We start from the raw sequence: 69,489 nt of genomic DNA, 5'->3' as shown, positions 1-69,489 counted from the left end.
CCAGGAGAATCTCCCAACCCCCAACCCATTCCCTGCTCCTCCTGATCAGGGGACCGGGGCATCCAGAGAGGCCTCAGATCAACCGGTGCTTGCCGCTCAGGGGGAGGTTGTCCCCAGAGCTGTCCACCCAGAACACGGGAGGAACTGCATGTCCTGAACTTCAAGTTTCATTCGGTCAGGCCACGCAGTATTTTCTGTACTTGGCAAAGACTGGGTCAAAGTCAAGTCTACAGTCAGACGCCTGCAAGTCATGCTAAGAGAAAAGAAGGTAAGAAAAAGGACAGGATGCAGAATGGGAATTTAAGATAACAACAGAAGACAAGGTAACATCCGGGTAACGACATGAAGGCAGGGAGAGGGTCAGTGTGCAGATATCTGGGAGAAGACTAGAACAGCAGGTACAAAGGTCCTGAGGTGGCAGTGGGTCCAGGGAGTCCAAGGGGCTGTAAAGAGATGAGTTCAAAGGAAAGAGGAAGCAGGTCATTAGGGACTCGTTGGCCTTGCAAGAACTTTGGCTTTTGCTCTGAGTGAGATGGGAGACCTACAGAGGACATTAGAAAAGTGAAAAAGAAAGAAAATATTTTAAAAAAGAAAAGTATAAAGAGGCCTATCTCTGAGAGGAAAACAAAGGGGAGAGAGCTTTGCATCCCCCAATCCCAATGGCATTTGGTCTCCTCTGCAGGGCTTCCCCATCCATTTCTCTCTGCTGCTGCTTCTGGTCTACCAGATGCCTCAGAATGTCTGCGCAAGCTTTGCCTATCTTATTGGGCCATGCTTATCACTGCCTAGGAGACATCTGTCTGCGTCCAGAGCTGGGTGTGTCCTCTGGGCTCCGACATTTCTTCCAATGGGCCGATCCTGTTGGAGGTTGGAAGGCAAAGATCCCAAGACGGAAGGGGCCAAAGCGGTCTTTTATGACCTAGCTGGAGCTCCAAAGGTGAGGGTCCACCTTGTCTGGGAAGCTGTGTGGGGAGCTCAGGGAGGGATTCACCCTAAACAGCCTCTGACCAGGGCCTCACCCAAGCCCCAACTGGCAGTGGCCGAGACCGCCACTGGCCCCTCGCAGAGGCAAGAGAGAGTCTGAGACCATAAACGTTGCTGTCCATCCATCTTTCCCATCCAGAATGGAAGCATGTATTTGGCACCTGGCCCTCCTGACCGTATTCCAGGTTTGCTGGCCCAAACATCCAGACCAACACAGTTCTAAATTCCCCAGGGCAGGCAAAGAGTCAGGACCAACCACCGACCAGGGCGAGTACCTCTGACTGGACCAAGGGTAGAAATACATGCTACAATATGGATGAACTTCAAAGCATGTATGCTAAGGGAAAGAAGCCAGACACACACACACACACACACACACACACACACACAAATGTGTTTTGTCATTGTATCTATATGGAATATTCAGAATAGGCAAATCCATACAGACAGACAGCAGCCTTTGGTTGCCCAGGAGCTGGGGAATGAAGAAAGCTGCTCAGGGGCACCAGGTTTCCTTCGGGGGCAACGGAAACCTTCTGAAACTAGACCTGAGGGTTGCAGAGCTGTGACCAAGCGCACAGTGGCAGAGTCTGGCTTGTTAGGCAAATTCAGCCCTGGCTTCCTGGGCATGGGAAGAGAGTAAGTGTCCTTTGGGCCACAAGAAGTCCCCACCCACAGGCCTGGAGCCAGTGCCCAAACCCTGCTTAGAGTGACTTTTCAGCAAACTAGGAAAATAACACAACAGAGCCCGCGGGGGGCTCGTTTCAGTGTGGGTCAGATCCTATCTGGGGAAAGATGCCCAGCTCGGGGCCAGACTTGGCCAGAGATCTCTTGAAGGAAGAAGACAGGCAGGATGGTGATGAATCCGAGAACTTTTCTTTCTAGGAGGAAAGGCGAGAAGAACTGTGAGGTTTGGCCGGACAAGCAGAGGGGAGGCACCGAGGGACGTCTTCAACCAGCTGTTGGGCACATGAGTTTGTAAAATTTGTATTAGCACTCGGTCTTGAGCAGCGTCTTCTGTCCTCTATAGAAAAGGGTGTCAAGTCTCTAGGAAACCCCTGACACCCGTGACAGGGGACCAACGGACGCTTCGCAGGAACCTGTTACAGGTGCACCGGACACCTCCGAAGCTATTCCGAAAGTGCGGGCTTTGGAGTTAGCCCAGACTGGGCTCTGACCCAGTCCCGCCGCTGCGTTTATCCTGGAAAGCCGTCTGTCTGATTGCCCCCAGCCTCAGGCTCCCTAGCTCTGTAAGATGGAGAAGATACAGAAGGGTTGTAAGGACATATGTTCGGTACAGTGCCAGTTCCTAGCTGCAGAGCCCTGATGCGACCGAGCCCAGGAGGACGCCGGGAACAGGGGACAGGGAGGCTGGCTCGCCTGGGCACGCCGCTGTCCCACAAGCCCTCCCGAGATCGGTCGGGAGACCGCCCCGCCTCTGCCGTGGCCAGGCCACGCCTACACCTCGGACAGGGCACGGCGCCCCGGGAGGCAGCATCCCCGGGACAAGAGGCCTCGGTCCCAGAAAGCCGGCCTTCCCAGCAGGCCTGCGGCTGAGCCAGGGGCGCGGAGGCGTCTAACAGGATTAGGTTAATGAGGCCGCGGCTGGGCAGCCGCCTGCTTCCTTAGCCGGTTGCGTTTTCCAGCTGGTGATTAAGAGGCAGAGTCTGCAGGATGCAGGCTCATTACCATGTAATTGAATCTCCTCCCGGACGCCCGCGGAGGCATGCGGAGGTTAAGTACATTGCCCAAGATCACGAAGCCAGCCAGGCAGCCATCGGGGGTCCTTGGGGACGGCTCCGGGGTGCTGGAAACTGTCAGGCCCTGGGGGGGGGGGGATGGACGGGAGCGCAGAGTTCTTTCTGCCAACTGAGAGCCGCCCCAGCGGCGGCTTTGAGCGAGAGCTGCAGATGAAACGCCACCCCACCCCGCCCCCAGCCTCACCCCGCCCCCACCCCGCCCCCACCCCGCCCCAGCCTCACCCCCACCCCGCCCCCAGCCTCACCCCACCCCCACCCCGCCCCCAGCCTCACCCCACCCCCACCCCGCCCCCAGCCTCACCCCGCCCCCACCCCGCCCCCAGCCTCACCCCACCCCCGCCCCCAGCCTCACCCCACCCCCACCCCGCCCCCAGCCTCACCCCGCCCCCACCCCGCCCCCAGCCTCACCCCGCCCCCAGCCTCACCCCACCCCCACCCCGCCCCCAGCCTCACCCCGCCCCCAGCCTCACCCCCACCCCGCCCCCAGCCTCACCCCACCCCCACCCCGCCCCCAGCCTCACCCCACCCCCGCCCCCAGCCTCACCCCCACCCCGCCCCCAGCCTCACCCCGCCCCCAGCCTCACCCCCACCCCATCGCCTCAGCAAGCGCCCGAGCTTCCTGTAGGGCTCAAGCTGGAAGCCTGGGGGCTTGCTGCCCTGCCCGAGAAGAGAGCTACAGAGAGAAAGCTGAGGGTGCGGGTGGCCGGACTGGGGTCCTTCAGCTGAGCGGCTGTGTGGTTGAGGCTGAGGGGCTTGGGGTGGGGGGTGGGGGCAGCATGGTTCAGGGCAGGGCTCTGAAACTCCCATCTACCATGACCTTGGATGCGGTATTAACCTCTCTGTGTTTTAGTCCCTTTATCTATAAAATGATGAAAGTAAAATTCTATACCCCGTAGCCTCGCCGTTAACATTTGAAAAGTCCCCAGCATGCAGCCCTGGCCAAGGACTTGTGCCTGGCCTCCTCTCTTGGCTTCCAGCTGCCGGGGGCTGGCTGCTCAGGAGCAGTGGTGACTAGTCCATCCTTCGCGCACCGAGCAGGCCGTCACCTGCAGCATCCCTCGCATGTGCCTGGGGCTCCCTGGGGCTGTGTCCTGAGCACTCACTGAGCTCTAGACACTGAACTGGGCACTGGCTCAGGGACGTCCAAGGTAAGTCTATGTTATGTGGGAACAGGCTCGGAGACCCGGGGAGGAAGGGACCTCCCAAGGAGATCTCACACCCACAAGCAACAAGAGACGGGGCTGGAATTTGCACGCCTGTGTGTGACTCCAATGTTCATGTCCTTGCAGGGTGGGTACACCTGTGACTGATGACAGTCTTCGCGTTGGGGAGAGAATCAATAGGAGGGCAGCTGAGGGAGCTCTTACACCTCCTTGTCAAGGGGGCCTGGTTGCCTTGGGACAGGGAAAACGACACTCCACACTGTTGATGTTATTTGTTGTCTGCTTGTCTTTTTCCTCTTTATTCGTTATTCAGTGTTGACCCGGGGGTATCTGTGTTTTTATAGCACCGTCTGCATCACCCTGTCTGTGGCCCACGGTAAATCTGCAGAGACCTCCCGGAAGGACCATCACGGACACAGGAAGCCAGCCGTCGTCAGTGAAGGAAGCTCTTGCCTGCAAGGGTAAAAGGACAAGAAGCAGAGGGGGCTTGCTCATTCCACTCTTACGGAACACTAGGGTCCTCCCCCTCGGCGCTGTTGACATCCGGGCCCAGAAAATTCTTTGCTGTGGGGGAATGCCTTGTGCATTGTGGGGTGCCTAAGAGCACCCTAGGCTTTAGCTACCAGAGGCCAGTGGTACACAGCTGCCCGCGACCACAAGTCGTGACAACAGGAATGTCTCCACACGTTGCTGCATGTTCCATAAGTGGTTCTCAGATTGTCCAGCTGAGAACCACTGTGCTAAAGGTTCACACCATCCTGGAAGTTCTAGCTGTTACAGTCAGACAAGAACATGAAACGAAGGGCGTTAGGGAAATAAGGGCGCTGGTTCACTTCCTCACATGTATACCAAGTCAAACGTCAGGTGGATTAAAGAGCTGAGGTGTCAAAAGAATCAGAAGACCTAGGAAGGTGTTTGTCTGATCCCACGGTCTAAAAATGCAAACGTGTACACCAAAAGCACCACGAATAAAAACAAAATTCAGTGTGACACAGTCACAGATAACGTATGTGACCATAGGAAGTCTACAATCCATATCACACGCAAAAGCTTAATAAATCGACATTATGAATAAATTCTACAAATAGGTAATAAAGGAGCACTGCGCTGGTAGGAAAAAATAAACAAAAAACAGAGAGTATGAGCTGCAAAGCTCGACAAAGGGTATACTATGCACAAGTGAAGAAAGGCGAGGAGTCAATAAAATTGTAAATGTCTATCTTGTACTAACCAAAAAAAAAAAAAAAAGGAAGTTAAAACGATTGCAATGTACCTTTGCATTGGCAAAAAAAAAAAAAAAAGTAAAAATTGATTTTCAATCCTGTTACTGTCCAGCTGTAAGCAGCCGCGCCAGAGGCTGGCTCTGCAGATGGGCACTCACGTGGCACTCTCTTTCCAGTGGACAGGCTGGTGTCCGCAAGGGCACCCCTTTGACCCAGACATCTCACTTCTAGAATTTATTCGGGAAAAAAATCATGAATGTGTACAAAACGTGCTAGCACAGCGGAGGCTGCTGATTGCACGCATGATGCTGTACCCATTGGAACGCCAGGCTGTTTGTTCAGAGGATGTGTCGGCAGTTTCCCACACGGGCCTTTCCCGGGTACCGGAGTTCTCTGAGCTGTCTCGGTGGCTGCCCGTGGTGGGGGTGGGAGCTGTAGGAGAGGGAGTGGGCCAGGGAGCAAGACCAGGCGAGCCTGCGGGCTTCCACCCCTGCTGCGACCAGCTCAGCTCCGCTTCTATCTGTTCTGCGTTTCAGGCTTATGGGAAAAACCCGCTTCAAGAATGCATTCCAGAGCGGAAACGGTTTGCAGAACCTTCTGGTCCCACAGTGTCATCACAGAAAGGACAGGGGTTTGGGGGTCAGACAGATGTGCTATTCTCCTAGTTCTACCACTAAACCAGCTGTGTGACCACAGACGAGAGACCCGGTTGCTCTGTGCCTTGGTTTCCTCAGCTGTTAATTAAGAGTGATAAGGGTTCCTATCTATAGTTACTGGTGTGAGAACTGAGACTACACAGGTGACGTGCACAGAGCTCAGGATGTCACAAGCAACAAGGACAGCTAGCTATGATTGCTGTTGAGTGAGAGGCAAAAATGTTCACTGGATGCACTGAGCAGAGATCATACACCATGTAGCCACAGGCAGGTCAGTGTGGGATGACTGCGTGTGAGCGAGTGTGTGTACAAATGCCAGCTCTGGTGATGGCTCGGAGGTAAAGGGAGACAGTTACAGGTGGTGTAGAGTTATAATATTTTGCTTCCTCCCGTGCTGTTACAGATTTCTCAGATCCTGCAAGTCCTTATGCATAGGGGAGGTCATCTGATACCGACTCACTTTTCCTTTTTACAATGTTGCGACTGTCTAGACAGAGCTAGACCTTTAGCCTATTTGATAGGTAGGATTTATATCGTCTTCAACATTCGTCTCGTCTACTAATGCTGGATGGACATTTAGGGGATGACCTATCGGTGTCGGTGTCAGGATTTGGGACGCGTTAAATCCAACCGAGGACGTTCTCGCGGGAGCTGAAGCAAAGATGCTGTATATCACAGGACGCCGGCATCTAGTAAGCCCTGAGGACAACTTCCTCCAAAATGGCAGGGGCTGAATGTTGATGTGCTGGCCATTCCTCCTGTCTCTTTTGCTATAAATGCTGCTTATTATGGGATGTCTTTGATATTGCAATGGGAGACAGGACAGGAAAGGGATGTTAGAATGTGACAGAGGGCACGGCCCGTATAAAACTATCTCAGGTTCGCCTCTTTGAGTCATGCCGGAGGCCACACTATCTGGCAGCCACCAAGAAGGCAATGAAATGTCCTAAAATCTTTAAATCAGCCTGACCTCCGTCCTCCCCACCCCAAGAACACCACAGCTCCTAATGGGAGCGTGAGTACGGGTGTCTTATGAGGGAGTGGGGGTTGAAAGGGATCAGACCGAAGGGCCCAGGTCCACTACAGAGCTGTCCAGGAGAAGCTCTGGTAGGAGGACATGTTCTGTAACTATGCTGTCCAGAATGGTAGCCACTAACCACATGTGGATAGTGAGCATTTGAAATGTGGCTCAAGGGACTTTACGGATTTTTTTTCTCCTTTTCCAAATGAGAGGAGAAGAGATAGAGAGACAGACTCCTGCATGTGCCCTGACCAGGATCCACCCGGCCTTCTCTGTCTGGGGCCGATGCTCTGACCATCTGGGGCCATGCTCGCAACTGAGCTATTTTTAGCACCTGAGGCAGAGGCTCCACGGAGCCATCCTCAATGCCTGGGGTCAATGCGCTCAAACCAATTGAGCCATGGCTGCCAGAGGGGAAGAGAGAGAGAGAGAGAGAGAGAGGGAGGGAGAGAGAGAGAGAATGGGAGGGGGAGGTTGGAGAAGCAGATGGTCACTTCTCCTGTGTGCCCTAACCAGGAATTGAACCCAGGACATCCACATGCCAGGCTGATGCTCTACCACTGAGCCACCTGTCCAGGGCCTTAATGAATTTTAATATTACTTAACTTCTACTAATTTATATTTAAATGGGCACGTGTAGCTAGTGGCTACCTTACTGTGTAGCTAGCTCAACATAGTGGTTAAGAACACCAAGTCTGGATGCAGACTGCCTGGGTTTGAGTCACGGCTACTCTCACACAGCCTTTGGACACTCTTTAACCTCCCTTTCCTTATCTGTAGAATAGTGTGATGACAGTCCTTAAGCTCCTCCCAAGAATGACGTGAGTTGCATATACACACCGTGAGATGCTCTCTACGTTATGGGCTCACACAGCGCACAGGAAGTGTTACACAGGCCACCGTGCTGGCCTTTCCCTATCCGCCTGCTCTTTTCTGCCCGACGCTGTCCTCCAGGAGGGTGGCCTTATGGACCACATCAATTCTCCCCTGGCCTTCTAGCTTCCAATTGGCTTCAGTCGATGAGAAAGGCTGATGGAAAACCAGAGGGCTGGAGAAAGAGGCCTGGGTGTTTCCGCCCTGCCCACTCGCGGCCTACCTGCCGTGTGGTGTCCCTCTGCTGAGGGCCACAGCACCTGTCAGCAGTCCTCCCCGACGACTGTCCTCTCCTGTTTCTAACTTCAGCTCCGTCTCCCAGTCCCCGGGGCCAGAGGTGGGAGGGATTTGCCCTGGGCTGTTGTCAGTACTGGTACCTCATCACCTCTCCTAACTGGCATGTCTTGCTGCCCCCCACAGAGCAGACAGCCCCTTGACTAAGCAATGCCCATTGCCCCATTTGAGGGCACTGCCCTTCCGCTGCCGGACTGTGCAGGTGCCGTTGCTGTCGTTCCCATGGTTACCATCTCCCCTTCCCCCATCGTTGCCACGGGAGCTGGCAGGTGCCTTCTAGGCCTCACCCACCCATTGGCTCTCTCCTCATTTTGATGAACCCATCAGTCTTATTCACTGGTCTCAGATGGCTGGCTTGGGATCTGTAGAAGTGGGGAGAGGCCCATCAATAAAGAGAAAACGTGTTTTCTCCGCAAGAATCCCTGTCCTCAGAGGACAACCGGATGCACTTCGTTAGCAAGCCGAAGCCAGGAGACATTCTAATGGCTGCTCTTCTGTGCTTTGCGTAGGACTCCTGAAAGCCAAATCCATTATTCCCATCCCAGTGGGAGCAGTAACCCTCCCCAACCCCCACCACCCTGCCCACTGCTCACACCCTTAACTACAGCCATCGTCACGGAGGACAGACCCAGACTGACTGTGTCATAACTCGCAGAAGAAACACGAGTTATGTCTCAGACCACCTCAGGCCGCACGAGCTGGGGAGAGGGCCAGGGTCAAGGGTGGTCTGCTGGTGCTCTGAGCAAAGACGGAGCGTGAACTTGAAAGAGATGAAGATAAAAGTTGCATGGCAGCTGTGAGTCTCAGAGTGACCCATCCATTGTGTCAGCAAACATTTATTATTTGCAAGGGCCTGGATGTCTGGATGGTTGGTACATGCAAGTGGCAAAAGACGTCAACTCTGGTTGATTTAAGGAGCAAAGTAATTAAGTGAGAAGAGATCGAGAATGGTCACAAACACAGAATGGGCGGCTAGAAGAGAGGCCACGCCCAAGTCGTGCCGAAGAGCCAGGCGTGTGGGTCCTGCTGCCTGTGTATGGGGTGCCCCAGCTCATTCTGCCACACTGCTGCCTCTGGGGACAGAACTCTGCAGGTGCCACCACCCAGATCCATCCTCCCCTGCCCTGCCCCTGCTTCCTGCTCCTGCTTCCAAGTCCCATGGGGGCGAGACAGCGTGGCCGAGACTTAACCACATGCCTATGGACCCTGTGTCGGGGGGCTGGGAGGGAGAACTGGACCTTTCCGCTTTGGGGAGGAAGTGGGTTTTGTCTCCTGCCAGGACAATATGGCAGGAAATCCCCAGACACAGAAGTGGGCGAGATGCTGGGAGGACATATCCACACGATGTCGATGGATAAATAAAGAGCACAGCCTGTAGCTTGGAGGAACAGACAGTTTCCAGACCAGCAAGGACCTCATACTAATGTGAACATGCCTAAGCATGAACGGGGTGGTTCGGTAAGCACGGACAGGGTGGTTCGGTGAGCATCGACGGGGTGGTTCGGTAAGCATCGACGGGGTGGTTCGGTAAGCACCGACGGGGTGGTTCGGTGAGCATCGACGGAGTGGTTCGGTGAGCACCGACGGGGTGGTTCGGTGAGCATCGACGGGGTGGTTCGGTGAGCACGGACGGGGTGGTTCGGTGAGCACCGACGGGGTGGTTCGGTGAGCATCGACGGGGTGGTTCGGTGAGCATCGACGGGGTGGTTCGGTGAGCATCGACGGGGTGGTTCGGTAAGCACGGACGGGGTGGTTCGGTGAGCATCGACGGGGTGGTTCGGTGAGCATCGACGGGGTGGTTCGGTGAGCATCGATGGGGTGGTTCGGTGAGCACGGACGGGGTGGTTCGGTGAGCACGGACGGGGTGGTTCGGTAAGCACGGACGGGGTGGTTCGGTAAGCACGGACGGGGTGGTTCGGTGAGCATCGACGGGGTGGTTCGGTGAGCATCGACGGGGTGGTTCGGTAAGCACGGACGGGGTGGTTCGGTGAGCATCGACGGGGTGGTTCGGTAAGATTTGCCGCACCACCTTTAAGGGCTCCGATTCAGTCGACCTGTGCTGGAGTCTGGAGCTACACACGGCGCTGGGCGGGCGGTCCCCACACCCGTGTACATACCTCAGCAGACGCCGGTGCCGTGCCCAAGTGCTTGGAGGGCACAGAGGAGACTCTGACCCAACCCGAGAAGATGAGCCGAGTCTGGACGATGCGGTGGGGAGGTGAAGAAGGTAAGGAGGGCATTTGGGGCAAAGGGGCTGGGGTGAGCAAACGCCCCAACGGGAGACCCAACGTGGGACGTAGGAGCAACTCCGAGACACAAAGACTGACGAGAACCTGGACCAGAGGGAAGTGGGCGGGGCGAGGCCTGGGAAGCAGGCGGCTGGCGACAGAGGAGCCGGAGCCGGAGCCGGAGGAGGAGCGGGAGCCGGAGCAGGAGCCGGAGGAGGAGCGGGAGCCGGAGCCGGATCCTTCTGCTCCAACCTCTCCGCCAGCGCTTCCAAACCGCTCTCCGCTCCCTAGCACAGCGGGAAATCCATTGAGTGGGTCCTGGCCACAAGTTTTAAAAAGTGACATGGAATACTCAAGTAAGTGTTGAATCTGGGATAAAAAATTGCTTCGGTTACAGAAATAAGCTCATTGTAAAGTCAGTTGTAAAACTGTACATTTCCTACGGTGGGCCCAGGTCACGGAGGCTCGGAAGCCAGGGCTGTGGGCGGGAAGGCAGTGTTCGCGGCTTTCTCTTTATGACCGAGCGGGGTGGTGCGACCGGATCTTCACTGCGCCCAGCTCCCCGTGGCGCCGGTGGCAGGTGGGCACAGCGGGAGGACGGACCCTTCAGGAGAGAGGGCCCGGACTTCGCAGTGCTCGGAGGAACGGAGAGGACAGCGACAGGCCGAGCAGGGGGAGGCTTGGAGGAGACGAGGCCGGGCTCCCCTGGCCTCAGAGTGAGTGACCAGGGGGAGGGTGTCGGCGCCACCCCCTGACCTGGCGCCCAGCGGGAGGTGCGGGGAGGGCTCTGGGCGGAAGCACGAAGCACAGGCAGCGAAGGGAATGGGTGCGGCTGGACACTGTGAGCCTGTGGAACCTCACGGGACCTTGGTCCAGAGCTAGCCTGAGACGTGGGTGGGGCGCCTACACTGACCACACGACGCTGTCCCTGGGATCGGAGCCTTGAGCAGAGGGACACAGGACCACTCACTCTGAGGGGCTGCCTGGCGGGATGCCCCTGCTCGGGTGGGTCCCTTCAGAGACCCGGTCCTCCCGCTCCCACTAAACCCGCCGGCTCCCCTCTGTGCCCCTCCTAGATGCGTCCTTTTGGCTTAACTAGCCAAAGCCATTTTCTGTGGCTTAGTACTCAAGAACCCCGACTGATAAATAACACCTACAGCGCTGTCCCCACCGCTTCTGCCAGGACTAGCCAGGTGAACTTCCAAAGCGCACTGTACACTGTCACGTGCCGGACGGGGGGTAAGAACTGGAACTGACCACCACCCGCTCTCCCAGGCCCTTCGTCTCCATCGGCCAGTGTTCGGATGCTGTTCACTCCTGCGCTTCTGAAACTCAGGCAGGACCCCAGGAGCGGCCCCGGGCTGGCTCGGGCTGGGGAGAACACGCAGGTGGATGCCCCGTGCCCCTGAGGCCGGCCACCGCGGACTGGTCAGCCCGCACAATCCCCAGACCGCACTGCCCCGCCCACCCTGCACAGACCAAGAAGCATCTTGATGCCTCGTGAAATCCGGGGCGGGATTTGCAGCTGAACTCTGCCAGCTCGCTGGGGCGGTGCCGGCAGCCTGGCACTCCCTGGGTCTGGACAAGGGACGCGGGAGAAGGCCCAGGCCCTCCTGCAGCAGAGGGCCGGCTCAAGGGCATGCGAGATCGGGGCGTGGACTTGAACTGAGTGATCACAGCTGCAGCCCTTAGGAGCGAATCTGGGGGTTAAAGCTGTCCTGTTAGAGGCGCTCAGACAGCGTCTGTCTCAGAGCACCCCCCCCCCCAGGAGGACCTTAGCATCCTCTTTGTGTTCCCATCTCCCCCCTGCTTCTCCAGAACAATGACTCCCTCCTTGGTTACCTCCCCCAACCTGTGACAGGTAAAAGGGCCAGGACGCTGTCCTCACTGTGCCCCTATCTAGTCCCTAGCATGCAGCGGGCGCTCCACAAATACCAAGCCCGTGAGTGAATAAAGGAACGGATGAATGGTCCTTCTTTCTGCCAAGGGGCTCCAATGTCCCTCTTCCCACCGAAGGGCAGACCAGAAGGCTGCGTACACACAGTAACGTGTGGCCTGTCCACCTCAGAATGGGCCATCTCGGCTCATCCCTCGGGGCTACCTGCCGAGCCCTTGTTTAAAGCAGAGGCCAGGTCTGACCAGAGTGAGCTGAGCCCAGCCCGGTCATGAACCAGGCAGCAATGGAAAATCCCCAGCCTGGCCCCCAGCTGGTGGAGCCTCCACTCTCTGCTGGCAGATGTCCTAACTCGGGGGGGGGGGGTGCAGGGGGGGTGTCAGAGCAGGAACCCCCGCTGATCCAGCTGCAGCCTGGTGGGCCTGCATCATAGGCAGTCTGCCCTGAAGACCCCCACGGCTCCCACCCTTTCTCTTTGACATTTGGTGTTTGGGGGAAGGCACAGGCCTGGGTCCTTCTGCCTTACTGCAGCCTGCCAGACCCCGTCAGGGTGTGAACAGGGGCAGCAGATGTTTTCTGCAAAGGAGCAGAGAGAGTCAATACTTTAGACTTTGCAAACCAGACAGACTGTCACAACTCTGCCACTGTAGCAGAAAGCAGCACATTCAACATGTCAGTGAGGGGGCAGGGCTGTGTGCCAATTAGCCTTTATTTATGATGGGCCCAGCCTTCACAGTTGATGGGCCCAGATGCGGGGAAGCAGACCCGCCAGGCTCCCCCGCCCCCCAGAATTCACCTGACCCCCTCCTTCGGGACGGAGTTGCAGAGCAGAGCTTCTGCGCCAGGGTGGTGGTGCCCCCGGGGCACATTGGCGATGTCTGCCCAACATTGTCTGCAGACAGGTTTGCTCGTCACGGTGTCCGGAGGCATTTGGCGAGTAGAGACCCCTCACAAAGTCTGGAGATCCAATGTGCAATCATGTGACTATAGTTAACCGTGCTGTGTTGTATACTTGAAATTTGCTAAGAGGTAGGCAGATCTTAAATGTTCTCATCATAAAAAAAAGTGAAGAAAGAAAGAAAATGGTGACTATTAGGTGATGAACATATAATTCACAATATATACCTATATCATATCATCAAGTCGTATACTTTAAACCTGTGCAGTTTTTAATTGTATGCCTCAAATCAAGCTGAAGTAAAAATAAAAAGAACAATGAAAGGCCCTGGCCAGGTGGCTCAGTGGATCCAGCGTCGTCCCGGAGCACCGAGGTGCTGGGTTCAATCCCCGGTCAGGACACACACAAGGAACAATCATCGAATGCACAGCTAAATGGAGCAACTAAGTGGAACCACCAGGTTGATGCTGCTCTCTCTCTCTATCCCTTGCTCTCTCTTTCTCTCTCTCTGCCAAGTCAGAAGGTGGTGGGGGAGATGGCACAGTGTCCCTAGACTGGTCACGCTCTCGGGTGGGCCTAATGGGCAGCGCTGTCTTATTCACCATGTGTCCCCCCCATACTCAGCACGAACAAACGAATGAGTACGTCTGGAAGTGTGCTTGCCTTCAATTCTTTCATTTCTTAGCACAGTTGCCCTGCTTTTTTAGACAAATGCCTCAAGGGCACCTAATGGGACTTTATAAGCACCCGTCCCCCCTCCCCCAACCCCACCTCTTGGGATCAAGGTCAATGTCAGGCACAAGCGTGAACCATAAACCACAGTTTGCTGACTGGCTGATGCCGGCTTGCGGCCTGGGCATCCAGAACACCCTTGTCAGGAACATGTGTGATGGATTCTTGTGCTTCTTTGGTGGAGACCGGAGGGCAGGGAAGCTAGGACAGCCTTGGACTGGGCCCCAGACAGCAGGGAGGAAATGAGCTCAAATCACATTAAAATGGTTCTCTGGCGGGGAGGGGGGGGGGACTGCCGAATGAGAGGTTCCGGCAGCAGCAGCTGCGGCCTTCTAATAGGACGTTAATGCGTATTCTGAGCAGTCACGCTATTCGCAATGGTTTCTGAATGTTCAGCTTCTGCAGCCCTGAGAGGACAGGGCTGGTGGTTCCAGTCACCAGCTCTCCACTGGGCCAGGCAGAAGAGTGACGTCCTGGGGACACACCCTTCCCCACCGGAGCAGGGGACCCGCTGCCCGGACGACTCGGAGCAGGGGCGGGGCTGGCTTCCCTGACCGGCTCACACTCCCGGAGCCGGGCGGAGGGTGCGCCCCTGCCGGCGGAGGCGGGAAGGTCTCCGCACCAGAGGGCTGCCCCCAGCCTCAGCGGCTCCCTCCCGGGACAATCACGCAGCTGCCTAGAGCAGCAGGTCCCTGCTAAGTGCTCCTAACAGCTTCCAGGGCCTCTCAGCACTTAGGCTTATCCTTGTGATTTGAATAGCACTTCCTCCCTTGATTAGTAGAATAATGAAGGTTCCTTGCAAAAATAAAGCCACATGTCAACGAAGGAAACCGACTGTAAGGCCACAGCGCCCAGAGAGCACACCTTGCTCGCACAATTTCTCTTGTGCATAGATCTGAAAATACCAGTTTTTAAAAAATGGGGTCGGCACCCCCCACACCCCCCCCCCCCCGCCAACCCTGGCGCATTTTCTCTGCCTCTCTGTTTCTCCTCAGCTCTAAGGGACCCCATGAGACTTACAACCAGGAAAGCAATGGGCAGCGGCAGCTTGTCCCAGGGGGTCCCCCTGAAACTGTCTCCAAGGCCCCCTTCCCTCCACTTTCTAGAGCCAAAGCAGCCCCTCCTAGGCGTGGCGCATACTTTGACCTCTCTTTCAAGGGATGTGGAGAAAGAAATGGCTGCCAAGGGCTTGCCCATCCCCTCAACGTTTGGGGGCCTAGTTGTTCATGGAATTAGCTTGTGCAGTTTTATTTACTTTGGGATCTAATAACCCCGTTTGTTTGCTCACTTCACTCTTTTGCATGCTATCTAAACTGAGGCATTCAGTAGAAAGTACCGATAGTAAAAGTTTTAGCTGGTACAGAAAATTGGAATGTCTGATCCCTCCAGGAATTGTCTTGGATAACGGGTGTCCTTCTCTGCCATTAGATGTCTGGGTCTGCAAAACTCACACTGAGCTTTCTATTTTCTCCAGAGCACCCGGCAGGAAATGAGGTGATGAGGCTGATGGGTGAGAGGAGTGCCCTGGCTGCAGCACGAGAGTCAAACAGAAATGATGAGCCCACCCTACACCCTAGACAGAGCCCACAGGCCTTCCTGCTTGTCCTCAGCACCCGGGGCTGACGCTCTAACCAATCGAGCCACTGGCTGCGGGAGGGGAAGAGGCAGAGAAGGGGGAGAGGGAGGGGTAAAGAAGTAGATGGTCGCTTCTCCTGTGTGCCCTGAGCAGAAATCGAACCCGGGACATCCACACATCAGGCCGATGCTCTATCCACTGAGCCACCAGCCAGGGCCACCGCTGCCTTTTCTGAATGCTTCCCACACGACCTGTCAGTGAGTACTCTCGACACTGAGGGTAATGCCGTTCTCACAGAGCCATTTTACAGACACAGAGATAAAAACAGTATGTGGTGTAGCTGGGATTTGAACGAGTGTAGTCCAGCTCCAAAATCTGTCTTCTTAGGCACCGTATTTCTCAGTGTCTCAGCGTGGACTACCTTTTCTGGTAAACCCTACATCTATAGTCGTTTGAAACGTCTTCTTCGGTTCACTGATTACACAGAAAGCAGACCGGAGTGGAGGTGCTCTGACTGCAGATGGGGTGAGGCCCCCCAGTCTTGGCCACCTCAGCTATCTGGTTTCCTTCTGTGCCCCGCACCCCTTAGCAGCAATCCCTGCAGACCCGCCACCTTCCCTCTTTCCCCACGGAGGGGGAGGTTTGAAAAATCTCGCGTTTGTGTGGGGTGGGGCGGGGCTGGGCAGCTGGCAGCTGAGCTTCCTGGTCGTAGGCTTCCCGGGACGGCGGGGGCTCTGCCCCCAATGGCCTGTGTCATCTGGCAAGTCACGCCACCCCTCAGATTTCAGGGTGACCGCCTGTAACTCACAAGGAGACTGACTGTCTCTGCCCATCCCAGGACACTGCTTGGGAGCTGGGCCAGGCTGCTTGCGAAGTCTGGCACGTTTTCTTCTGCCCCATAAGCTGGAGCCCAAGGAAAGGAGGAAGAAAGGGAGGAATGCGTTGTGCTCCGCCCCGAGCTCCCGGCTCACCACCGGGCGCAGAAGCAACAGTGAAATCCCCCAGCGGCCCCCAGCATGGCCCCTGGGGACTGCCCTCCCTCAGTGAGAAGGGTCATTTTGTCTCTCCACCCCCCTCTGTGTGCACGTGTGTCTCTGCCTTCTCCCCTCTTTGTCTTGGTATTCGGACTTTATCACAGTTTACTACATTATCAACCAAGTAAGAACTCAGTACTGGTTATATGACTGTAGAACTTCAAACCTCTTTTCTGATAAGCGAATCTGCTTATCATTCCCTAGGATATGATGTCTTAAAAACATACTTAGAATGTAATGCAATTTTTTAAGGAGCTCTAAAGCGAGCATCCCCACAGAGATCAAAGGCCCCCTCCTGCAGGTGGTGCAGAGGGAGATAGCTACGTCTCTGCAGAGACAAGAAGGGCCAGCACCCTAAGTGAGCCCGTTTCGGAGCACAGCCTAGCAGACTTCTGACGCACGTCTTTTACCCGGCCCTGCAGTGGCCCGGCCTTGCAGTCACCAGAAAGCTCTGTGCTCCAGGTTGCGATCACTGGGCCGAATCATGTTCGGGTCCAATCAAAGAAATGCTCCCCAGGCAGGAACCCGGAATCAGTAGCCGAGTGGGGAGAGGTGCTTAGGCGAGGAGGAGACAGAATGATTGACCAGGAAGTGAGGGCCATAATTTCTACGTCAGGGGACACAGTCTAGCTTCCAGGTCAGCAAAGCGACTTCTGACTTACATCCAAGATCAAACTGCCCAAGGGATTTAGGTTTTTTCCACTCTGGTTCCAGCTTTGGGACTGAATCAGATCTCTCCCCACCCCCAGAAATTCTGTCCTTTTTCTCTTTAGAGGACCATCATTATGGCAATGAAAATCACTTCGTGGGTATATTTTCTGGGCCAGCACTGAGCTAGGTGCTTGTTCACATCTTTAAGGTACAAATATCAATGGCACGCGCCTGTGCCAGGCTGTGTTCGGTGTTGGGGATGCGGTGATGGGTAGACGGTATGCAGTCTGTATGCTCACGAGGCTCACACTCACGCGGAGGAGACACGATTTTAAAGTGAGCAAAGAAGTACATACCATCAAGCAGGGAGAAGTGCTCAGAAGAAAAACCAAGCAGGGTCCAGGGAGAGCCAGGGAAGAGGGGTGCTATTTCGGATCGAGTAGCACAGTCTTGACGATAGGGTCCAGTCAGAGGGAATCCTAGGGGGAGGGGGAGACCAAGCTCTCTGTGCACACAGAGAAGAAGGGTACAGCTAGCGGAGAGATCTGGAAAGGGGAGAGCACCCTTTTTTGGCTTATAATATTTTATTCTTCAACATTTTTAATGCAAATTTTCAAGCAGAGCAAAGTTGAACGCACTATGCATTGAAAACCTGCATAGCATCGCCCGGCGTCTGCCTTTAGTGTCTTTGTGCTGTTTGCTCTATCCGTGTCTGTTCACCTCTCCATCCCTCTGTCTGCCACCGATCCATCTTATTTCTGACGCACTCTGAAGCAAGGCGCAGATATTATTAGTACACTTCATCCCTAAACACCTCGGTCGGTGTGCGTATCATTAACTAGAGTTCAATATTTGCTGAAGGGTTTCTTTTCTGAGATAAAGTTTGCAAACAGAGAAATTGAACTGATCTCATGCATACGTATGCCGAGTTTGGACACCTGCAAACACACCTGGGTAACTGAAACTGAACCTCTATCAGAATAAGAACGTCGTCATCACCCCGGAAAACCTCCTCCTGCCTTTTCCTAGTCAGTTCCCACCGGCCCCAGGGGCAGCGGCTGACGTGATGCTTTCGCCTTCTCTAGAATTTCACAGAAATGAAATCCCCCGGCATGTTCTCTTCTGTATCTGGCTTCTTGGGCTCAGTATCATGTTTTCTGTAATCCGCCAATGGAATAATGTGTGATTAGTAATTCATGTTCCCTTTGTACTAGCGCTACTGCGTCCTAAGACAATGTCACAGATTGTTTATCCATTCTCCCACTGGCGGCAATAATTATTTTTGTAAAGACAATTACTCTTTAATGAATGTACAGTCAGATGCCTCTTCCTTTCTGATGAGAATTCTGTCATCTAACACAAACCAGATCTGTCTGAGTCACAGCTGTTAAGAGTCTTGTCTTTGAAATCAGAAAGTTCTAGATTTCTCTCTCAATTCCAACTGTTGCCTACTAGGTGACCTTGGGCCAGTTGCCCAGCCTCACTGTGCCTCCCCTTTCACATCTGAACACTGGGAACACAAACGTCTAAAAGACGTGATGTGAGGGCCCTGGCCGGTTGGCTCAGTGGTAGAGCATCGGCCCAGCGTCTGGAGGTCCCAGGTTCGATTCCCGGCCAGGACACACAGAAAAAGCACCCATATGCTTCTCCCCCTCTCCTTTCTCTCTGTCTCTCTCTTCCCCTCCCACAGCCAAGTCTCCATTGGAGCAAAGTTGGCCCGGGCACTGAGGATGGCTCCATGGCCTCTGCCTCAGGTGCTAGAATGGCTCTGGTTGCAATGGAGCAATGCCCCAGATGGGCAGAGCATCGCCCCCTGGTGGGCATGCTGGGTGGATCCAGGTCAGGCACATGCGGGAGTCTGTCTCTCTGCCTCCCTGCTTCTAACTTCAGAAAAATACAAAAATAAATAAGGAAAAAATAAATAAATAAATAAAGGGAAGACGCGAGTTACCTGTGCGGATTAGGGCCGCTCCTCCGTGCCTTCGCTTGTTCCTGGAACAATAGTTAACAAGCACCTGCTACGTTCACGAAGCGCTGAGGAAACAGGAAACAAAAGCAGGCACAGACCTCGTGGGGCTTTGCAGGCTGGTGGGCTCCACAGACACCAGACAGCTCACTGCACAATTACTTATTGAATTGCCATTGTTACCAGTGCTGCGAGGGGACATGTGACAGCTGCAAAGAGCGTGAGACAGGGTTGTTCAAGGAGTCTGAGCTGAGTCCAGCAGGCGACGGTGAGGCTCCCAGCCGGGAGGGGCCGCAGTGCCCTGAAGCTCTCCGGAGGGCAGGAGAGCTGCATGTCGGAGAGCTGGAGAAGGCTGAGCCCCGGAGATGTCGGGTTTGGGGAGGGGTGGGGAAGGTAGACGGGCAGGGACTAAGAGGCGGCTGACCCGGCTGGGCTTCAAAGACCGTGTTCACAGTGGAGGTCTTTGACCTCGGGACCTCAGAGCCACAGGGAGCCCGGCAGCGGCTGGCCTGTAAGCTTCATTGCAACGTCCCCTGGGAGGCGTCTTGTCTTGTTCATGGTTGTATCCAGGAGCGCTCAGAACAGTGGCTGGAGCCATTTGAGAAAGAGAGCGGAGGAAGGTTGATTAAGCACAGGTTCGAGATTTGTGTCTTACTGGCCACAGTGTGTAGACTGGGTGGGAAGAAAGTGCAGAGTGTGTATTAGTTTGTTTGGGCTGCTATAACAAAACACCACAGGCCGGGAGGCTGAAATGACAACAATGTATTTTCTCGCAGTTCTAGAGATGGGAAATCCAAGACCCAGGAGCTGTCAGGGCGAGATCTCTTCCTGGCTTGCAGTTGGCCCACTTTTACTGTTGTGTCCTCACATGGCCTGTCCATTGTGTGTGCATGCAGATCTCTCTGATACCCTTTCCAATTTTTAGAAGGACAACAGTCCTATCACGTTAGTGCCCAGCCCCTATGACATCATTTAACTTCCCTACCCTCCAATCCAGTCACTTTGGGAGTTAAGGTCGCAATATAAGACCAGACGATGGGGGAAGGACACAGGCTAGTCCACAGCATGGTAGATGCTGGGACACCAATGAGGAGGTCAGGAAAGAAATGCTAATGGCTTGGCCTAGGTGTTGGCAATGACAATGGAAGGACATTGAGCAGCCAAGCCTCCCAGGATCAGTGGAAGAATCAACGAGGAGGGAGGAGGAAGGGGTGCCCGGGTACCTTTTATGAAGGTAGAATTGAAAAGATACAGTTCACGTCCTGACCTCAGAAACCTGGGAACATGACCTTTTTTTAGAAAGAGGGTCTTTGCAGACATAATTAAGTTAAACATCACTAGATGAGATCATCCTGGGTCATCCGGGTGGGCCCTGAATCCAACTACAAGTCTTATCAGGGGCTGAGGGTAGGAGGCACACAGACACAAGGAGGTGATGGGTAGGGGCAGAAGGAGGCTGGGGTGGGGTGGCCACGAGGAGCCACAGAAGCTGAAGCGGCAAGACAGGAACTTCCCCCAGAGCCTTCCGGGCTAAGCCCGTCCCTGCGGACCCCTGTGAGAGAATAAATTTCTATTGTTTTAAATCTGCAGCTTAGTGGTAATTTACTAAGACAGCCCTAGGCCACCAATCCAGGAGTCACCGAATACGTGGCCTTGGGGGCCATTCACAGAGGGAGGGAATGGTGGGCAGGCCCGGGAGGCGGGCGGGTGCTGTGGGGCCAGAAGGAGAGGGTTCGTGCTTAGATGTGGAGTGCAGGACTGGTGTGACTTGCAGATGCCCAGGAGACGGCAGGGCAGCAGCCGGGCTCACAGGACATACTCAGTAATGGATGGCCATTATCGTTCTTATTTACTGTGGGAACGCTCCGGCATTAGCAGACGTGATGGCTCCTCTCCGGGGCATCTGATTTTGCTGCAATCTCCGGAGGACGAGCCCTTTGAGGTCCCGCCAGCAGCACCAAGCTCAGCGCTTTCCCAGCAACTCCCCTGTTGGGACACAAGTATTTCCTGGTACAAAGTTCTGTTTGCACCTCTTCACCTCGGGGCTGATACCAGCCTGGTCCCCACTCAGAAAGCCTACATCGCAACCTTCCGGAAGGACCCAAAGGGGAAGCCCAGTCTGCTGAGCCCCCGACCCTTCCACCCACAGAGCCCCTGGGCCGGCTGACTCCATTGGTAGCAGCAGTGCGCCACCTTGCGGACAAAGACGATTCTAACAGCCCAGTGGTGGATTAGAGGTTTCCTATCTCCAAATAGGGCCTCAATGAGTCAGGCTCTAAAGGTCAAGGGGACAGGTGTGACATCGTCGTGGTCTTTAACATAGCTCCAGAGTCTCTTCATTGCCCTCGGGATAAAACCGAACGTCTTAACTTGCACCACCTGTCCCGCCCTAGCTCTCCCCACTCACGCCCAGCAGGGTGAGCTCCGGGACCCTGACCCGGCTCCTCTGTCTGCGCTGAGCATCGGTCCATGCCTTCTGTCCCGGCGTCAGCCCTTCATCCCTGAAAGTCGCCTCTCCAGGAAGTTCCTCACAACCCCTGGGAGAGGTCCGATTCCCCTCAAGGCGTAGCCGCCTTAGTTCCCTCTGAGGCCGCCTCACAGATGGGTATCTTCCTGCTGCGCCTCACCTGGTCTTTCCTCTGTCCATTGGTGTGTCCACTTCTCCCCTTCCTCTGAGGACACTAGGCCTATTGGGTTAAGGCCCACCCTAGTGACCTCATTTTAATACAGTTACCTCTTTTCAGACCCTATCACCAATCACAGCACCACTCTATGGTCCTGGGGCTTAGGGCTGCAACACCTGAACTGACAGGGGTCCACATTTACTGTATAACATTCTACCCTCTCCTTTTGTTTATTGTTTGTTTGTTTTTCAGATAACGAGCAGGACCCTGAGGGTGGTCCCACGCCATCCCCATTCCCAGGGCTGACTTCAGTGGAACTCATTAAGGAGCCTGACCCAGCTCCAAGCAGCAGCAGCCCTTGCTGAGCCTGCCCAGCCTCTGCCCAGACTTAACCCCCTGCGTGGCCACTGTTAATAGACACGTGCCCGCCTGCTGCCTTGAGAACACCCAGACAGCCACGTTCACGGGTCCTTGCGCTCACACAGGACCAGGCAGGCACTCAGCAGGAGATGTCAGAAGAAGCATTCCTTGAAAGGAATGAACCCGAGAAAAGAAAAAATTCCCCAAGAGCTTTAGGAGGAGATCAGTTCAAGGAGGGAAGGACAAGGGTCCTGCTTGTGACCTGAAGGGGCGACGCCTCCAACACCGCAGACGTGATGGGGCCGCGGGTGTGTCACTGAGCCCGGGCCGGGACCCATCGGAGGGATAAATCACAGAGCAGGAAAGGCTCATACAGGCGAGGGAAGAACGGTGACTTTATTTCAGCGTCTTTAACTTCATAAGAAATTCATGAGCAACGCATGGGAACATTTTGTTGGTTTTGGTGGTGGGGAAGAACTGTAAATATGTATAATATGTAAATACTCTTTTATAATAATAATAATAAAAAGCCCATGGAGATAAAGAGCCTGCCGCAGGAAAGCTGTGAACTGTGCAGGATGCTAATAGAGCTGTCGTCACTCTAGGAAATTACCATAATGCTCACGGGGCTCTGCGAGTCCCAAGCTTTGGAGAGACGTGCATAAATAAATACAAACCAGGAAACACACCAAACGCCCACGCGTCTCTCTGGTTTCGCTTTCTTTTTTTCTTTCTTTATGTGGGAAAAGTAGCTTTAGTAATAACAAGCATTGGAGGTAGACCTTTCTGGGGTCAAAGGCGCCTCCTCACCACCGCCGGGCCGTGCGGCCTTGGGCTAGTCGCCCAGCCCTCCGAGCTCGCTTCCCGCATCTGCACCAGGGACAGCGGGACAGTGGCCGCGGTCTGCGGAGGGGAAGCCGGACAGCACACCGGGATCGGGCGGCACGCCCTCCTCGCCGGTGCGCCCTTCCCGCCTGAGCGCGGATGGATCCCGGGGCAGGGCCAGGCCAGGCCAGGGCGGGCGTGCCTGTCCGGGCGGAAGGACCGTGGTGGCTCGCCCGGCACCGCGCCTGAGCCCATGGCGCCGGCCGCGGGGCGCTGGGCACCGGCCGTCTGGAGGGCCTGCAACGCACTGATGGCCGCCTTCTTCGCTCTGGCGGCCCTGGTACAGGTCAGCGGCGTGGCCCGGGAGGCAGGCGGAAGGCGGTGGGGGAGCAGCTCGCGGACACCCCGAGGCGCCCGGCTCCAAGCCCCTGTCCCCAGGCCCGTGCAGGGCAAGCCAAGCGAGCAAGCCCGCAGTGTCGCGGGGGCGTGCAGTGCAGGTGGAGGGTGGAATTGATCTGCATTGGATGATAGGTTTCTTACCCACCTGACTTGGTTGTGTCCCTCTGACCACAGCGCCCCCCTCCCCTTCACGTGCTGGTAGGAGCTGGTTCCAAATGGGTCACTTTGAAAGCTGCCTGAGCAGAAGCAGCCAGTGGGTGAGACTGAACACCGTTCAGGGCCTACGTCATGAATCTGAATCAAACCCCTTATAGCAGTGGTCCCCAACCTTTTTTGGGCCACAGGCCGGTTTAATGTCAGAAAATATTTTCACAGGCCGGCCTTTAGGGTGGGACGGATAAATGCACCAAATAAAATTATGCGACCGACCAACGTAAAAACTGTGGTATTTTTAAATATAGTTGTCGAATTTACGAGACAACCGTCGAGAGTGAGTCTTAGACGGATATAACAGAGGGAATCTGGTCATTTTTAGTATATGTGCTGCCGAAGCGAGCACGGAATCTGGTCATTTTTAAAAAATAAAACATCGTTCAGACTTAAATATAAATAAAACAGAAATAATGTAAGTTATTTATTCTTTCTCTGCGGCCCGGCCCGGGGGTTGGGGACCACTGCCTTATAGCACAGTTAGCGCTCCAAGTCCATGTTTGGCTTTCTTCATTCCTGCAGATGGAAGGGCCCCTAACAACACTCGTTCTAGGTTTGGCTTGCTTTGTTTGGAGTTCCCGTACAGTTCTTTACAAAAACGTGTGGGCCTGATGTGCCAGCCATCTGCCGTGTTCAGCCAGAAGCCCTTTCTGCCACGAGCCGCTCCGGTGGTAGTCAACCTGGTCCCTACTGCCCACTAGTGGGTGTTCCAGCTTTCATGGTGGGCGGTAGCAGAGCAACCAAAGTATAAATAAAAAGATAGATTTAACTATAGTAAGTTGTTTTATAAAGATTTTTTCTGCCAAACTTAGTGAAAATCCAACATAAAGTACTTGGTAAGTAATTATTATTATATGCTTTAACTTGCTGTAACTCTGCTTTATAAATTTTATAAAGTAAAGTGACTTCCCTACTTTATAAATTACCGTTACTGTGGAACCGGTGGGCGGTTAGAAAATGTTACTACTAACAGAGATACAGAAGTGGGCGGTAGGTATAAAAAGGTTGACTGCCCCTGCACTATGTCTTATTCCTATTCTGTACCCCCGGTGCCTGCTGGGAGCCGACTGCAGCATCTGGCACGTACCCAATGGCTGGGATGAATCGGAGGGCAGACCAGAGACAGTTGGAACCTGACGCCCTGTCTGCTAATACCCAATGTTTTTGGCTTTCCAGGTGAACGATCCAGATGCAGAACTCTGGGTGGTGAGTATGAGCCGCGTTCCCAGGTCTGAAGGAATTGTGGAACTGCACCAAGCACACTCTGTTTGCTGCCACCCCTGCTCTGTGTGTGCTGAAAAACCTAGACATCAGATCCTTTGTAAGCTCTTTCCCCTGAAGTATTCAGGGGAAATGGGTCAGAGTGACAAGGCACTGTGTGTGCGTGCGCGTGTTAATTCAGAATCTTCCAGAGACATGGGGGTCTTTTAGCAGTATTCCTTTTGAATAAAGGGTCCAACTGAGGGTACATCTTTGAAGACACAAAGTAGAACTCTCAAGGTCAACTGTTGTGCTTCTGCTACCGACAGTCCACACTGAACTGGTGCTCTGATAAAACCATTTGGGGAGGGGGGGAGAGAAGTCATTCCACACATTTTCTGAAATATCTGGATTTTGCCCAGTTTCTTCCACTACAGATACAGAAGATTGTACAATATCACCAATGAGATTATTTTAGGCTTTGCAACAACATCAACCGTGTACAGATTAGCAATAAGTAAACGCATTTGGAATTATAATGCAAAATTCTAGGCAGTCTTTTTAGTGCAGTAGAATAGTAGAACTGTGTTCTCATACTGTCCAGACTCACACGTCCCCGAATCAAAAACGGCCTTTTCCTTGGCAGCCTAGTCTGTATCCTTAGCTCCGAATACTTTTTCCCTGCAGACAAGTCTCAGATATACCGCTTCATGTTGAATTTACAAAAGGCTGCTAGATAGCCTCACCTAGGTGTCTCATTGGCTCCTCAAATACACCCATGGGTCCAACCAGCATCTTCCCCTCAAAACCCACGCGTCCCCTGCTCACCGATTTGTTTTCAGCAGAATCACTCTGAATCATCCTTGCTCAAAACCTGTCACTTCTAACATCTCTCTGCCCCTTACTGTCTTTGAGATCCCCTCAAAACAACAACAAAAACAAATAAAAAACAAAGCAAACAAAAAGCCCAAGGTAGGCCTAATTGTTTACCTGTACAGAACCTGTCCATTTTACTGCTCACTTCAAGCTTAACTGACGTGATGTGAAGAATAAACCCCACGTCCCAAGACATCCTCCCTGTCCCCAGACATCTTCCCTTGCCTCTCACATGGACCCTGGCGGTAGCTTCCTAACTCTCCTAGCTGCTTCGAAATGTCTTCCACGGAGAACACTTCTGGCATTTTTCTTCCTACTTTAAAAACTTTTGTCATTCCTCAAGGTATCTTAAGTTGAAACTCTCCAACTGGGCATTCAAGGCCCACCACTGTATGGCTAACCCGCCTTCTCAGCTTGGTCTTGGCAGCCTAGGCCATCTGTAATAGTTACTGTGCCTTTGCCCTGGAATTCCAGTATGTCACAGTCTACTCAAGCTTCAAGGTCTAACTCAAAGGCTATCTCATAAATCTCTATCCACTGCGCCACCACCAGCCAGGCAAAGCCGCATGCTTCCTGTAAAGCGACCATCTCCTTACCTGCCCTCTTCCTGCAACACCCATGCACTAGCAGGTTTGGCCAGCGTCAGCTCGCTGTGAATGAGGCTTGAAAACAGGTCCTGCTCACAGGCCAGTCTCCAAACTCCAAACCAACTTACCAGCAGTTTCCAAGACGGAGAGCCCGGGCTTCTTCGGCACATCTGACCCATCGTTAGTACATTTCCTGCGGCCCCACTTGCAGGGACCAGCATTGGGCTGGAGGGTCCATGGTGCCAGACCCCGCAGGGCCACCTGGCTGGTTATGGCTACTCCAGCTCTATTTGCAAAGAGCATTTTCTTTTATTCAAGTGGGGAAGCCCGTTTGGGCATGGATGTAACTTGGCAGAGGTTAGGTGTGTCTCGAGACCCAAATGAGGAATAATGCGCCCTTCCCGGACTAGCCTGCAGTCTAGGAAGGCTTGCCGTGGTGCGTACCATCAAAACACTGGTTACCACCTCCTCGGTCGTTCCCGAAGCCTAAGGTAAATCGAGTGTGGTGGCCACTGATGTCAGCATCTTCCTTTATTTCCTCAACACTTCTGAACACCTCCTACGTTGGACATACGTCTTCACCCACATGACTGCCTCTCTTTCTGCTAACAGGTTGTGTATACAATCCCTGCAGTGCTGACCCTGCTTGTCGGACTCAACCCTCTTGTCACAGGTATGAACCTTAGATTCCGAATGGAGATACTTAATAAAGAATGCTCCTGAATGAATGAATGGCTCTAGAGCAGAGGCGTTATCATGTATTTATTTATTTTGTAACCTGCTTCCTGGATTCCTTACATATATATATCTATCCCAGGTTTTAAAAACAAACCACTCAAAATAGCTGGCTTGTATTGCCCATAGGATACCCTGCCTCAAGTATGGACAAAACATACCTGCTTTGCCTTTTATGGCCCTAAAAACTCTCAACAAGCCTGAAGTTAGACAAGTTATACTATAAAGCAATGCCTTAGAAAAAAAAATACATTTTACATTTTTTACAAACGTTTTCTTATTAATGAAGAATAGTCCTGCAAGTTATTCTTTACTTTCTTGAAAACAGCTTCTCCTGGTAGGGCTTGAAGTTCTCAGCATCGGAGTGGGGGAAACTCGTCCCGAGGTGCAGGGGTTCCTTGCACAGGCCCCTGGAACTGCCCACATCTTTCAAGTGTGTTAATTAAGTCAGGGCTCCACTGATTGCAAGCAAGGAAAAAAAAAAACCTAAAATGGGCTCTAAGCTAACAGGTCGCCGTCCTGGGAGACTTGACCGCGAAGGCGCAGGCGGGCCAGAATTTCAGCTTCTCTCCTCTCCGCTCCACCACCTGTCGCACTGACTTCAGTCCTGGGCCCCACACGGTAGCCTTGCGGCTCCAAGTCCACCAGAACACAGTCCACTCCCCTGATACAGCCACAAGCCTCAAGAACTGAGTCGCCGGCCCCGATTTGTCCTCGGTTCATCCTGGGCTAACACAATGTCACCAACTGATGAAACGCTTTGACTGACCTAGCTTATGTAGGACTTCGGGGACCGGAGCGTGGGAGGGGTGGGCTCCCCAGTAAGAGTCGTCACAGGAAAAGGGGATGCTGGACAACCAAATTAGTCAATGTCCACTTAAAGTTATCATTGCTTCAACTTCTATAATGTCCCTCAACACAAAACCGAACCCCGCCTACTCTGCTCTGTCTGACAGCAGACTGCAGCAAAGCACACAGCGTCCAGTTCTCCCTGGGACGTGTGTGACTCCACGATTTCTGTTTGCAGGGAACTTGATTTGGAAGAGTGTCTCTGCAATACACATATCCTTTTGCACGGTGTGGGCTGTCAGCCTGGCGTACCACCTCGCGCTCCACACCTTGCGGGACATCTTACATGAGGAGGAAGGCAGGTAAGCACGAACTTTGGCCCTCAGAAGGGGCGCGGGCTGAAATCTCCCGCTCCCTCATAACACGTCACCTGTCACCGTGACGTAGTCACGTAGTCTCTCCCCCTACACCACGAAAAATCAGGCTAAGTATTATCTCCTTTCCAAGTTGACGAACCTGAAGAAATGATGGGACCAGAACTCGAACCCAGCACTGTCTACCACACTCCATGGCCACTTCCCCGGGCAGCCATTACGGAGTACATGTTACCCTCAGGGCGTTGGGCCTTGACCCCTTTATAATGGAGCATGAATACGCTACAGTAGTAGTCCAGTCTAATAAGGTGAAAATTCCACCAGCATAGACTCAGTTTCTGGTTCAAGCCAAACTCTTACCAACTAGGTACTGCTCAGCGACCTCTGAGGTCAACCTCACTCAAGCCTTGTCCCGGTACTGTATCTCTCTCATGTCTTCTCGCTTGGTCATGGCCACTCAATTCTTATCCACTTCTCCTTTGCTTCCTCCCACCCTTGACTTCCTGGCCTCACTAACAGCCTCATTCCTTCACTTTTTATCCCACTGCTAACATCTGCCAACAACTGTCAGTTACGCATCTCTGGTAAGGCACTGCTACATTGTAGGACCGCATCCTTGGGAAACTGCATCTGGTTGGGTTCAATCAATGAGAACGGAAACCAAATGGGTTGAATCACCTCCAACTTAAGAGCCTACATGGTATGGTGAACTCCCTCCCAGTGGGGCTCCCAGTGGTACTATGGCCAAATATAATTGTTTCTTAGTCTATGTAAAAGAAGATAAGTGTTTAACATTTCTAGCATGCAGCCACCCCCAAATCACTTGCCTGGCCCCCAATACAAATCATCTCTCCACAAAGCTGACAGTCTCCACAATATGTGCTCAAATGACTCATTTGTGCTCAACCTGCCGAACTCCGAACACTCTAAAACAATGTAAAATACACGATCCAGGTGAAATGCTTTTCTTGGTTGTAGTCTTCTGGAGACCCAGCGACATGAAGTGATCTGGCTGTGCTTTTGTTCCATTGGGTTTTTGTTCCCTGCCAACTTGGGGAACAGTCATGGAGCTTATATCTGCTTCATGATTTTTTTTTTATGTATTCACTTTAGAGAGAGAAATATAGATTTGTTGTTCCACTTGTTTACGCACTCATTGGTTGATTCTTATACGTGCCTTGACTGGGGACTGGACCTGCAGCCCTTGCACCTCAAGACAGTGCTCTAACCGAGTGACCTGGCCAGGGCTGAAATTTACTTTTATTTAGGGATTTAAACATCAGAGAAAAGCAATTTATGAGTCATGCCAGGCTTGAAAGCACTCTGTAGATGCTCTAACTCTTGGGGGAAGTCACCCAACAATCAGCAGAATCAAGTGTTGTGGAAATAGCGGGACAATACGTATCTCACTGGTAACCACTTCAGAAATGTGAAATGTGTGCTATTTTTACAGGGAGCTGTTCGGGCTGGTGATTATCACAGCATGGATGGGTCTGTGCCACAGTTCATCGAAGTAAGTTTTCAATTCAAAGGTGTATTCAAGGTTGATCAGATCAAGTAGGAAAGTGAGACTAGTGAAACACAAATATACACAGGAATCTTTTGAAAGAAGTTATTTCCTTCCCTAAGGAAAGCTAATGATGAAACCAGTCTTCTGCGTGGCCCAGTGGAATCATAGGGAATTGCCAACTTAAAGGATGTTCTTTGGGGAGATGGAAAATGATCTCAGAAGGAAGCTCGGAGATTTAGGGAATGAAGAGCAAATTAAAAAAAAAAAAAAGCGTGAGTACATATAAACGAATACTAACCTTATAGCACAATGATGTTTTATGATACTCAAACATAAAAAGAATAAGTGCATGACAAGAGTAGCATTAGTTGGAAAGGGATAAATGCAGGCAGTGTTCTAAGATCCTTAAATTGGGAAGCAGTAAAAATATCAATTTATATTAGACTTTAATAAGGATTCATGTGGTACTCCTTAGGGTAACCCCTAAAAGAAAAGAAGGAGAGTACAAGGCAGGGAAAGAGAAGGGAAAAAGAACAGAGAGGAGAAATAGGAAGTATATGTTTAGAGTTTATTTACCCAAATATATGAGAAATTACATTAAATGTAAAGGTTCCAAATATTCCAATTCAGAATCAAAGAATTTCAAAGTGGATAAAAAGATTAAAAACTCACTAAACACTGCTTACAAAAGACACCCCTTATAGATACAAAAAGATTGAAAGGTAAAAGATGGAAAAACACACTATACAATCCATAACCAAATGAAAGCTAGTATAGCAATTTTAATTTAAAAAAGTAGACTTTAAGGCCAGCATTATAGAAAAAGGATTTTTTAATTATTTTTAAAAAATATTCAAACATATAAAAAAGCAGAGACTAATGAGTCAGGTGTACCTATCACCTAGCTTAAACAATCATCAGTATATGTCCAATCCTGTTTCATCTAATCAGTCTTCTCCATACTTAAGATTTTAAAATAAATCCCAGAAACCATAGTTATATCTGAAAATATTTCAGTATGCATCCTTACAAGATAAGCACTTAAAAAAATAACCAGTCTACCGTCATCACACTCAAAATATATCATTCAGAACTGAGTTTTCCAGTCGATGTTTACATTTCCCGAATTGTCTTGAAAATGCTTGTTCCTCTGTGCTGTGCTCTGTATTTCCAATAAATTGGTAGCTCTAGAGGCCTGGCTAGATTCTGGTATTATCACTACTAAGCAAAACTATTTCAGGGTGATATGTACTTCCATCATAATATACATAATGCCTAGCTGTTTCTTTGTAATGTTAATAGTTTTTAATGATCATTGCCTAAGTCCATTAACTCATTTGAGCTGCGAAATGGTGCTATTCTAATTATACCATTCGTTGATTAATAGCTGGTAAAGATCTACAAAGAGAAACTTCCACTTATCAATTCTTTGAGATACAAATCATAAGATGAAAAGGGCAAAGAAAGTGTTGATCCCTAATTTACCAGTTTTCAGAATAAATCGTTCATGCCTGGGCATCTTCCAAAAGTGACCAATCTGTTTCCGTTGCGTTACTATCATTATAGTCAGGGATCTCAACACAGTTGATGTTTTTCAGTCCACAGATGGTATCTTTATTGATGCTTCAACTGTCCAACTTCAACCAGTGGCACTTACTCAGGTTTGGATCCTGAGTTCTTTTTGACACGACCCTAGTAACCTTTGATTTCTTCCTTGCTTTCCAATATGACACAATGTTCCAAGATAATGTTGTACATTTTATGCCTCATACCTGAAATCAACCATTTTTCCAAAAAGCCCTGATTACTTTTTAGTAGGTAATGGGATTTAGAGGTCATGATCCAGGCGTGAGCAGTGCTTGTCACTAGTGGATTGGTTATGGGTTCTTCTCCGTGGAACAAGCTAGAACATTCACATACATGTGCAATTTGTACATAATTGTACATATAAAGATAATATGATTACATATATACTTAAAAATAAAATACCTTGTGAGTTCATACTGATCCTAGCAATTCAAATTCAAAAACACAGATTTTCATTTAACTTTATCAGCTTACATCTACCTTTCCTTTTAATCATGTCAAAGTCTCTGGTCTCAGTGTCTTCAACGTTGGCTCCTTGGACTTACCTCACAATACAAACAATCGCAGAATAACAATGATTACTGAAGACAAGAGTTTTCGGTTTGTCCTTGTTGTTGTTAGGGAACATCCCTCTAAGGCAGTGGTCCTCAACCTTTTTTGGGCCACGGACCTGTTTAATGTCAGAAAATATTTTCATGGACTGGCCTTTAGGGTGGGACGGATAAATGTATCACGTGACCGAGACAAGCATCAAGAGTGAGTCTTAGACAGATGTAACAGAGGGAATCTGGTCATTTTTTAAAAATAAAACATCGTTCAGACTTAAATATAAATAAAACGGAAATAATGTAAGTTATTTATTCTTTCTCTGTGGACTGGTACCAAATGGCCCACGGACCCGTACCGGTCCGCAGCCCGGGGGTTGGGGACCACTGCTCTAAGGAATATATATTCAAATTATTTGGGATAGTTACTCTGTATGCTAATGCTACCAAGTGAATCCAGTTAAGTTTTTTACTTCCATTTCCAGGGATACCTTTATTAAAAATAGGTTTTGTTTTATAAGTATGTAAATAGCTACGTAGTCCCAAAGTCAAATCTACAAGACAACGTCTATTCAAAGAGCTCTAGATTCTTGATCTGCCAACCCAACACCCTGCCTTTGTCTACAAGTGCAGCTTCCTCTGGTTTTCGGGTTCATCCTTCCCTGGTTATTTCAGGGAGCAAACACGTTCATTTATTTGTATTTCTGCATGCCTTGGATAAGTGGGGGCAGGTCACACACAGCTGTCCTCGCTCTGATTTTCCCTTACTAAGTCACAGAGATCTTTCTGTAGGACAGAGTTCCCTATTCTGCTGAGAGGTCCACAGCCTATCCAGTCCTCTGCTGCTTAGACTGTACCTTTTGCTATGAAACAGAATGCCAACAGAGGATACTGTCAAAATTTTGAATTTGGGAAATTTTGACAGTTGGGAAATGGGCAGGAAATTTGCATTTTTATTAGAAGCAAAGGTGAGCACATTTTCACATGATTACAAACCAGTTGTATTTCTTTTTTATATAAAATATTGGTTCATCTCTGAGAGATGTAAGTTTAGCCTGTTTCTTCCTTAAAGCTGTTAGTTTCCTCTGCTTTTAGAAGCTTTCTATATAGATTATGGCTCCTAACCTTTTGTACAACAAGGAAAAATGTTTTTACAGTTTTTTACTGTCCTTTTACTTCGCTTAGGCAAAGTATACATTACTTTGCCATGAAAATGTCTTGTTTTTACTGTAACCAAATATATTAATCCTTTCCCTTCCTGCTCCTGGATGTGGGGTCAAAGGAAATCTTTCCTCTCAGGTTTCGAAGTCATGTATGTTTTCTTCTAATATACGTACAGTTTCATTTTCACATTTAAACCCTTTAGAATTTATCCTCGTGTGATGGTATAAAAAAACCCATCCAGTATTATCTCATTTCCTTTTGGCTATCTGGTAAAATAAACCATTATGTCAGATGCATAATAACAATTCTAAATTTGTATATAACTAAGAACAGAGCCTCAAAATAGATTAAAAAAAAACAAAAAAAAAAACCAACAGAAGCCTGACCAGGCGGTGACGCAGTGGATAGAGCGTTGGACTGGGATGCCGAGGACCCAGGTTCGAGACCCTGAGGTCGCCAGCTTGAGCGCAGGCTCATCTATCTGGCTTGAGAAAAATAAAAAAAAATATGCTCATCAGCTTAGACCCAAGGTCACTGGCTCAAGCAAGGGGTTACTCGGTCTGCTGAAGGCCCGTGGTCAAGGCATGTATGAGAAAGCAATCAATGAACAACTAAGGTGTCCCAACGAAAAACTGATGATTGATGCTTCTCATCTCTCTCTGTTCCTGTCTGTCCCTATCTATCCCTCTCTGACTCACTCTCTCTGTCCCTGTAAAGAAAAAAAAAAACCCAACAGAACTAAAAAAGGTGGCCCTTACCAAAGCTGTAGCTGCTTCCACATGGCTGCTGCGGTCAAAAAGGAGCCCAGAGTGACCGTTTTCCATGACAGTCCCCGTTCTGTTTGCGTAACTGATCTGCACCATTTTAGGAAAAGATAGCGGGGGGGGGGGGGGGGGGGACGACTAAAAAAAGAAAACTAAAAAATCTATTGTCATTTTGAAAGATGTTATAAGACTTCTTTCAGTCACTAATAGTAGCAGAAAACAAACAAAAATATTGAGATATAGATGATCTGACCTATGCAATAAGAAACTTGAGCTAATGGTCACATACAGAATACCAGCACCAAGAATAGCAGAATTCATTCTTCTCAAGTTCACATTGAATACTTACACAAAGACGGTATGTTGGGCCATAAAATAAGCCCCCAAAATTTCAGGGAATATTCTTTGACCACAGCACAACTAAACTAGACATAATAAACAAAAATGATTATTAGACAATCACTGTGTGTTTGGAAATTAGGAAATACACTTCCAAACAATATTTGGGTAAAAGAAATCACATGGATTTTAGAAAAGATTTCTAAGGCAGTGATGAGATTACTGTGTACTGAAGTTTGTGAGAAGCAGCAAAAATCATGCTTAGGGGAGAAATTATAGCCTTAAATAAATACATTTAAAGAGCAAGAGAGGGTGAATGAGCTAAGCTTCCAAAAACTTAGGAATTCTCCAATTCAAGAAGTTAAGAAAAGAACATCAAATTAAACCCAAAGAAAAAAGAAGTAAATGTAAAAGCAGAAACCAATGAAATGAAAGTTGACACAAAAAAACAGAGGATGAAGTTGGTCAAACATTCATTCTCTGAAATGACTTGTAACAGTGACAGGCCTGACAGGCCTAAGAAGGGCAGAGAGGGGGAGGCACAGACAACCAACATTGGGAATGTCCCAGCATGTCCAAGAGATCCTGCAAAACCATAAAAGGACAGTGAGTGACTTTTTTGCCAATAAACTTGAAAATGTAGATAAAAACGGACAGATTCGTTAAAAATTACAATGTATCAAAACTCACACCAGAAATACTCTGAACAGTCCCATAAATATTAAAGAATTGAATCAGTAATTTAAATTTTTTCCTAAAAGAAAACTCTAGACCAAATGGCATAACGGGAGAAGCCTACCTAACATTTTAGGAAGAAATAATGCCAACTTTCAACAAACTCTTCCAGAGAACTGAAAATGAAGAAATACTTTGCAATTCATTTTATCAGAAGAAAAATGTTCTTGATACCAAACGTGACAAGAACATGACAAAAAAATAAAAATAAAACAATTAAAAAAAATACATGGAAATCTTACTTATGACCACAGATGGAAAAATGGTAAACAAACATTAGCAAATTAAGTGCAATATATAATCCAACCACCTGGTTGCATTTATTCTAGGAATACAGCTAGTTTCAATGTTCGAAAAGCAATCAATGTTTTCTACCACGGTAAGAGAATAAAAGGAAACTATCTTCTCAATCTATATAAAAAAAGCATTTGATCCAATTCAGCTTCCAGTCGTGATAAAAGGTCTTAGGAGACAGGCACACACGGGCACTTAGCCTGACAAAGGGTATCTCTGCCAAAGCGTGATGCTTCACAGGGCGCAGGCAAACCGTTCCTCCCTCGGAGAGCAGCAATGAGATGCGGCTACTCACTACTGACACTTCTCCTCAACACTGCTCTAGCACTTGTCCTAGCCTGTACAATAAGGCAAGAATAAGAAATAAAAGGCCCAAAGATTAAAAAGGAAAAACTAAATTTTCATTATTCATGGTAACAATGCATGCATAGAAAAATCAAAAAGTACTAAAAAGTTATTTGAATAAGTGAGTTTAGCATGATTGCTGGATACTAGGTCAATATAATAGAATAAACTGCCCTTTTATCAGCAAATAACAAAATAATAACAAAAGTTTATTTAAAACAAGATAAAACAATTCCTGTGGCTCTGTGGTAGAACATCCGCCCAGCGTGCAGAAGTCCCGGGTTTGAGTCCTAGTCAGGGCACACGAGAAATACCCATCTGCTTCTCCACACCCTATCCTTCTCTCCTCCCGCAGCCATAGCTAGAATGAGCCAGTTGGCCCTAGGTGTTGAGGATGGCTCCATGGCCTCGCCTCGGGTGTTAAAAATAGCTCGGGTGCCAAGCAACAGAGCAGCGGCCCCAGATGGGCAGAACATCAGCCCCAGACAGGGGTTGCTGGATGGATCCCAGTCGGGGCGCATGCAGGTGTCTGTGTCTCTGCCTCCCTGCCTCATACTTGATTAAAGGGGAAAAAAATCAACTCCCTAGGAATAAATGTAACAGAGACATGTAAAATATGTACACACAAAACTATAAAATATTAAGGGAGAAATTAAAGAAGACCTAAATATCCTGTGGCAGTACAGGCTAAACCTATTATTGGCAAAAGCATAAATCAATGAAACAAAATAGAATCTAGACACACAACCTACCATACACAGACACTTGACCTATGACACAGTGGCACTGAGAGTGACATGGTACCCAAAGGCAGTCTTTTCAATAAACAGTGCTAGAGCATCTATGTATCCATTCGAGAGAAAAGCAACAGGACCCTACCTTACAACTTCCATGAAAATCAATTCCAGGACTACAGACCCAACATGAACGCTACACACTAACACCTCTGGAGAAGACAACTCAGTCTTCTCAAGACCCCGGGGAGGAAGCATCTTCTTAAGCAGGACACAGAATCATTATGACAAGACTAATTCTAACATTGCTTAATTCATCAATGACTTCAGTTCCTCAAATCATACACATAAATGACAAGAATTTGCATAAAGAATTCCTAAGATCAATGTTCTTTTTCATTAAAAAATTTTTAAAGAGATCTTACAAAAAAGAGGATGTATTTTACTGAATTCTATCTTTATACTTGTTTTCAAAGCCATCTGTAACTTCACTGGATTTTTACTTATAATTTTCGTGTCCTTATAGGAAGCCAGTTGGTGGGAGACTTCAGCTGGCTGTGGCCACTGTAATCGCTCTGTCCCCGCTGACCGCATGGGTATACGTCTATGTCCACGCAGAGATGCGCTCCTCCTGGCCCACTCACTGCAAGACGGTCATTTAAATGAGGAATCTTGTTCTGCAAATGAAGTCTCGATTTTTCATAACCATGAATTTTATTTTGTTAATCCTCACTACTTTTCAAGGCGGAGTACAGCACAACACAGGGTGGGATGGGACCAGAGAGGTGGGGCCAGACCACCTACCGTGTCAGAGTCGCAGGAAAGGCAGCCCGGAAAAAAGTTAAGGCATCTAACTGGGCTTCCTATCTGTGACTCGGGCAAACATATATAAAAACCTCCTGGCGGATAGTCCCTCACCTATCAGAGGGTTAATGGCGGATCTCCCACTTACACCGCTGCGAAGATTGAACTAGATATTATGAAAGCTCTGAAAATACCAAGTGCTCACAAAGGGCTACACGTGGTTAAAATGGGGGAAGCAGGGTTTGGTTAATGACAGGAACAGAGGTTCAAGAGAGGGCTGTACCCCTGAACGAATCTCACCACCTCTACCGGGACAGGGCTATGAACTGAACGAGGATCCAGGTGAACAAAATGGGCGGGTCTTGGGAAGAAAGGAAAATAAAGGAATCTGGAACCAAAAATGAAACGGAGTATTAATTACATTGTAAATAGAAAACAGGACCAACATCTATACAGTTTTAGGAAAATATCAAAAGCAAGTGAGGGGGCCATTTTAGAGCCCCGCCCCCCAATACTGCACCACTGCCACCCTGCGTCCGGCACTAGAAATGTGTCTAGACTGAGGGCAGAACGTTTTTCTTCTTTTTTATTTTAATTTAAAAGCATTCATTAACCTATTAGAAAACTATTAATGTTTGGGACACCTGTTTTAAGTATGTTTGGAATAACCTGGGTATGTCAATCTAGTCCTTCAACTGCAAACTTGACATCGAAATACAGATCAAATATTTCCAATGAAGTCAACGACCCAATGGATGCTGTAAGTATAAAATATACACTAGATTTTAAAGATATAGTATTAAAAAATGTAAAAGTCTTTGGACTGTAGTATTTTTCTGGATTGAAATATTTTAGCTATATTAAGGTAAAATACATTAAAATTCATTTTATCTGTTTCTGTTTACTTTTTATAATGTGACTGCTGGAATATTTTAGGTTACTTATGTGGCTCACGGTGTATTTCCGTTGGTCAGAGCTGTTTCAGAGCAGGTGGATGGCAACTTTTCTACCCAGGCTGGCATCAAACTCCATAGTGAAGACACTGGTTCGTGAGGCGCAGGAACTATTTCACTCAGGAAGTATCAGCACCAGCCACGTGTCAGGAGTGAAAGTGAGCCTGGAGTTGACCACATATTTACAGCCTTTCCTGCAATGCTGAGTCTTGTATAGATGTTTGTTAAAGGTACACACGTGTTTTGTTTCACACCACGGCCACGGGAGCTGGACCGAAACACAGATCTAACCCTACAAGGCCCAGCTCAGGACCCGAGTCCCCGCACTGTGCAGCAAGTTCAAGTCCCACTCCGACTGTCACTCGGTCTTCTCCACACGGCCCAGCTCAGGACCCGAGTCCCCGCACTGTGCAGCAAGTTCAAGTCCCTCTCCGGCTGTCACTCGGTCTCCACACGGCCCAGCTCAGGACCCGAGTCCCCGCACTGTGCAGCAAGTTCAAGTCCCACTCCGACTGTCACTCGGTCTTCTCCACACGGCCCAGCTCAGGACCCGAGTCCCCGCACTGTGCAGCCAGTTCAAGTCCCTCTCCAACTGTCACTCGGTCTTCTCCACACGGCCCAGCTCAGCCCCGAGTCCCCGCACTGTGCAGCAAGTTCAAGTCCCTCTCCGGCTGTCACTCGGTCTCCACACGGCCCAGCTCAGGACCCGAGTCCCCGCACTGTGCAGCCAGTTCAAGTCCCTCTCCGGCTGTCACTCGGTCTTCTCCACACGGCCCAGCTCAGCCCCGAGTCCCCGCACTGTGCAGCAAGTTCAAGTCCCACTCCGACTGTCACTCGGTCTTCTCCACACGGCCCAGCTCAGCCCCGAGTCCCCGCACTGTGCAGCAAGTTCAAGTCCCTCTCCGACTGTCACTCGGTCTCCACACGGCCCAGCTCAGGACCCGAGTCCCCGCACTGTGCAGCAAGTTCAAGTCCCTCTCCGACTGTCACTCGGTCTTCTCCACACGGCCCAGCTCAGGAACCCGAGTCCCCACACTGTGCAGCAAGTTCAAGTCCCTCTCCGGCTGTCACCCGGTCTCCACACGGCCCAGCTCAGGAACCCGAGTCCCCGCACTGCGCTTCTCCACACGGCCCAGCTCAGGACCCGAGTCCCCGCACTGTGCAGCAAGTTCAAGTCCCACTCCGACTGTCACTTGGTCTTCTCCACACGGCCCGAACCAGCCGTTTCCTGCTTCATTTCCTGCCCTTTGGGGAATCGTCATAGCACTTCTTGCCTCTCCTAAGCTTAGTATATCCTTCAGTGTCTCGTCTTCTGCTCTTCTGTCACTTGAGATGCACTCCCACACCCACTTAAACCATCTTTCTTCCTTCAAGTCACCTGTAACCCCTGCACACAGTGAGATCATGCCCTGCATCCTCGGCCTTCCCTCGCCGCTGTGACCTGACCTGCCCCCACCAGCACACAGTGTGAGTGCAGGGACTGTGTCCGGTCCCCTCTGCAGGCTGGAGAACGGCCTCGAGGACGTCGGGTCAACCCCCGGGACCTACGCATGTGAACCGGGCAGAGCAGAACAGGCTTTGCAGGTGAGCGAGTTCCGGGCCTCGAATGAGGTGACCCTGGCTTATCTGGGTGGGCCCTCACTGCCATCACAATTGTGAGAGAGACAGCGAGAGACAGTGGGCTACACGAACAGAAGAGGAAAAGGTGAGGGGACAACAGAGCAGAGAGAGACTTGAAAATGCTACCTGCTGGTTCTGAAGGTGGAGGAAGGGGCCACAAGCCAAGGAACGCAAGAAAGGCAGCTCCAGAAACTGAGAGGGGCGAGGAAGGAGTCCCCCCGAGGCCCCCGAGGGAGTGGGGCCCTAACAACGCCTCGATCTTAGCCGAGATAACCGTTTCAGACTTCTGACTCCAGAACTGTAAAGAGCAAATATGTGTTATTCAAGCCACCAAGTCTGTGGTCACGTCACAGTAGCCACAGAAAACAAACGCTCCTGTATACCTGCATAATGCCAGGAGCTCAGCAAGCACACGTACTGACTAGTTCTGTTTCTAAGCCCCGAATCAGACTTTCTCTACACTTCACATAGTCCTTACCTGTCACCTAGTAAGTAAGTGTATCTGCAAATGAGCCTTACTGCGTGTGACAACTGCGTTAAACATGTGCTATGTATCTACAGAGAGAGTCACAGGTAAGCTCATTTATCCGCTAGCCTCACGCAGCACTGGCAGGTGGCCTGGAGACCACGTGGGCAGGCATGCAGATGCTCGAAACAAGGTCCCCCACTCTGGCTGCAATCTCAAGAGGCCCACCCAGCTCCTCTGTGGCCCTCCAGCTTCACAGGGGACGGCACACCCGTGTCCATGGGAGCACCGTTCACTTACCTACGAAGTAACCTGACAGTTTTGGTTTTGTACAGAACAAGAACTCAAGCCCATGAAAGCATAACCTGATGGATATTCTGAGCGCAGAACTGTCCAGAGCTCATATGCATAGCGGGTTCCACGGAGAAACGTGACCTGAGCTTACTCCTCCTCTTTTCCCACGAAGTGTAAGTTATACAGCTAATACGTGAGCATATCGTCCTTGTAAAAATGTAAAAAAAAAAAAAACTCCGGTAAGGTTGAAATAAAATCTGTCTTGGAGCGAGTAACCCCCACCCCACCCCCCAGCTCATTTCTGCCAGTTCCATTCACTTCCTTTCTGCTTTTCAGCTGGGGATACACAGTCCGGAAACACTTCGGAACGTCTGAGCCCACACACATCGAAGCATTAATAAACACACGTTGTAATGCCCACAGGAAACTAAACAGGAGACGGAGGACTCGGGTGGGGCAGAGGAACAGGAAGACAGAGCTGGCGTCCCTCTTCCTACAGACCAAGTCAAGCAGACTGAGGCTGGAGGGGCTTTTCCCTCCTGTAGCTGATGACTCGGTCCGTCACCCTGCCTTTCCCCTTCAGCAGCATCCGGTCAGGGTAGACGTACACCGTGCCGAAGGCCTGGCTGTCGGGGCCCGTCTCGATGACCCCCTCCACGTTGACGTGGTGCACGCCGAAGGGGTCCTCCGCGTAGCCGCCGTCGTGGGTGTGGCCGGCGAAGAAGCACACCACGCACTCGTGCGCCCAGATGACTGCGAGGGCGTCCCTGTAGTTCCAGGCCAGGCACACGCTGTCAGAGGCCTCCGGGTAAATGGGAAGATGGCCTGTCCCAGAGAAGAGAAGGAGCGAGTCCATCAGCATACGCTCTTTCACCAAACCAAACGGCTAAACACCAGCACTCAGGAAAACGGTGTGCAGGGCCACCTTGTTACGGGCGGAGGGACTGAGACGGCGAAAGAACACACACACACACCCACAGGGGCTGGGAAACCATCAGCCACACCCCTGGAGCGGGAAGGCTGAGACCGTGCACATACAAGGGCAGCAAGGCCTCGTGACAACAGGAGCCCTGGTATCTCTAGGGCCTAGAGCAGGCGTGGCCAACAGTTTTTGCCCCGGGGCCAGATTAGAAAGAAAACTTTTATCATGGGCCAGTCGAAATATTAAAATTAAAAAATGTTAAATACAGCCCTGGCCGGTTGGCTCAGCAGTAGAGCGTCGGCCTGGCGTGCGGGGGACCCGGGTTCGATTCCCGGCCAGGGCACATAAGAGATGCGCCCATTTGCTTCTCCACCACCCCCCTCCTTCCTCTCTGTCTCTCTCTTCCCCTCCCGCAGCCAGGGCTCCATTGGAGCAAAGATGGCCCGGGCGCTGGGGATGGCTCCTTGGCCTCTGCCCCAGGCGCTAGAGTGGCTCTGGTCGCGGCAGAGCGACGCCCCCTGGTGGGCAGAGCGTTGCCCCTGGTGGGCGTGCCGGGTGGATCCCGGTCGGGCGCATGCGGGAGTCTGTCTGACTGTCTCTCCCCGTTTCCAGCTTCAGAAAAGAAAAAAAAAAAAAAATGTTAAATACAAAAATTCATTTAAGTAAACAAAATTTTATTATGTAATTTGATTATGAATAAATATGAGTGAAAAGCAATTTTAATATACAATATTATTTTAATAAAAATATTTTTAATGAAAATATAATTACATACCGTATAAATATCCAAACTGTATCACAATCAATCAAAACAATATTTAATTAATAGAATGAGTTTGAAGGGGTTATATCGCAAATAAAACAATTATTTCATTTTACAAACAGCCCAGACACGTTTTCAGTTATCAACTGCAGCTATTGTCTATGCTACAATGCCACTTGATTCAGGACACTTGACCACAAAAATAACGAATTGTTTGACCTTGGGTGCACACTGGCAAACTCCGCCTTTTAAAAGAATGTGGGTTTCACATCACCACTAAATGTCAAACAATTCATATCGAGTACAGACGAGTACAGAAGTTGTAAATCTTTATAATGGAATTTTAAAAAAAATAAAGAAGTATCACGAATCCATTCAACCAATTATTGGAAGTTAACACTAGATTAGTCACATGCAGAATTCTTTTCTGCATATCACTATCTTCTTAAATATCTCGACTTCCAATAATCAAAGACGCTTCCGCTTCTGAGTAGCTGAGATTTTAAAGTAGCGGAGAATATTAAAATTTAATCGCAGGCCGCATAAACTCATTATGTGGGCCGGATCCGGCCCGCGGGCCGGATGTTGGACATGCCTGGCCTAGAGTCTCAAGACGTACAATTAGCACAGGAGACTGACGGCGCCCAGAACCAGGCACATGTATGGACTCCAGTCCCACCCATTTCCTCAAGTGTATGAGTGGTATGTACACATGAGGTGCTACTCTTAAATAAAAGAACAGGTTAGGGAAGGACCAGTGAATTATAGGTCATTTTTATAAACACTCGATGTTTTACAAACAACTGATTTATGCCACGATAAACACCTCTGAGAACTAGGTACCCCAGCCATCTCGCAGATGAGGAAACTGAGATAAAGTGGGGAATATTCATACTGGGTCCCACAGGAGAGAGGGAAGCAGAGCTGGGGGTGGGGGTCTTCCAGTCCCTGACGCCCAGACACATGAGGCCACATCACACATCAGGCCACATCCACACCGACATACAGATCCAGCAGCTCACTGGTCTTGGCTTCTTCCCATTAAGTCACTTTTCTCTCGATTACTGTTTATTTTTATTCTGCTTCATCTCTGCTGGGTTGTATTACAGGTAAAAAAAGAAGAGGGGCTAACGGTGCATCCCTGCGGGCACACGCACGCTCAGCCACCCGTCCAGTGGCGACAGGGCGGAGCGTCTACAGAGGTTGCCACAAGGGACTCATCTCCAGAAGCCCTGGACAATGTCACCGTCAGCTGCCCCCTTCTGTTTCAAACACTAGACTTCCAGGGCAGTGCCCGTCCTCCCGGCTTTCCTCTACGCTCGGCGGCTGCTAATTCTCACTCTCCCGGCCAGCTCCCCATGACTGCCTGCTTCCTGGGCGTCCTCACTCCGTCCACTCCCAAAGACCTGGGGGTCTCTGAGCACTGCACACAGCTCTAAGTATCGCCTGTTCTTTCACCTTCCACATGCATACATCTAGCCCCAACTGCTACTTTGAATTGCAGAGTCACTGTCCAAACTGCGTCCTCAGCACCTCCACGGATGTCTAACAGGCGCCTGGAAGTGGTCATCTGAAGCCTGAACTCTTGAACTCTGCACCCAAAGCCCCTGCTGCTGTGGAGTTCCTGTCCCAGCGAACAGCACCCCTGTGCTCCCAACTTCCTGGCCAGAACCTGAGAACTAGGCAAAATGACCTCGCAGCAGCCAAAAGCAACGTTTTGAAAAAGCAAACGAACAAACTAAAACCTATTTCTATTAGTCATTTTCACTTTGCTAAAGAGAACCCGGGGCACTCCCATGTTGAGGGTTTCCATCCACTTTCTAAGCTCACAGAAAAACAAGAGATTGAAGAGGCTGATAAAGTAGATAAGCACAGAGACACAGCGACACAGGACAGCATGGGAACGGGACCGGGACACCAAGCACAGACTCTAGTCAGCAGCCACACGATTTATATAGTGTAATCTCTAGTTCAGTGTCCCTACTTTTTTCAAATTTATTTTTTAATTTATAGGTTCACCAAACTACACAGGTTTCAAGTGTACAACTCAATACAACACCATCTACACCAGGGGTCCCCAAACTTTTTTCACAGGGGGCCAGTTCACTGTGCCTCAGACCGTTGGAGGGCCGGACTATAAAAAAAACAACTATGAACAAATCCCTATGCACACTGCACATATCTTATTTTAAAGTAAAAAGACAAAACTGAAATAAATACAATATTTAAAATAAAGAACAAGTAAATTTAAATCAACAAACTGACCAGTATTTCAATGGGAACTATGCTCCTCTCACTGACCACCTATGAAAGAGGTGCCCCTTCCAGAAGTGTGGTGGGGGCCAGATAAATGGCCTCAGGGGGCCGCATGCAGCCCACCGGCCGTAGTTTGGGGACCCCTGATCTACACAGTGCATCAGTTTCCCTATTTTTAAAATTAGAAGATTTGACTATATGGTTTGTAGGTCTCCTTTAGCTCCAGTGTTCTCTAAAGAAACAAGTTCCACTCCGCAGTGACACACCAGAAGCAGACAGGTCAAGAAGCATTCCCCTTTCTGAGACCACTCTGACTCAACTTTCAATGTTAATCTCATAGATTAGTTTTCTGGTAAAAAATTTAAACTAAGCATTTACTTTATAGAAAGATGGTGTCACAATATAAGACATTAATATGCATTAAACTCTAACTTTTCCCATCCTTTAAAATACTAGTATCAACAAATCATTTACTTACTCACAATCACCACCTTCTCTTGGTTTGTGTCCGAGAACGTAAGGACTTCATTCAACCAGTTCAGCTGTTCTTGGCTGAATCCTCCATTGAACTGGACAAACTGAGGCTCAGAAAGTCCTAAAATGAATTCCATATGTTAGATCCACGGAGTACCATTCTCTCCTCACCAGGGCATTCGAACGTAGCTAGTATGCGCACACCTCTTACCTCTCTTTAGGAACCCTGGGCAGCAACTGACCTAAAACAGGGAACTACACGGATTTAGAGCAATACACAAACACTGTAAATCATGCTGTACCTTACTCCTAGCCTCGCTACTCCTCTGCTCACTTCACCAGCTTCCTGTCACATTGAACATACAGTACAGGCTCTTGACGGTGCCCACTGAGCCGCTGCAGCATCACCCTGCACACGGGGCGCTTTTCAAGAACGCCCGTCCTCCTACGCTTAGTGCCTCTGCCTTTGTTTCCTCTGCCGCAAATCCTCTTCCCAAGACTGACTCCCCTTGGTCACGGAGGCTGCAGCGTCCTGCCTGTCTGACCACCTGACCTAAAACAGGCCCCTCAGTCCTACTTATTCTTGGTAGTCTCCGTCACTGTGTGAACAACCCTGGTACTGCCTCACTTATTACCTCTCCTGCACCTGCTTTCCTGTTTCCGCGACTCCCCCCATTGGAACGGTGATCCCGTCGAGCTGCTGACAGTTCTAAATAGCTAAGCTCTAGAAAAAGTGCTCAGTCTAGAACAGGCATTCAGATCCCAGTTTAAATAAATCTTGAACCGACCGCAGCCAAGCCATGTGCCACGAGGCTTGTGGGAGAAGTCCGGACCCTCAACAACAGTGACGATATACTTTTACCTTAGTCATCCATCTTCCTGCCGAATAAAAGGTAGCTGAAGAATTTAAAGACAATGCATTAGACTCTCAGCTCAAAGGAATAATTCACCTTGCGGACTATTCAATTCCATATTTGGGTTGTGCTCCTTCAGCATCTTCAGACACTGCTGATATTTGGGAGAAGACTGATCCACGCCCAGGACACTCAAGTCATAAGCATCGAGTAAAATGAACCGGAACTTAGGAAATGGTACAAAATGGTAAGCATAGTAACTCCCTATAGGCACAGTTTCCAGACCATGCACAGTCCTGTCTTCCAGAAACTTTGTGTTCAGTTTCGAGTTTGTCAAATAGTCTCTGCTGAAGTTATAGAATTCATGATTCCCCCAGGTATGATGAACTGGGACTTTCAGCATTTGAAATACGTTCATAACAAGTTCCAGTGACCTTTCTGAGGCTTTATACTGTGCGTTGTAGCCATCAATGATGTCCCCAAGCTGAAGAACGCAAGAGGGCGGGCTGCTTTGTTTATTCCAGTGTTCGATAGCACCCTGTAAGTGCAGAAGACTATGTCTGTAGTATCGCCGTCTGTTTCCTTGGTAATTATAGCCATCTTCTAAGTTAGCATATTGAATGTCTGCTATAACTCCAAAGGAGAAAAGTTCTGAACTCTCACGGACGGTTCTGGAACTGGGCTTATCATCCATCACTTCCGAACAGATTTCTGAAGGAAGTAAAAAAAAAGATAACTAAGTTACAAACATCTTAATTTTCTAACTGGTAAAATGGATATTATTACACTTAAGAGTTAACCCAGCAGTAGCCTGTTATAGAGGAAAATGCATGGGCTTTAGGATCTGACGATCTCAGGTCCAAATTACCAAGTTCTTGAAATGCTTCCGTTCTTATCTGTGAGACAGATGATAACCTGTATCCTTTAGAAGAGTAATAACTTACAGAGTATTATCCCAGGAATGAGTAGGCATTCTCATTCTAGTCAAGTCAAGTTCCAATCTGGAGTAATTGTGATTTTTAAGAAACACACGCTAGTTTTAAACATGTATGCACACACGTACACACACACAGGCACCTTCTTCCATAAACACCAATACCTCTATGACCATTTTAGGATTTTTTATTTGAAAGTCATACGTTATATTCATTGTACTTTATACATTAGGTTATGGCTGTGGGTGATTTTGTGTCAGAATGGATCTTTTCTCTTTGTTCTTGGGTAGGTCACCAGAAATAAGGTTCTCATATTCTATATCTGTGGTTTGACAGTAATAACAAAAGTGATAGGTTTACCCTAAATGTTTCAGGTATCTTTTAACACTAAAGTTTCATAGGTCCATGAAATCAGGCTGAGAGGGGTTACTAGCCATTCAGCCAATGTAGTTATAAAACACCTATTTTAAGTTAGGAACTATTTTAGAAGCTAATACTTTATGTAACATTACACATTTAATATGAAGAGGTTGCATGGAAATGCTGTGATAAGGAAATAAAGGTAAGGCTCTTAGCCTGACCAGGCAGTGATACAATGGATAGAGCATCGGACTGGGACTCGGAGGACCCAGGTTCAAAACCCCAAGGTTGCCAGCTTGAGAGTGGGCTCATCTGGTTTAAGCAAGGCTCACCAGCTTGAGTCCAAGGTCTCAGGCTTGAGCAAGGGGTCATTCGGTCTGCTGTAGCCCCCCCCCCCATCAAGGTACATAAGAGAAAGCAATTAATGAGCAACTAAAGTGCCCCAACGAAGAATTGATGCTTCTCATCTCTCTCCCTTCCTGTCTGTCCTTATCGGTGCCTCTCTCTGTCTCTGTCACAAAAAAAATAAATAAATAAAATAAAAATAAAAATGGTAAGGCTATTTAATGAATCACTCTGGTACAGAAACAAAATTTAACTGGTTTAAATTTTGACCAGTTAAAAAACACCACTATTCTATTTTAATTTACTGGATCTGTGTTTTATCAATTCACCTGTAACTGAAAAGGATGAACAATAATTTTATATACCCATTGCCTGAATCAGCAAGAAACTTTTGCAGCTTTTTGTCAATTTGAGAAAAAATTTCTCCCTGGGCAAACAAATATACAGAAATAAAAGAGTAAAGAAGTAAAACAAAATAAAATAAATCTTACTACCCACAGGAAACTCCAAAACAGAAAATTCACTTTGATGAAAATCGATTTGATGTGCTGAGCCAACCAGTTACTTTGAGCCGAAATTCCTGAAATTCCTGACAATCCCAGGGAAAGCTTTGGAATGAGGAAATACGGGTAACCCTGGACCACAACCTCAGGGCGCTGAAGAGCAGCCCAGACGCCCAGCCATGCCAGCTCCCAGAAGGTCCCAGGCTTCAGGGTACCCCGCCACCGGGGCACCCGCCGCTTCTGCTCAGAGGAAACCCGACACAGAAGTGGGAACTGAAACCAAGAAAGAGAACTCGAACGCTATTTTCCCACCATTTTTTTCCTGTACTTTGCAAATCCACCACGGAAGGGGGTGGGGGGGGAGGTCCAGACCCCAGATGCTGAGACATAAACAAAGGCAGACAACGGGCGAGTTAAACTTCCAAAGGAATGCAAAATACACTTCTACGCGCTCAGCCTGGTGAATATGCGGCTGTACTGCCCCCACCCCAAATAAGCGGATCCACACGAGGAACTCATCAACAACCCGGTAACCGAGACCCTGGCGGGGGCAGGGAACGTACGAGTGCATGTCAGACCCTGGGGCCCGGGGCGGGGGGGCCGAACTGTGACACAGCACACACGACCTCGTGCTGTGCGGTTCATAATCGGGTCACCTTCCACCCCGGGGCAGGAAGCGCCAGGCACCTGGGTCACACTCGCCTCGCCCTTGCTGCCCTAACGACTCAAGGTATCATTAATAGCAACCCACACACAAACTCAAACTACTTCCAAGTGCAAGACATCGGCCTGAAGGTGCAAAGGGTCAGCCGCGGGGTGTTCTCGTCTCCGAGGTCGGCGTCGCCCAGCGGGGAGGGGTCGCCCCAGCTTCCCCGGACCGCCCGGCCTAGGCCCCGCCGCGCATCCGGACCCCCAGGCCGGGCTCTAGGCCGCCCCTCTCCTCCGGGTCCTGCTGCCCACCCTCGCCCAGCGCCCGGGGCCGAGCCGCCGCCCACAGGTGCCACCGCGAGCAAATACCTACCACGCGCCAAATCCTCCTGGGCGATGGTTGCTAGCCTCCCCGCTAGGCGACCGCGTCACCATCGAGCCGGACGGAGCGAGCGGCGCGCCTGACTTCCGGCGGAAAACGTCACCCCGGAAGTTAAGGGGCGGGCCGAAGGAGGCGCGGCGTCCTCAACTGACGGTGGGGCTGTGGCTGGGCTCCGGCCGGAGCATGCGGCTTCCGGGTGGTCAGCTTGGGCTGCTGCTGCGGCGGCGGTTCGCTGTGTGGAGTCCCGCCCAGAGGACCGGCGGGGTCTTGCTCAGGCCGCTCTGCGCGCAGCTAGAGAAGGGGCGGCGCGCCCCGGAGCTCGCCGGCCGCGGTCTGCGTGGCCGGCCGCTGGGCACCGCGGCGCCTCCGCCCCCGACAGGCCGCAGGGACCCCGCGGGGCCCTCGCAGCCCGGGGTGAGTGGACGGCGGGAGCACCGCCGAACGAGCTCTCAGCCTGCAGTGTGCCATCACTGAGGCGTCAGGGCGTTCGTACGGTGTCTGGCACGTGGGTTCCCCCTTCTGAAGTTCGGGAGTCCGTGGAAATGGAGCGGAATGTATGGATCGTAGTTGCGTGCTGGGTCTGCTTGTTTGCTTGCTTGTTTGTTCCTCTCAGGTTCTGGTGCTGACCCAGCACTTCCCCCCTCGAGCACAGTGGTAGTCAACCTGGTCCCTACCGCCCACTAGTGGTGGTCAACCTGGTCCCTACCGCCCACTAGTGGTGGTCAACCTGGTCCCTCCCGCCCACTAGTGGTGGTCAACCTGGTCCCTCCCGCCCACTAGTGGTGGTCAACCTGGTCCCTCCCGCCCACTAGTGGGCGTTCCAGCTTTCATGGTGGGCCGTAGCGGAGCAACCAAAGTATAAATAAAAAGATAGATTTAACTATAGTAAGTTGTTTTATAAAGATTTATTCTGCCAAACTTAGCGAAAATCCGACATAAAGTACTTGGTAAGTAATTATTATATTTTTTAACTTTGCTTTATAAATTTTATAAAGTAAAGCTATTACCCTACTTTATAAATCACCATTACTGTGGAACCGGTGGGTGATTAGAAAATGTTACTACTAACAGAGATAAAAAAGTGGGCAGTAGGTATAAAAAGGTTGACTACCCCTGCTCTAGTAGATAAGTACGTGAAGTGGTTTTCAGAGCTCGGGGAAGAATGAGTTAGGCCTAGGTCAGGGGTCGGGAACCTATGGCTCGTGAGCCAGGTGTGGCTCTTTTGATGGCTGCATCTGGCTCGCAGACAAATCTTTAATAAAAAAAATAAATAACGTTAAAAATATAAAACATTCTCATGTATTACAATCCATTCATTTCCTACCGCTCATGTTCATGGTTGTGGGTGGCAGGAGCCGATCACAGCTGTCCTCCAGGGCAACGCCAAATTTTTATTGGATAATGCATAACGTACACGGGTCATTGTATGGCTCCCATGGAATTACATTTTAAAATATGTGGCATTCATGGCTCTCTCAGCCAGAAAGGTTCCCAACCCCTGGCCTAGGTGCTCAACAACTCACTATGGGAGGTGGAAAGGGTGTCAATAAATAATGCAATTTGCAGTAAGCTCCACTTTTTGATCTCTACATTGCCTTTGTTATTTCAGAAGCCAGAGTTAGGTTAACCTTCCAATTTTTTTTTCTTTATTTATACTAACAGTTATTAGTACAAGCAGGTAATTAACAGGTTTTTAAATCAGCAGTCAGAATCAGGGTCACACATAGAAACAGTCAAGGTTACTTGGCTTAGGGTTGTTCTTTGTTTTGGGGTTTTTTTCACATGAAAAGAAATTGACTTGGCCCTGGCGGGTTGCTCAGCACATAGAGCTTCCCCCAGTTTTGGACATATGGATGTCCCCCTTGGATTCTTGGTCAGGGCACACAGGAGAAGCGACCATCTGCTTCTCTCCCCCAGTTGGTGGCTCCATTGATTCCAGCATGGCCGCAGGCACTGAGGATAGCTGGGTTGGTCCAAGCACCTCAGCCTAAAGCCTATTTTCCGGCACTAAAAATAGCCCAGTATTCCAGCATCTGCCCAAATGGGTTGCTGGGTGGCTCTCCATCAGGGTACATGCGGGAGTCTGTCTATCTCCCCTCCTCTCACCTAAAAAAAGAAAAGAAATTGACTTAGAGGACTACTCTACCCTTGGAAACAAATGCCTTTGTAATTATATTAGGAGCCCAGATGTCCCTGCATCCACAGAAACTGTATTTTCTCATCCCAAATGACATACACCATTTTGTACATCTAACAAGGTCAACAACTCTGTGCACATTATATTAAACATGATAATAAGTTTAATGTGGTTAAATGTCTGCATCTTACTTGTATTTTTATTTTTGAAATCTGACCTAGTAGCCTGTTTCCTGGAAGTCTTTAGCAATCACATTTGCTATTGGAGGGGCTTTATTGGCTGGAATGAAGTACTTCAAGAAAAAGAAGTCAGAGAGTAAGTAGAGATCATCTGGTCAGCTCTGAGTAAAATCCTCCCTGGCTGGGTCCTAGCATCTTTTGGTTGTTCTTAGAACTTGATTTGATTTATTTGATTTTGTTTTATTATTTTCACTAGTATAGGATGGATCATATGTCAGGCATTTGAGTCCCTGTGGTTAGGTTAACTTTTTGTGTGTGTGTGTGTATTTTTCTCTCTAAGAGCTGGAGAAAGACCGACAGCGAAGCATTGGGAAGCCTCTCCTTGGGGGGCCGTTCTCCCTCATAACTCATACCGGAGAGCCCAAAACCGATAAGGACTACGTGGGTCAGTGGGTGCTGATTTATTTCGGTTTCACTCACTGCCCTGATGTTTGCCCTGAAGAACTAGAAAAAATGATTGAAGTCGTGGAGGAAATAGGTAAGAAAGCCACCACTGATGACAAGACGTGTGTTTACTTACTGTCCTTAACGTTACCATGCTTTTCACATTCTGGTATTGTTAGGTGGAAGGTCATAATTATTTGGTTTGTCAGAACAAAATCTCAGCATTGGGCTTGTTTTTTTACTTTGATTCCCATGACCAGTAAATTCTCCACCAAAATAAGCCTGTTGTGATACAAAATGTTGGGCTTCTTAAAAGTGTCGGTGTGGTCTGGGTCCCCCTTAACTCTGCTTTGTGTCCCTTTATTGTGGCCTTCCATCATTGACACTGCCGTTGCCACCTCCCAGGTGACTTGGTTTGACTCTGAAATCTGTGGTGTGGTCTACAATGTGCAGTCCGGGGCACATAAAAGGAATTACTCCAGGATATTCAGTCCTCATGAATAGTTTACCCTGCTCTTGGGGTAGGGTGGGGGGAAAACAACCTACACATACTGCATTGGGTTAGGAGACAGGGTACCCACATGGTGAGATCAGATACCAGCATGTATACACTGGTACAGGGCATTGGTAGATCATTTATCTGAGTCCACTGGAAATATATACGGATCTGTCCCTCCTAAAGGCTATCCTAGCCCCCTCTGCATCAATGCATCTTTGTGTTTCCTTAATGCCGTGCTGTACTAGCTACTGCACTGGACTGTACCTTCTGGGTTTCTTTGTTTTTTCCCTTGGAGTGTGAATACTGACTACGGAGAACTTTGTTTCAGATAGCATTCCGACTCTGCCGAACTTAACTCCCCTTTTCATCACTATTGACCCAGAGAGGGACACCAAAGAAGCCATCGCCAGATACGTGAAAGGTATGTTTCGTGAAGGATACTTTGTATCTGGTTAGCTCCACAGTGTTTGAAAGATGCACCCACTTGAACTTTATAGCGCCCTGTGAAGTGAGGGGACAAAGGTTATTATCACTGATTTTACAGGCACATAAACAGGTAAGGGTCAGAGTTGTGACTGTGGCTAGTAAGTAAATAAACAAGAAGTAGGTTTCTAAGTCCTGGAGCAGGGCTCTTTTTATTTCGTGGCAGTGGAAGAACTGAACTTGGCCTTCATATAGCAGCAAAACTAGTAGAGCCTTGAGAGTAAAGACACGCCGCTGTTAATTCTCGCTCTGGGCCTCATTCTCTCCTTCATACAGTTAATGGGTGTGTTCTGATAGAATGTATATTGAGAGATCAAAAATGAGTTTTCTGGCCCTGGCTGGTTTGCTCAGTGGATAGAGCATCAGCCTGGTGTATGGACGTCCCAGGTTCAATTCTCAGTCCAGGCACACAGGAGAAATGACCATCTGCTTCTCTCCCCTCTCTCTTCCCCCCTCTCTTCCTCTTCCCCTCCCTCAGCCAGTGGCTCAGTTAGTTCGAGCATGGGCCTCAGGCACTAAGGATATAGCTCCTTGGAGTGTCAGCCTCAGGCACTAAAAATAGCTAGGTTGATTCGAACATCAGCCCAAGACGGGTTGCCAGGTAGATCTCGGTCACGGGGCATGAGGGAGTCTGTCACTTAAAAAGAAAAAAAAGTATGAATTATATGTCAACACATTTTGAACTTAGCACATACTATTTTATAAATCCAAAACATTCATTATGACAAACATAACTGTTAATGTTCAATTCAAACATCTCAACATGCAGGTTAAAACCTATTAGAAGGTACTTTTAAAGACTAAATGGTGGTAGAGTTAAAGGTGAATCCTTACGTTTTACAGGGCTGGGTGAGTTGCTTAATTCCTCTGGATTCAAGTTTTTTCGCACATTCCAATACACATACTCTCTAAAGCTTTGAGGTTCTTTTAAAAATACGTTTTGTGAAGGACCTGCTATATAGTTTATGATTTAACAGATTTAGGGAGATATACTTGGCATTAAATACACATATTTAAAGTGCAGAATTTGTTACCTTTTGACACACATATGCACTTGGGAAACCATTGCTGCAATAAGAAGTGAACACATCTGCTGCAATAAGGAAGCGGACACGTCCGCTGTAGTTGCGGAGGGGGACACATCTGCTGCTGCAGTGAGGAGGGGGACACATCCGCTGCAATAAGCTGCAATAAGGAAGCGGACACGTCCGCTGCTGCAATAAGGCAGTGGACACGTCCGCTGCTGCAGTAAGGAAGTCGACACATCCACTGCTGCAATAAGGAAGTGGACACATTCGCTGCTGCAGTGAGGAGGGAGACACATCCGCTGCTGCAATAAGGCAGTGGACACGTCCGCTGCTGCAGTAAGGAAGTCGACACATCCACTGCTGCAATAAGGAAGTGGACACATTCGCTGCTGCAGTGAGGAGGGAGACACATCCGCTGCAATAAGGAAGCGGACACGTCCGCTGCTGCAATAAGGAAGCGGACACGTCCGCTGCTGCAATAAGGAAGCGGACACGTCCGCTGCTGCAGTGAGGAGGGGCACACATCTGCTGCAATAAGGAAGCGGGCACGTCCGCTGCTGCAGTAAGGAAGTGGTCACATTCGCTGCTGCAGTGCGGAGGGGGACACATCCGCCACCCCAGCAGTGTCCTTGTGCCCTTGCTAACCTCCCCTCCTGCCCTCCACCACCTCCCAAGTAGGATTATAGGTTATGTACTGTTTTTGAGTGGCTTCTTTCAGTGGAGTTACTTTGAGATTCATCACTCATTTTTATTGCAGTGTAGTAGTTGATGGACACGGGAGTTTTTCCCAGTTTTTGACTTTCATTCTACGTGAATTTATTTTCTTTTGGAACAAGAGGAAGTGGGTAGGGACTCAGGAAGAAGGTGGCAGTAGGGACGCTTCATAACTGATGCTGCATTGTAACCTGATGGTGGCTGTTGTATGTGGTTCTCATTTTTCACTGTCTTTCTTGTTTTGCATTTAGAATTTTCTCCCAAACTTGTTGGCTTAACTGGCACAAAAGAGGCGATCGATCAGGTGGCCAGAGCGTACCGGGTGTACTACAGCCCCGGCCCCAAGGACGAGGACGAGGACTACATAGTGAGTACATGCTGCAGCCCCAGGCCAGCTCCAGGTCCCGGGGCTCACCCGGCTCCACGCGGTGCCAGGCTTCAGAGAGGAGAGGAAACCGAAGGGTATTGCAAATTCCTGAGGAATCGGGGATCTTTGAAAGTACAGAAGTACAGTTCCTTTTTAAAGGATGCTTATTTAATAGGCATTCACCGTTCCCATAGTTTAATCGCCTCGTTTCTTTTCTTGTAGCGCGTAAAATGAGAAGGCGATATAAAATCAGTGGTGCTTGGACTCAGTAGGCTGTACTACTGGGTATCACGTTGGAGCTAAACTTACTTTAGTTTCTATAAACAGTATATTGGTTCGCTCTGTGTCCCCTATGAAGAGGTCAGAGAAGTACACTGATTTTAGAAAGCACTGTAAGGCCGCGAAAGAACTGCATTTTGGGGTTGAACAGTAAGAATTCGGAAAAGCGGGAGACAAGGGGAAAGCCGCGGATAGGCAGACGCTCGTCGGGTGTGTTTCCATGTCAGAGCGCCCTCTTCACGTTCCCTGGCACCGCCCGCAGCCCTGGGCTGGGCCCCGGTGCCTGCGCCTTTTCTCGGTGGTTCCCGCAGTCCTCCTCTCGGCACGCGCTCTTCCGTTGCAGGCAGCGTGGCCCTGGTGCTTTAGCATTTCCACGTTCACCACGGTGCTCGGCCCGTGCAGCCCGCTGCGGCTCCGTTAACCGTGGACCAGGAGCGCCGTTTGCGCCCCTGCAGCCTACGGCCTAAATCAGACTTCTGGCCCCTTTGCCCCACACCTACATTGGAATCTTATTTTCTAGGTCTGGTGCCTCATAGATTTAGGGAAACTTGGATTCATGGGGCAAAAAGACAAAAATTAGCATTTTTTTGTAAGCCCTGAGTTAAGGAAACAGGAAGCTCTGCTGTGAAGTAGTGAGGGGAGCAGAAGGGGCGGGCACGGGAGGAGGAAGAGCGGAGGGGGCGTGGTCACGGGGGGAGGAGAGGGGGCGTGGTCGCGGAGCGGAGGAGAGCGGAGGGGTGTGGTCACGGGAGGAGGAAGAGCGGAGGGGGCGTGGTCACGGGGGGGGAGGAGAGGGGGCGTGGTCACGGGGGAGGAGAGTGAAGGAGCGTGGTCACGGGGGGAGGAGAGTGGAGGGGGTGTGGTCGCGGAGCTGAGGGGAGCAGAGGGGCCATGGGGTGGGGGACTCCCAGACCGGCTTCCTCTTTCCATAGAGGAGAGCTGTGCTAATTGGACTTGAGGTTGTACAGCGAGATTTGTTCTGTGCGTAAATTCAGAATTGGGGTGTTAATTTTTTCATCTTAAAAATTGAAATGCAAATATTTAAGTCTTACGGAACTTCTTAGACACTCAAGAAGCCACCCTAGACCCCATTTTGAGAAATACTGGTCTCCTGCCATAAAGATTGAACATTCTTCCTGCCCGGTGGTGGTGTAGTAGAGAGAGCATCGACCTGGGGTGCTGAGGGCCCTGGTGTGAAACCCCGAGGACACGGGCTTGAGTGTAAGCTTGCCAGCTTGAGCACGGGATCATCAGCATGATCTTAAAGTCGCTGGCATAAAGCCCAAGGTCACTGACTTGAGCAAGAGGTCACCGGCTGGGCTGGAGACCCCTGCTACCCTCACCTCCCCTGGTCAAGGCACTATGAGAAGCAGTCGGTGAACAACTAAAATAATGCAGTTACGAGTTGATGCTTATCTTTCTCCCTTTCTGTCTCTTTCCCTTCCTTGTCTGTCTGTCTGTCTCTCAAAATAAATAATTTTTAAAAATTGATATTTGATAAGAATCTGTGTGGAGTTCATTGCTCTACATTTGCTAAATCAATCAGTAGGGGGAGACACTGCCCAGCTTCTCAGTTTATCATGGTATGACTTCCGCCCCTAGAGGTGACAGGTTGTCATCCGTAGGATGATGTGGGAAACTGCTCTTAAGATTTAAGGACCTGACCTGACCAGGCGGTGGCGCAGTGGATAGAGCATCAGACTGGGATGCAGAGGACCCAGGTTCGAGACTCCAAGGTCGCCAGCTTGAGCACGGGCTCATCTGGTTAGAGCAAAAGCTCACCAGCTTGGACCAAGGTCGCTGGCTCAAGCAAGGGGTTACTCAGTCTGCTCAAGCCCTCAGTCAAGGCATATATGAGAAAGCAATCAATGAACAACTAAGGTGTCGCAATGCACAATGAAAAACTAGTGATTGATGCTTCTCATCTCTTCGTTCCTGTCTGTCTGTCCCTGTCTATCCCTCTCTCTGTCTCTGTAAAAAAAAATAAATAAAAAATAAAGATAATGTCAGTGTACATTTTAAAAAAATAAAAAAGATTTAAGGATCTGCAATGAGTAAGGGACTACCTTAAAGGCTGAGATGTAACAGAATGAGGTTTTCTTCATCTCAAATAACAACAGAAGGTAAGCTTCAGTTAGTTAGAGCGTCGTCCTGATCCACCAAGGTTGTGGGTTCAGTCCCGGGTCAGGGCACATGCAAGAATCAACTAGTGAATGCATAAGTGAGTGGAACCACAACCTGATCTCTCTCTCCCTCTTTCTCTCCCACCTCCATACTTTTTGGAGTTTGTCCTACATATATAACCTGCACTGTTGTCTGTAAGAAGACTGAAAACCACACAATCATTTTTAAAGAGGTTACTATGTCTGTGCTGATCTAGAACAATTATAGTGTATTGTTACTTCTGTGTAAAGAGGAAAAGGTGGTAGGTGGTAACAGGAACAAGTGGATGTGAACTCACACTAATAAACGCAGAGAATTCCTCTCAGAGAATGCAGAGAAGCTGGGACAGTGGTTCCCTCCAAGGAGCAGAGCTGAGGACTCTGGGGGTCTGCAATGGGCGGAGGACATGCATTCTGTAAGTTTATTGCATGTTCCTTCTTTTTATTTAACGTACTTATTGATTTTAGAGAGAGGGAGGGAGAAAGAGGAACACCGGTTGGTTGTTCCACTTATGTGAGCCCTCACTGGTTGACTGTCCTCTGTGACCTGACTGGGGATCAAACCGACAGCATTGGCATGTCAGGACAATACTCCAGTCAACTGGCCACCTCCCCGGGGCACTTACTGTATATCCTCTCATCCTTTTTTTATGAGCTATATCACCTTTCAAAAAGTACAAGGTGTGTGTGTGTGTGCGTGTGTGTGATCAGGGCGCAAGTGTGTGTGTGTAGATGCAGAGTAGAAGAACTGAGTTGTTGGCCTCAGTAGAATCCCAGCAGAGAGAGTGGCAACGTGGTGATATAAAAAGCGGGGGCTCTGCGGTGGGGCACATCTGGGTTCTAAGCCTTGGCCTGGATTTCCCAGCTTCAGCTCAGCCCTTGAGACTGCCCTGCTGTTGGTAGAGGTGTGTGTGTAACCTGTCTGCTGGGCTGACCTGCCTCGTGGAGGAGCTGGGGAAACTAGAACTTCATCTACTCTGTACTAGAAACTGACTGCTCTTTGCCCTGCCCAACCCCAGTGCATGCTGAGACCAGACCGCTGACAAGTTTCACATCTATGAATGAAACAGCACTCTATTGTATATCAGAAGTAATGTATACTAAGCACACTCGTAAGTCCAATACATTAAACTTCTATTTCTAAAGGAGAGGGAGAGCAGAAGGAAGAAGAGGGGAGAAAGAGGTGTGAGCTGCAGGGGAGGTTTGAAGAGGGGCCTGGAGACCGGGTGGAGCCTGGGCTATGTCAGCCGTGTACAGAAACCTGCCCCCCGCAGCGCGGAGCCAGGACGTGCGCTCAGCAGCTGCCGGCGCTCCCTCGCTCTGCATTCTTTCCTTATGTGACTTGGCAAGTGGCTCTTTCCATTTGCTGTGTCTTTATGCATGTGTGTATATAACAGCCTCATTACCTCACAGGCATACAATGTGTGCTCGGGTATATTTGCAGGGTGTCTCCAGTTCGGTCAGTAGGATCGCATTCCTGTGCTCTCTCCTTGCCAAAGGGCAGTCAAGCCTGCAGGAAGTTCCGAGAACTCTGCATTCCAAGTCATCTGCTCTTTGAAACTGCGATTTTCTGGAAGCATAGAACTGAAAAGATTGATGACTTTCAGATAGGAGTGAGTTCTCAGTGTGGTATAAAAATTCCCTAAGGGAGAAAAACACCAATATTCACGTTTCCATTTGAATCACGAACATGAGTGCTAAATACTGTGTTAGAATTTATAAAGTGTATGTTTAGTAGGTGGTTTCTGGTGTCTTCTCACAACGCATGGTAAGCAGAATTTAGGTGGCAATGAAGGCAGACAACCAGATCGTCCTAAAACAGGAATGCACACCCAAGAGCTTACTGAAGAAAGTCGTTTCTCCCCAGCCCTTTGATTCCACGTGATGTGTCTTTCTAATGTGGTGAAGGGGTCAGGGAGCACTGTACTCGTAGTGTAAGCTCTTCCCAAGCACGCACGGTTGTTCCACAGCACGGGCTGCTTTACGGGGTTCAGCAGCTGCTGTGTTTCCAAAGGGGGCTCTTCAGAGATTGTGTGGATGAGTGTGTTAAGGATGGAACCAAAAGAAATCCAAATTCTAGTTGCTCTTTCAGCAGTGATCAGTGCAGATTTCTAGAACACAGAGGATTTTGGGTAATTTGTTGCTGTGAATTTGCTGTAACAGGCGTCGGTCTGTTCCATGAGTAATAGGGGCCACAGAAGTCAGCGAAGCGTTCATGTGACATCTCTTACCCCAGCGTTGTGTTCAGTGAAATAAGCAGCTCACTGTGGTAATCTTTTGCCATCCCCACCCTCCTTTCTGCAGGTGGATCATACCATAATCATGTACCTGATTGGACCAGATGGTGAGTTCCTAGATTATTTCGGACAGAACAAGAGGAACGCAGAAATAGCCGGGGCGATTGCGGCACACATGCGGCAGCACAGGAAGAAGAGCTAGCGTGCGGCGTGCCGGAGCGGGCTTCCCCCGCTGAGGACGAGGGGAGCTCCGCCTCCCATCGGACACGGCACACACGTGTATGTACACATGTGTGTACACAAGCATAGATGCGCCTGCAGAACGGCCTGCACACCGGGAGAGCAGCTCACTGCGGACCGGCACACTGCCCTCGGGACCAGCCAGCGTAGATTCTTGGAACTGGAAAGAGTACAACCAAGCCTCCCAGCAGCCGCTGCAGGACCGGAGGACCAGACTGTGTGAAGCCGGTGGAGGGGACCTCGGGGAAGGACACAGCCGACGAGGCACAGCCGGAGTGCTTCTGCACGTGGTCGGGCCCTTGGTCAGCGCGGCGCCTCTCCGGGGTGCTGGGCCCTTGCTCGTGCGGCTGGGACAGATCTGCAGGAAGGGCGACTCCGTGGTGCTCATGGTGGCTGGCCAGTTACTGGCCGTCCAAGGACTGTCCCTGTCGGGTTTGCAGTCTACTCTGCTGTCAGCAGGTGCCGATCTGACTGAGGAAGGGGGAATCCATCGGGGGACCCATTAGCTCAGTGTCCCCAGGATCTTCCATGTGATTTTCAGCCAAACGACGTGCGGGGTTCTCAGGGGCACCTCGTATGTATGGAGGCGAGAGGGGTTGATCTGAGTGTGAGGCAGAGACCCCTCTGCCTGTGCTGGTCCGCACTGTGTGCAATAAATGTGTGTTCAGTTCTGCAGCTTGGACGAGCGTGACCTTTCTCCTGGCTGACGAGTGAGGTCACAGAGGGTGCTGGTGGCCTGGGGCCGGGCCTTGAGAAAATTGTGAGGAGACAAGTTTTCATCTGACTGAGTGAAGACTTGAGCCATCATTTGGTGTGTCAGTAAAAGTGTTTGCACACACAGCCACGAAAACGATTGTCAAGTGATGGAATGAACCTTGGCTTTTGCTCTAAGTTTTACTTTTTCCACCCAAAACTGCTGCCTGGGGCCAAGTCCTCAAACTTTTCCGTAGTTCCTGCACAGCAGGTGCAGTGCCCAGCAGACCGCAGTCTGTCTGCACCTCCGTTATATTTACGTGCACATGGCACAGGCCTGCCTTTCGGGTTTCAAATGTCTTCCCAACACCTAGTTAGACCTAGCTGTAACCAGGTACCGCAGGCCAGGTGGCTTAGCAGAACATTTGTTTTCTTACTGTTCTGGAGGCCAGAAGTCTAAGACCACAGTGTCACTGAGGTTGGCTTCTCCCGGAGGTAGGAAGAGAGAAACATCAATTAGTGCTACTTATTTATGCATTCATTGGTTGATTCTTTTCCATCTTATTTTTTGTGTGCACAAGAGAGAAGAAGGGAGAGAGATGAGAAGCATCCACTCATAGTTGCAGCACTTTAGTTGTTCATTGATTGCTTCTCCTATGTGCCTTGACAAGGATGGGGGTGGGTGTGTCAGCAGTGGGTTTGGCTCTGAGGGTTCTCACTGTCCCTCCCTGGCTGTCCCGCTCCAGCCTGCCCTGAAGAGTGCTAATTTCTGGCTCAAGCCAGCAACCCTGAGCTCAAGCTGGATGAGCTCACACCCAAGCCAGTGACCTTGCAGTTTCAAACCCGGGACTTCAGCCTCCCAGGCCAACGCTCTATGCCCCGCGCCACCACCCGCTGGGCTCTAGGTTTGTCAGCTGAATTTGTATGTAAGTTGGAACAGGTAACTTAGACTGACTTTTGTCCGAACAGTACTTATTTTTACTTTTCTGTGCATATAAATACTGAAAACATTTTCAAACCTCCAGAACCAATCTCATTCGTATCCCAGGGACTGCCTGTCTCTGGTTTGGAATGACTTTCTTAGGAGCCCTGTCAGGAAGGCGAGGAACTTACTAAAAGTCTAGTCCTCTGTAACAGAAGTCTCTCAGATGCCAGACGTTTGAAAAAATGGTCCGTTTTAAGCCACGAAGCATCTGTGTGGATCACTTTGCAGCACGTGGCTCAGGGTGAAGCTTGGCCTTCATTCTCAGCTGTTGCAGGTTAGAGCCTGTGTAATGACCCAGAAAGGGAACAGCAGCTTTTGAAGAAACCTTTGATTTGCTCTCCGTTCCAGTGTCAGGTTTAAAGGCTTAGGGTCAGGAGGAAGGGCCTCCGCGGTGACGGCCAAGTCTCTGCACGTGAGGAGACCATCCCGGAAGTGAAGGCGTCACCCTGACTTCTGAACCCGGGTTAGAATTTGGGAGTGGTCCCACTTTCCACTCAAGCCCCCACTTGTCCCACTGCCGTGGGGTGTATATGGTGACCCCGTGAACCCAAATCAGGGGTGCTGTGTGCAGATGGGGCTCCTTTCAGTTGAGAATCTTGGAAGATTCACAAGGCCTCCTGCCTTGCAACAACATGATCACTTGCAGACCTTTCCCCGGTGGGTCAGAGTTGTTCCCTGGACTCTGCAGTGGAATTAACAGAAAATGCTGTTTATCTGAAAATGATAAGAACCCTGTCTGCAGTAGGCCCGGTAGCGCCTAGTGTGTCCTGCGGTCCCGAGGCAGCTGGTGTTTCGGGTGTAAGAGCGCAGGTCCACCGAGTACCAGTACACCACACACAGGAGTGGGGAGCTGATGGGACCCCAGAGAGCCCAGGTCCACCGAGTACCAGTACACCACAAACAGGAGTGGGGAGCTGATGGGACCCCAGGAGAGCCCAGATCCACCGAGTACCAGTACACCACACACAGTAGTGGGGAGCCGATGGGACCCCAGGAGAGCCCAGATCCACCGAGTACCAGTACACCACACACAGGAGTGGGGAGCTGATGGGACCCCAGAGAGCCCAGATCCACCGAGTACCAGTACACCACACACAGGAGTGGGGAGCTGATGGGACCCCAGAGAGCCCAGATCCACCAAGTACCAGTACACCACACACAGGAGTGGGGAGCTGATGGGACCCCAGAGAGCCCAGATCCACCGAGTACCAGTACACCACACACAGGAGTGGGGAGCTGATGGGACCCCAGAGAGCCCAGATCCACCGAGTACCAGTACACCACACACTGGAGTGAGGAGCTGATGGGACCCCAGAGAGCCCAGATCCACTGAGTACCAGTACATACACAGGAGTGGGGAGCTGATGGGACCCCAGAGAGCCCAGATCCACTGAGTACCAGTACACCACGCACAGGAGTGGGGAGCTGATGGGACCCCAGAGAGCCCAGATCCACCGAGTACCAGTACACCACACACAGGAGTGGGGAGCTGATGGGACCCCAGAGAGCCCAGATCCACCGAGTACCAGTACACCACACACAGGAGTGGGGAGCTGATGGGACCCCCAGAGAGCCCAGATCCACCGAGTACCAGTACACCACACACAGGAGTGGGGAGCTGATGGGACCCCAGGAGAGCCCAGATCCACCGAGTACCAGTACACCACACAGGAGTGGGGAGCTGATGGGACCCCAGACAGTCCAGATCCATCGAGTACCAGTACACCACACACAGGAGTGGGGAGCTGATGGGACCCCAGGAGAGCCCAGATCCACCGAGTACCAGTACACCACACACAGGAGTGGGGAGCTGATGGGACCCCAGGAGAGCCCAGATCCACCGAGTACCAGTACACCACACACAGGAGTGGGGAGCTGATGGGACCCCAGGAGAGCCCAGATCCACCGAGTACCAGTACACCACACACAGGAGTGGGGAGCTGATGGGACCCCAGGAGAGCCCAGATCCACCGAGTACCAGTACACCACACACAGGAGTGGGGAGCTGATGGGACCCCAGGAGAGCCCAGATCCACCGAGTACCAGTACAGCACACACAGGAGTGGGGAGCTGATGGGACCCCAGTAAAGTAATTCGTTGCCGATGTAGCTGCGTATTTTAAATTTTTACAATGAGGTTAAATTTTAGATCACTCATAATCCCCCAAATAACTTCTTTTTTTTACAGCCTCAGTAAAGAAAATTTGTAATATACATAAAATTCAAAAGAAATTCAAAATCACCATTGTTTCACTACCAGGAAACAATATTTGGGTGCATTTCCTTTCAATCTTTTAACATTTTCAAATATTTCATACTAGAAAATCATAAATGTATTCCTTAAAAAAAATTAAAGAGGGCAGACCGAGCCCAAGGCTCTTCTGCCCACCTCTCCCACCCTCCTCCGGGCAGCTGTGCAATGCTGGGTGGGCATCTCTCTGAGTAGCAAGGATCCCCTTAGACCAGGGGTCGGGAACCTGTGGCTCGCAAGCCAGACATGGCTCTTTTGATGGCTGCATCTGGTTCACAGACAAATCTTTAATAAAAAAAATAACGTTAAAAAGATTAAACATTTTCATATATTACAATCGATTCATTTCCTACCGCTCATGTTCATGGTTGTGGGTGGCTGGAGCCAATCACAGCTGTCCTCCAGGACAACACCAAGTTTTTACTGGATAATGCTTAACGTACACTGGTCGTTGTATGGCTCTCACGGAATTACATTTTAAAATATGTGGCGCTCATGGCTCTCTCAGCCAAAAAGGTTCCCGACCCCTGCCTTAGACTGTGTTTCTGGCCCAAGTTATGGATACTAAGTTAAGTTTTATTACCAGGACTAGAACAGCGATTGCTCAGTTTGTATGTGGCCTATTTTTGTTGTATTTTTGCATATTTATTATACTATTGAATCTGGTAAATACTGAAGGAAGCCCCAAATAGCCCTCCCTTCTCCCTTGCCAAGGTTAGGTCACAGAGTCATTAGATAAAAAAATTAATTTGCAAGGTGAACGTCAGCGGTCCCCTTGGCCCAGCAGGGACACACACCCAGTACCAGACGATGCTGTCACTGGGGTAGGTCACTGGACCAACATTCTCTGGGGACAGCCACCTGGAGCTGGGAGCCTGAGTCAGAGCCCTTAGACGAGGCAGCACACGGGCACGCCCCCACAGCGGTAAGCACGCCCCCTACAGCGGTAAGCACGCCCCCACAGCGGTAAGCACGCCCCCTACAGCGGTAAGCACGCCCCCCACAGCGGTAAGCACGCCCCCTACAGCGGTAAGCACGCCCCCACAGCGGTAAGCACGCCCCCACAGCGGTAAGCACGCCCCCTACAGCGGTAAGCACGCCCCCACAGCGGTAAGCACGCCCCCCACAGCGGTAAGCACGCCCCCTACAGCGGTAAGCACGCCCCCACAGCGGTAAGCACGCCCCCCACAGCGGTAAGCACGCCCCCCACAGCGGTAAGCACGCCCCCTACAGCGGTAAGCACGCCCCCTACAGCGGTAAGCACGCCCCCCACAGCGGTAAGCACGCCCCTACAGCGGTAAGCACGCCCCCCACAGCGGTAAGCACGCCCCCTACAGCGGTAAGCACGCCCCCCACAGCGGTAAGCACGCCCCCCACAGCGGTAAGCACGCCCCCCACAGCGGTAAGCACGCCCGTGTGCCGCCTGGCGCTGCTGCCTCTTGGGCTTCCTGATGCCAGCCTGGGCGAATCCCAGAGACGCCGGCTAAGGGGATTCTCGAAGCCTCCCTTTCCTTCCCTGGAACCTGAATCCTGATAGTGCTCTTGTCACGCGTGAAGGCTTTGCAGGCGTGGAGAACACTGGCCCGTGCTCCGTGTGCAACGGCTGCCTGGTTTTCGGCGAAGGTGGCGATTTGGAGCTGGTTTGACCAAGCTTGTGTCAGCAGTGGGTTTGGCTCTAAGGGTCCTCACTGTCCCTCCCTGGCTGTCCCGCTCCAGCCTGCCCTGAGGAGTGCTAATTTCTGACTGTTCCCGCGCTGCCTGCTCCCCTGCCCCATACACACCCGGAAGCCTGGAACTGTTGGGTCATCTTTCTTTAATGAACCATTCAAACCGGCTTTCTCTTATGTGGCATTAACTTTCCGGAAAATTGTATAGAGAAAACAGGGTTACACTTGGGCTTTGGGTCTTGGCACAAGAACATGCGGTCATGAGTATACGGTGGGAGGGGCATCCTGGTGGGGCTCTCGGGGGCCCAGGGGCCTCAGGACACTGGTTAATTTTCAAGCGGCTTACATCTATTGGGGAGGAGGGAAACCCTCAAGGTCCTTGGATGGGATGCTCAGGGCAGCAGGTGGCCGGGCAGGTCCCTGCTCTGTCAGATCATGATCCTGTCTCCCGGGGACTTCTGGGTCTGACGGTGGAGTGTATCACTCCCGCTCTGAGAAGGGGCCTGTCCCTGTCCGGTGGCTCAGGTGTCCGTAGGGCCTAGTGTCTGCCACTCTGGGCGTGGCTCGTTTAATTCTGTCCCCACCGTTGCCTGTGCTCCTTGGCTCACAAGGTGGTGCTTAGCTGATCTTCAGTGGGTTCAAGGAAAGGTTGTGAGCAAGCTCTTCCTTCTCTCGGCCCCGACAGCCAGCCCGGAGACTGCTGGGCTCCTCAGTGTCCCTGCTCCATCACCAGGTATCCACCACACACCCAGGCTGTGGCAGGCGCTGTCCTGGGTGCCGGGGACACGGGGTGAACTGAACCAAGCCCCTGCCCTTGTGGAGTTTATGTTTAGTGAGGTGGAGTATAAACATAAACGTATTAACTGGTGTCATGTAAATACACCGCTCACAAAGATTAGGGGGTCGGGGGACGTGCAGACGCTCCAGTACTTTCAGCCCTTTGGATAGTGCGTTTTCACCAATGAAATAAAAATTGGTTTTGCATCTCATTTGCATAATTGAACGTTCTTATTGTTTGCTTTTCTGATGTTCTTGTTTAATAAAAAAATCAAATGCTTTTTTTTTTACCACTTCATATTCATTTTGAAATATCCCCTAATTTTTGTGAGCAGTATATATTAAGTGGCATGAAGTAAAGTAAGAGAGGGGAAGGGTTGGACAGTTATGGGAAGGGTGGGTACTCAGTATGGTTGGTTAAGGAAGGACTCCTTCCAGAGGTGACCATGTGAAAATGGAGGGAGCCACGGGTGCATCTGGGGGTCCTTCCAGTGCGAGGGCCCCAGCCCCGAGTGTGCCCGGGGTGCTCGAGGGCAGCCCGGGCCTGAGCCCCTCCCGGCAGCAGCTTAGTGAGTCCCAGCAGGGCCCGAGGTGGGAGAGCAGGACGGGGCCACCTTCCTGCCCCAGCAGGCTCTACCTGAGTGACCGGGAGGCGCCTGACCAGACCCAGTGCCCAGGGTGTCCACAGTGATGGCCGTCCTGACTCACATAGGGGTCTGACGGTGCTGGTGTCGCCCCTCCTAGGGGGGCTTAAAAATCACTTGCCCTGTATCCTATTTCAGGACACGACGAAGCAAAACATTTATCAATGGCAGAAAATTTAGCAATGGGTGACTCAAACCTGTAACACACTCAGGTGTTTTGTAGGTTTGAAATGTTCAGATAAAGAGCTATGGGGAAAATGTAAACACAAACAAACAGGACCCTAGCCCAGGGCCCGTCTCAAACCATTGGACTCAGAACCTCCAGGCGTGGGGTTTGGGCGTCCCTTGTAAGCCCCCCTCGTGGTGTGCGTCTGGGACTCGAATGCCCAACCATGACTGAGAACCAGTTCCAGGGTAAAGGTGGGCGGGCGCCGTTGAGAGGAGGGGAAGGGAGACCTGGAACTTCGAGTGGTGCAAGTGTGAGGGGAAAGACAGATCTGAGAGCACACAGACACCCCCCAAGAAGGGACTAGAACGGGCAACCATTTACATCGCAACATTGTTGAAACCGTGTCCAAGATTTCAGTAGGAGAAAATCAACATTGTTACATCATCGAGCCTTCTTATGAGAAAATAAACGGTCTCTTTTTTTCACTAATATCTTAAATTTTTCCCCAGAATTTTATAATCTTCTCGTGCATTCTGAATCATGATGACGTTTATTCTATTTATCATGTTATATGATCATTGTGAAAGTAACGATCTCTTCGTTGTATTTCCCATGACTATTATGACACATAGTAAACATCTAGTTTTGCATATTTGTAGCTGGAAGCTGATTAGATACATGAAATGCTCAAAAGAGGGTATATAATATTGCTGCTGGCCTGTGGTGGCGCAGTGGATAAAGCATCCTGGAAGCTGAGGTCGCCGGTTTGAAACCCTGGGCTTCCCTGGTCAAGGCACATATGGGAGTTGATGCTTCCTGCTCCTCCCCCCGTTCTCTCTTTCTCTCCTCTCTCTTCTGTCTAAAATGAATAAATAAAATCTTACGAAAAAAGAAGTTAAAAAAAAGAGGGTATAGTTTTAGGTGCAGTGTTTGGCAAACTGTTTAAGGCAGGATGATGTGAAAACCATCTTATTCTTTCTCCATGTGTGGTCAGTGCGCCCCAGAGGCCCTCTCCCGTGACGGGGTCCGTGTCTGTGTCCCTAGCACGCAGCCTAACGTGGGCACTCACAAAGTGCTGAACAAACCCACGGCTCAGTGAGAGACTGCCCCGGAGCTGTGGCCCCTCCGTGTTCTGTAACTGCGGGGGCCTGGTCAGAAGCCGTGCTGGCCAGGACACAGCGGATACCTTCTCCCAGGGCCAGTTCATCGCCTCTGCCATGCTCATCGGCCTGACCGAACCCGGAATTATGACGGATAATAAACTTACTGGGGAGAGTTGCTCCGTGCCTTCGTAGCTCTTTCCATCCCTCTCGCTGGGAACCTGCAGAGCACTTCTCCAAACTGACAGGGTGAGTCCTTCCGAAGTGTGGTGATGTTACCAATGGGATGTCCTTTAGCTTTATTTGTTCCATCTGTATTCAAATTTTAGGAACTGTTCTTTCCCCCCTCATTTTTATTTAAATTTATTTTTGAATATGTAAATTGTTCACGTGGCTCAGAAGTCCAAAGGGACCCGTGTTTCCTCTGGCACGAAGCCCCGCCCACTCCCAGCACCATCCGGGTATTTAAGAAGGCACTGCCAGCACCCATTCCCCACCCACAGTCTGCCCCGCCCCCGTCACGGCCTGAGATAGAACCAGGGCCCTTTGCACTGTCCCTTGGCTCCGTTGGGCTTGTTAACACACCCGCTCCCACAGGTGACGTTTATCTGTCCTGTGGTTGTCCTGACCAGACCTTCCAAGGAGATGGCCAGACAATGGCACAAAGACTTGGACAGCAGTCACCTAGCAAGCTGGGGGTGGGGGGCCACACCAGTGGGTCAGCGGCCTTTTCCACCTTGCTCCCCTGGGGGCCACTCACCTTGACTGGCCCTCCGTAGAACAAGCACTTACAACACTGTATTGCTTTAAACTGAAATTGCCTAAATCTTAAAAATAATTAACTGATCATTTATAATATGAACGACGAAGCAGGAAAGGCTGCCTCTCCCTATTTTTTTGTTTTGTGTCTTCTTACAGTGCTCTGTATAGAGGCCAGCATACAGTGGACATTGAATTAATGCCTTCCATGCCTCTGGGAGCAGCCTCCTCATTTGGGCTCAGTATGGGTGGAGGGGGGCAGTCTTTACTCTCAAGTGAGAACAGTCGACACAGTTCTATTTAGGTGGAATTAACAACCATGACATGCCCACCGGCCACTCCCAAAGATGTGATCAGAACAAAAATGGATAAAAAAAAAATCCAAAAAACCCAAAGAGTCGAACAGGAATGGGCAGAAGCTTCAGCTATACTTTGCCTCTCCTTTCTGAGGCTTTGTTTTTCCAATCCTGATTTAGAAACAGGCACATTTGTTAGACACCCTCCCTCACACCCTCCCTTTCTCTGCAGGCCGCCCCTGTCCCCCAGCACCCCCCACTCAGACTAGCAGCTGGTCTTTCCTAATCGGTGATGTGTCTTCATGACCACAGGGTCTCGGGCAGCTGTGACTGCGAACACTGGCTGGTGGCATAGCTCCCTGTTCTTATTTTATCTGTTGGTCCTACTGGTGCTTAAGAAAGAATTAAGTTAATAATGATACTAATGAAACGGAAAGTTACACAGTAAAAGAAGAAGAAAGAGAGGGGGGCGGAGGTGGGGAGGGCGGGAGGGAGGGAGGAAGAGTTATGATCGTTGCTGCTATTGTTCCTGGCGTGTATTTTATAATCACATAGCCCTGTCACCACCCTGTGTTGCGACAAAGGTCTCCCTCAAAACTGCAGGAGGCTTTGAACTTTTTGATTGCATTCGATTTTCCTGTAGGACGAGATGTTGAAGGCAATCACTGTCCCTGTCCCCGAGGCAGGGGCTTGCACCCAGGTCAAAGCCGGATGGCTGCCCGCACGCGGTGGGGTCCGGCTGGGCCTCCGGAGGTAGCGAGGCTAGTTCGTCAGAGCCAGGACAGAGGTGCCCGCCCCAAGTTCAGAACAAGGCACCCCAAACTCCGCACTCTGTGGAGCTGGAGAAATGGT

At 50.2% G+C, this 69,489-nt stretch overlaps 3 protein-coding genes and 1 non-coding gene across 10 annotated transcripts; 3 read left to right on the top strand and 1 right to left on the bottom strand.

The window, feature by feature from the left end:
• Positions 1–22,714: 22,714 nt before the first annotated feature.
• TMEM220 (transmembrane protein 220) lies at positions 22,715–37,536 on the top strand. Of its 3 annotated transcripts, none has more exons than XR_010748955.1 (6): positions 22,715–23,108; positions 24,548–24,692; positions 26,647–26,707; positions 27,797–27,920; positions 29,386–29,445; positions 36,476–36,546. XR_010748955.1 is itself a non-coding variant. In XM_066364892.1 (6 exons), the coding sequence occupies exons 1-6, from the start codon at positions 23,016–23,018 to the stop codon at positions 29,608–29,610; spliced, it is 417 nt and encodes a 138-aa protein (XP_066220989.1). In that variant the 5' UTR covers positions 22,715–23,015; the 3' UTR covers positions 29,611–29,702. The 3 variants fall into 3 exon arrangements, 2 of the variants coding, with proteins under 2 accessions (XP_066220989.1, XP_066220988.1); XM_066364892.1 differs by lacking the exon at positions 36,476–36,546 and adding an exon at positions 29,562–29,702 and having other exon boundaries at positions 24,548–24,577; XM_066364891.1 differs by having other exon boundaries at positions 22,736–23,108; positions 24,548–24,577; positions 36,476–37,536.
• Positions 30,507–48,626, bottom strand: ADPRM (ADP-ribose/CDP-alcohol diphosphatase, manganese dependent). Of its 5 annotated transcripts, none has more exons than XM_066364888.1 (6): positions 48,520–48,626; positions 45,452–46,066; positions 44,506–44,622; positions 38,821–40,911; positions 38,620–38,782; positions 37,322–38,563 (listed from the first exon to the last, which is right to left on the bottom strand). In XM_066364888.1, exons 2-4 carry the CDS (start codon positions 46,047–46,049, stop codon positions 40,592–40,594), a joined length of 1,035 nt encoding a protein of 344 aa, XP_066220985.1. In that variant the 5' UTR covers positions 46,050–46,066; positions 48,520–48,626; the 3' UTR covers positions 37,322–38,563; positions 38,620–38,782; positions 38,821–40,591. The 5 variants fall into 5 exon arrangements, with proteins under 5 accessions (XP_066220987.1, XP_066220983.1, XP_066220985.1 ...); XM_066364889.1 differs by having other exon boundaries at positions 37,322–38,782; positions 38,821–39,624; positions 40,093–40,911; XM_066364890.1 differs by lacking the exons at positions 37,322–38,563; positions 38,620–38,782 and adding an exon at positions 30,507–31,699 and having other exon boundaries at positions 40,093–40,911.
• On the top strand, positions 33,485–33,618 carry LOC136396022 (small nucleolar RNA SNORA16B/SNORA16A family). The gene has a single exon (XR_010749456.1). It is a non-coding gene; the product is annotated as a small nucleolar RNA SNORA16B/SNORA16A family (small nucleolar RNA).
• Positions 47,678–59,972, top strand: SCO1 (synthesis of cytochrome C oxidase 1). The gene is made up of 7 exons (XM_066364532.1): positions 47,678–47,764; positions 48,427–48,942; positions 50,890–50,980; positions 51,185–51,382; positions 52,116–52,208; positions 54,264–54,379; positions 59,125–59,972. Exons 1-7 carry the CDS (start codon positions 47,678–47,680, stop codon positions 59,257–59,259), a joined length of 1,236 nt encoding a protein of 411 aa, XP_066220629.1. The 3' UTR covers positions 59,260–59,972.
• The last annotated feature ends 9,517 nt before the right edge of the window (positions 59,973–69,489 follow it).

The sequence above is a fragment of the Saccopteryx leptura genome, chromosome 2, assembly GCF_036850995.1.
Source record: "Saccopteryx leptura isolate mSacLep1 chromosome 2, mSacLep1_pri_phased_curated, whole genome shotgun sequence".
Lineage (NCBI taxonomy): Eukaryota > Metazoa > Chordata > Mammalia > Chiroptera > Emballonuridae > Saccopteryx > Saccopteryx leptura.
This window is presented reverse-complemented; position numbering and strand designations above follow the sequence as displayed.

Coding starts and splice junctions, on each gene's coding strand:
- ADPRM (XM_066364886.1), bottom strand. CDS start 46,049: ATGGATGATAAGCCCAGTTCCAGAACCGTCCGTGAGAGTTCAGAACTT. Junction 40,912..44,505: donor AGAGAAGGTGGTGATTGTGA/GTAAGTAAATGA, acceptor TCTCTGGGACAG/GCCATCTTCCCATTTACCCG. Junction 34,427..40,694: donor AGCCAGGCCTTCGGCACGGT/GTACGTCTACCC, acceptor ATGGTTTTGCAG/GATCTCTTGGACATGCTGGG.
- SCO1 (XM_066364532.1), top strand. CDS start 47,678: ATGCCAGCTCCCAGAAGGTCCCAGGCTTCAGGGTACCCCGCCACCGGG. Junction 48,943..50,889: donor CGGGGCCCTCGCAGCCCGGG/GTGAGTGGACGG, acceptor CTGACCTAGTAG/CCTGTTTCCTGGAAGTCTTT. Junction 50,981..51,184: donor CAAGAAAAAGAAGTCAGAGA/GTAAGTAGAGAT, acceptor TTTCTCTCTAAG/AGCTGGAGAAAGACCGACAG.
- TMEM220 (XM_066364891.1), top strand. CDS start 23,016: ATGGCGCCGGCCGCGGGGCGCTGGGCACCGGCCGTCTGGAGGGCCTGC. Junction 24,578..26,646: donor CAGATGCAGAACTCTGGGTG/GTGAGTATGAGC, acceptor TTCTGCTAACAG/GTTGTGTATACAATCCCTGC. Junction 27,921..29,385: donor TTACATGAGGAGGAAGGCAG/GTAAGCACGAAC, acceptor CTATTTTTACAG/GGAGCTGTTCGGGCTGGTGA.